Source organism: Daktulosphaira vitifoliae, unplaced genomic scaffold, assembly GCF_025091365.1.
Source record: "Daktulosphaira vitifoliae isolate Bord-2020 unplaced genomic scaffold, ASM2509136v1 Scaffold_2, whole genome shotgun sequence".
Classification (NCBI taxonomy): domain Eukaryota; kingdom Metazoa; phylum Arthropoda; class Insecta; order Hemiptera; family Phylloxeridae; genus Daktulosphaira; species Daktulosphaira vitifoliae.
This window is the reverse complement of record NW_026099573.1, coordinates 35,866,265-35,933,647: the sequence shown is the minus strand read 5'-3', so window position 1 is coordinate 35,933,647 and position 67,383 is coordinate 35,866,265. Positions and strand designations below refer to the sequence as shown.

The 67,383-nt window shown below is 30.0% G+C and overlaps 3 protein-coding genes, 1 long non-coding RNA gene and 1 pseudogene across 4 annotated transcripts; 2 read left to right on the top strand and 3 right to left on the bottom strand.

Annotated features, from left to right (window-relative positions):
* Positions 1-6,703: 6,703 nt before the first annotated feature.
* LOC126898207 (zinc finger BED domain-containing protein 5-like) lies at positions 6,704-8,878 on the top strand. The gene is made up of 3 exons (XM_050672148.1): positions 6,704-7,076; positions 7,233-8,796; positions 8,868-8,878. The coding sequence occupies exons 1-3, from the start codon at positions 6,987-6,989 to the stop codon at positions 8,876-8,878; spliced, it is 1,665 nt and encodes a 554-aa protein (XP_050528105.1). The 5' UTR covers positions 6,704-6,986.
* A 7,496-nt stretch (positions 8,879-16,374) lies between these two features.
* LOC126898206 (uncharacterized) lies at positions 16,375-17,080 on the bottom strand. Its single transcript, XM_050672147.1, has one exon. The coding sequence runs from the start codon at positions 17,059-17,061 to the stop codon at positions 16,375-16,377; it is 687 nt and encodes a 228-aa protein (XP_050528104.1). The 5' UTR covers positions 17,062-17,080.
* A 7,356-nt stretch (positions 17,081-24,436) lies between these two features.
* On the bottom strand, positions 24,437-26,994 carry LOC126899848 (uncharacterized). Its single transcript, XR_007702719.1, has 4 exons — positions 26,508-26,994; positions 26,268-26,416; positions 25,498-26,199; positions 24,437-24,745 (listed from the first exon to the last, which is right to left on the bottom strand). It is a non-coding gene; the product is annotated as an uncharacterized LOC126899848 (long non-coding RNA).
* Positions 26,995-27,124: 130 nt separating this feature from the next.
* Positions 27,125-30,943, top strand: LOC126898205 (uncharacterized; annotated as a pseudogene).
* Positions 30,944-38,742: 7,799 nt separating this feature from the next.
* On the bottom strand, positions 38,743-53,526 carry LOC126898204 (homeobox protein OTX1 A-like; the record flags this gene model as incomplete). Its single annotated transcript, XM_050672146.1, has 7 exons — positions 38,743-39,828; positions 40,660-40,949; positions 41,018-41,471; positions 48,550-48,704; positions 49,938-50,146; positions 53,147-53,188; positions 53,459-53,526. Coding segments are annotated over 7 exons (1,299 nt in total), but the record flags the coding sequence as incomplete, so codon positions are not given.
* Between the last annotated feature and the right edge of the window lie 13,857 nt (positions 53,527-67,383).

Here is a 67,383-nt window from a genome sequence, read left to right as displayed (position 1 = left end):
TTTTTTTTTTTTCTCTTTTGTCCCTTTATTTGCAGAGTGGTTTTTGCCTTCGGGTTTTGTCCACTATTAACTTAATTGTAATAATTTAATAAAGTCCCCTTAATTTTCTTAATCAACAAAAATCTTTTTATTGCGTGAATATCTTCAATATTCACGTGTATCTTATTTTTTTTTCCTTTAAATCATTTTTCTCTAGTTTTAAGGTAACGGTCTTCGACATACTAAAGTATGTCCACCACTGGTGACATCAAACAAACATATTGGTTATATTTACAAGGTAACAGCGTATTATAGTCTACAACAACACTTTATATTTTTAGTATATGTTTATATATATATAATTTTTTTTATTCACTTTATCTCATCAAAATGCATATTATTGGTTTTCTTATTATTTTTTTTCAATTTTTTTTATATTAAATCCACTTATGGTCCGGGTGTTGTTCTTTTCTGATCAAGACCCTCGCCTAAGTGGTTGGCGACCCGATTTCCTTTTGCAAGGGAGCCATGAGGGTGGCGACTCCACAATCCGTTGCGTGGCCCAAGTCGTCACCTCTCACTATTATAATTGACGATTCAATTTATTAACTAATTGTCTTGAGTGGCGTTTATAAAAATGTAACAAGTGCTGTAAAACATGTAGAAACTTGAATATTTTTTCTCAGACCACTTGATATACTTTGGTCATTATGCTGGTGATATATGATGTACTTGTGCGAATAATGACCGCGCACCACCATCACTGGTGCAGCGGATAATACAGTAACAAATCTGACTGTATTTATAAAGACGTCAATAAAGATTTTATTTACTCTTTGACTAAGTATTATTAACAGCTCACTAACACATTGCTTAAAAATATTCTGATAAACGTATACAAGTTCTAGTAATTGTTTTTTATTTAAATTTAAAATTGAATAACAATGGCTGATGTACATTTTACTGGTGCTGCACAAGGTAAGTGTTTTTGATTGTATATTTCGATATTTTCGACACAAATTGTTTTACACACATTTTTTTCATAGCCACCTCTTCCACGACTGTTCCACATTATCATTCGGTTAAATGTAGGACTAACAACAGTAGGGTAAAATCGAAAAGGTAGCGTAACAATTGTCGGACGCGAAAAATTTCATCGAGATTGATTCCGCATTGAAGCGAGGAGCCGTTTGGTTTTATCGGAAAAACGTGGAAAATTTCGCGAGCTATCGACGTTTTCTGCGCGCCGTTAAAGCCGAGCTGGTTGCCAAACTCGGTGAATTCACAGCTGTTCGGCCTATTAAATATAATCTCAAATTGGAGGCCTCCTACCATATACCGCAATCGGAAGCACTGCCCGAGGACCGTGCCTTCAAGACATGGGCTAAGGTGTTGTTCTCTGAAACGGACATTGTGGGAGAGGTCAATGATGATTTTGAGATTATGCTCGCTGAGGAAGACGTGTACTCGGTAGGGGTAGCGGATTCACGCTAGCGCATATCGACAGACTCATGCTCAGCGTATACAAGTATACGCCCCTCGCCGGCTCATCATATATTCCGGTTCCACCTGAAATTTTCCATAGAAAGGCAATCATCAACCCACAGAATAAAAAAGACAAGTGCTGTTTAAAGTGGGTCATTTTGGCGAGACATGTTAAGGCTCATGATAAAATCCATCGACGCACGATAAAATATAACGATATCGTCGATCAGGGTATGCGCGCATTTCCACGAGGTCAGCGTGCCATATATCATCAAGACCCTTGATATTAATTCGAACACGAGTGTATGTCCTACGGGCCTGCCGGTGGAGTTCGTTAGCAATGTTCTTATTCATAACGCCTCTGGTATCTGTTCAATGTAACCGGCTTCCTGCAGCTCTTCTAATATAGAAACGATTTCCGGTGAAACTCCAGTGTTGCCAGCCGACCGGGCTGATATCAATAAACGTAAACGTTCCACAAGCTCGTTGAGGTCGTCCCAGTACACGTAATCTTTTTTCTTGTTGTTCAATCTCAATTGTAGACCCGCACCGATAATGGATGTGTCACTGATGTTGCTGCTACTGCTTCCAAACAAGGGTAAGGAATTGTTTGGGTTACCACCATCATCGTTTTCAAACAATGGTTTAATGGTGTTTACATACTTTTGACCACCTTTTTTCAATATTCCGTCTTTATTTAAATGCACAACGGTTTTGCTGAGAATAGTTTTGTACGCATGCAAATCCGATTCGGAGTAAACACCAGGGTTTTTCGAAAACAATAAATCCACAAGACCCATAGTCAGCGGGAATTTTTGATCTAAAACATTAATTGTTCCTCTGCCGAGAAAGATATTGTCGGCTTCACCTAGTGTCATTGTTCCATCCAATGATACCTTTGGTCCATACATTTTATCTCTGTTGGGGTTCATTGACCATTGATACATGTACTGATGGAAAAACCCGTCATCGTGTTCCACAGTGTATATATCATCGTTTAAACTCTTGATAGTTTGCTGTAATTGTTCTTGTTGTTGTTGTTGTTTTTGCTGTTGTTGCTGTTGCTGTGACGCAATTTTATCTAATGGTTCAATGATTGGCGCCAACTGACGTTTTACGCGAGTCAACGAATCCGCTTCTCCACGACGCAATTCTGTGTACTTTTTTCGAACATTTTCCCGGGCTTCAGTAATCAGTTTCAGCAATGTTTCCTTATCGGCACTCATATTGTAACAAATGTGTCAAACTTGTATCTGTATCGACCGTCGTGCCGCGCAAAGTCCAAACAAATCACTGCGAATCCGTATCGATACTTGTTCCAACACTCTTTGCAAAACTCTTTGAATTCTCCAAATTTCATATCGCAACACACGTATTCATCGTACGCGTGCCGTAGATTAACTTCATCCTGCCGGAACAACACCACCACATTTGTGTTGTCACGTAACATTTGTTTTTGTATGCGCGACAGTGTTTGGGAGAGAAAAAAAACATCAACTTGCCTGTGTCGTCCTCGCGCGAAATAATCACACATTACATTTTGTTTTTCCATGACAACATCGTCGAATATAAAAACCGAATTGGGCAGGATGTTGTCCACCGACGGTACATCGTCGCCGTTTTCATAGGTAAACAACTGCACTCCTTGGACGCCGCGTAAAACATCCACGAGTAGTTGATACTTGCACTGATGCAACGATTTCGAGTAAACGTAAACATTTTCAAATCGAAGTCCGTTGATATCGGTCAATAGAGTAAACATCAAGTTTGTTTTTCCACAATTTGACGGTCCGCAAATCAATGCACGTATTGTATTTGGCAATAGTTTACCGTGTTTACTAGGTGCAATCTCACTACTTTTTTCAAAATTCACGATAGGTAGCGTGAGAGTCTGTTTTTTGAAACGCATCGCACGTCATCGAACAATAACTGTCAATATGAAAANGGTAAACATCAAATTTGTTTTACCACAATTTGACGGTCCGCAAATCAATGCACGTATTGTGTTTGGCAATAGTTTACCGTGTTTACTAGGTGCAAACTCACTACTTTTTTCAAAATTCACGATAGGTAGCGTGAGAGTCTGTTTTTTGAAACGCATCGCACGTCATCGAACAATAACTGTCAATATGNGAAAAGCATCGCACGTCATCGAACAATAACCGTCAATATGAAAATAATGGTTAAACAGAGACAACGTGGAAAACGAGGTGCAGGGATATTGAATACTGTAATCAACAAATTACCATTCGAAGCCCACATTCCAGGTGTGTGTAATTATTCAAAATAATTCCTCGCAAATAGTTTTATCATTATTTTAAATNATTCAAAATAATTTTTCGCAAATAGTTTTATCATTATTTTAAATGTTTATCATTTATGTTATCAATTTACGGGTCCTGGAACACGGTTAGAAAAGAGATTAAAGCGAGGTGATGTTGAGGTGAACCCGCTTGATGCTGCTTGCCGCAATCACGATATAATTTATAGTAAATACAAGAATCTCGAAGACTGTCATAAAGCGGACAAGGTGTTGGAACATCAGGCTTGGGAACGAGTGTTAGCCAAAGACGCTAAATTGCCCGAACGAGTCGCAGCTTGGGGTGTGACCAACGCGATGAAATTGAAACGTAAACTCGGTATGGGTTTCAAACGAGTCGTTCATGCGGCCAAACTCGATAAAAATGCCCAACAAATGGATTTAATGAGTGTGGCAAAACAATCGTTGAAGGCGGCACGACGTGTGGTGAGAAAGAAAAAAATNAAAAAGCATCGTACGTCATCGAACAATAACCGTCAATATGAAAATAATGGTTAAACAGAGACAACGTGGAAAACGAGGTGCAGGGATATTGAATACTGTAATCAACAAATTACCATTCGAAGCCCACATTCCAGGTGTGTGTAATTATTCAAAATAATTCCTCGCAAATAGTTTTATCATTATTTTAAATGTTTATCATTTATGTTATCAATTTGCGGGTCCTGGAACACGGTTAGAAAAGAGATTAAAGCGAGGTGATGTTGAGGTGAACCCGCTTGATGCTGCTTGCCACAATCACGATATAATTTATAGTAAATACAAGAATCTCGAGGACCGTCATAAAGCGGATAAGGTGTTGGAACATCGGGCTTGGGAATGAGTGTTGGCCAAAGACGCTAAATTGCCTGAACGAGTCGCAGCTTGGAGTGTGACCAACGCAATGAAATTGAAACGTAAACTCGGTATGGGTTTTAAACGAATCGTGCGTGCGGCCAAACTTGATAAAAATGCTCAACAAATGGATTTATTGAGTGTGGCAAAACGATCGTTGATGGCAGCACGGCGTGTGGTGAGAAAGAAAAAAATTCCACTGCCCCGTACCATAAACGTTCCGAAAACTAAAGGCGGTGTACTACCGCTTATACCTATATTTGCCGGACTGTCGGCGTTGGGAGCTTTAGCCGGCGGTGCTGCAAATGNAGAGCTTTAGCCGGTGGTGCTGCAAATGTGGTCAAGATGGCTACCGAACTTAGCCGTAAAGGCAATACAGCGATAAGCATAGGTAAAGGATTTTACTTGCAACCATACAAATCGGGGTCTGGTTNCTGCAACCATACAAATCGGGTTCTGGTTTCAAATTGACGGCGAGTACGAAAACTAAGAAAAAGACGTCTCGAAAAAATCATAAGAAAAAAACAAAAAACTAATTTCACAGCTACCCGATCGTGCCTTGTACGATGTTGAAATTGCAAATTTCGGTAGTCGAGCGTTCGATCGTAAAGTGTTTCGTGGCGTGTTCTGTCGTGACAAGTTACCTCAGTCGGGACCGAAAACAATCGAAATGGGTGTAGTGAACTTGGACCTTTCCACTAACCCTGGCACTCATTGGGTAGCATATAGTAAACGTGGTAAACGCATTACGTATTTTGACAGTTTTGGTAATTTACGACCACCGTTGGAGCTGCAACGATACTTTAAAGGATGCGCAATCGTGCACAATTATAGTAGATATCAAAACTTCAACGAGGTAAATTGTGGTCACTTGTGTTTGGAATTTTTAATTGAACAACAACAACAACATGGCAACAACGGTGACGTTAATCGGCGTGGGATCTGAATTGCAATGCACATTCAATCCACCCATCGATGTCGGTGACAAATGTAAAATTGGACTATTGAGCTTGCATACGTGGAACACGATACCGAATATTGATGAGGATTGTAACAAATTCATTTTCGGCACTGTTGACAAACCAATTATGGTGATAACACTACCGACGGGATCGTACGAATTTGACGATTTACAGAAACGAATTACTGACAAGTACAATGGAGAAGAATACAAGTATAGTATGCAAAAACAATTAGATTTTGATGATCCATTGTTGCAAACGGTTGGTTTGCTCAAGGAAAACAGCAGTGAAATCGGTGACAAAGAGTTGGGTGATCGAAACGTTATTTCTTTCACAGCCGATCGCAACACTATGCGAAGTATAATCAAATGCGATCACGCCATAGATTTTACACACCNATGCGATCACGCCATAGATTTTATACACCCGCAATCAATCAGTGGAATGCTGGGATTCCGACCTCGTGTATTGGCACCGAAAATGGAACACACGTCGGATTTCCCGTTATCTATTACAAAGGTGACATGCATACGAGTTGACTGCAATATAATTGTTGGCTCGTACCACNTTAATATAATTGTTGGCTCGTACCACGTCAATCGCATACATTGCATGAATTCTTTCCAAACGTACCACCGGGTTACCGTATTATCGAATGTCCCAGACAAGTCGTTTACTATCCATTAAACACAAACGTATTGAATACGATTCGAATCACATTGCTCGATCAAGACGGTCAACGTGTCAACTTAAGAGGTGAAAAATTAACAGTACGTCTACACATCAAACAAGATGGATGAAAGTACGATGACGTTATGGGACCGTATAAAACAAATTGATTCCTCATATATTGGATTATTTTTGTGCATACAAGTCACAGTTGTGCAACTATTACTGCTCCTTCAAACATCCGACAATAGCTGTTAGCTGATAAACAGTGATAATAACAACAACAACAACAACAGTTCAGCTACAATTTATCGTTTGGAAGCACTGGTTCGAGAACTTTATTCAGTCGATGACCGTGTCTTTATATTGGAAAAACGTGTTGACACTCTTTAAATGCCTCTTAGTTTCAACAAGAGTGTAGTGCAGCGGTTCCCAATTGGTGGTCCGCGGTTATGTTGTTTTGTTGTGATATTTTTATTTTATTTTAGGAAATTATTAACTTTGTAGTAATATGAAATTCCGAGTATTTATAGACTATTGAAACTTGATTATCGCGAAAAAAATAGATAATCAATTTCATAGAAATAAATATCATTATTATCTCCACTATTACACTGTTATTACTATAATTCAGAACGTGAAACCATACTGATTATTTTCTTCTCAGTCATAACTGGTCAGCGATTAGTACCGTGTGTCCTTTTTTATACATTTCATTTCAAAATAAACCAACCATAATGTATCAATGGTTAAAATCTGGTTCACTTAAAAGGCCTACATGTGAAATAGAAGCAGATAATTCTGTGAATGATGTGAATGAAGTTCAGGTAAATAACTCATTCATTTATTTATCAAAAGAACTTTTCTACTTATTAATATGTCGTTAAATGCGTGCATATTATGTATTGCACAAATTATATTTTATAATTTTACAGTTTATCTGTATTTTTATTAATAATATTTCAATAATAAATTTATTTTAGTGTACTGATCAACATAGTACATCTAGCTCTGACTCAAATCGCCGTAATGTAAACTCGAAGAGTACCGTAGGAACTAAAGTGAGAAAGTATAACACTGAATATTTACAATTAGGATTTACATTTGCTGGGACTGAAGATGAACCAAAACCACAGTGTGTTATTTGCTTGGAGATCTTGTCCAATGAAAGTATAAAACCTTCCAAATTACGACGCCATTTTGAGACAAAACATGGCGAATTTACTAGTAAGTCTTTGGATTTTTTTGTAGCCAAGTTAGGAGAATTTAAAAAATCACAAAAAGTGATGAAATCTTCGACAAGTTTAAGTGGTAATAAAAAAGCCACTTTAGCTTCATACGAAGTCGCTCAACTTGTTGCAAAATCTGGTAAGGCTCATACCATAGCCGAAGAACTGATTCTTCCTGCTGCAATTGTCCTCTGCAAAACAATGTTAGGTGAATCTGCAGCAAAGTTGATTAGTTCTGTCCCCCTATCTAATAATTCAATTCAAAGAAGAATTACTGATATGTCTGCAAATATTGAAGAAACACTATTTACAAGGCTGTCTACAAGTGACAAGTTTGCATTGCAACTAGATGAAAGTACTGACATAGCAAGTAAGTCATCTATGTTGGTTTTTGTCCGTTTTATATGGGAAAAACAGTTATTTGAAGATTTTTTGTTTTCATGTGAGCTCCTACATACTTCGGCAAAAGATATATTTGAAGCTATTGATAAGTTTTTTACAGAGCATGGCATTAGGTGGGAAAAATGCGTTGGAATAACCACTGATGGTGCAGCAGCAATGTCAGGTTACAAAACTGGATTGTTGGGTCGTGTGAAAGAAGTTGCACCTCAAGTAAAGTGGACTCACTGTTGTATTCATAGGGAAGCGTTGGTTGCTAAACGTCTATCAGAACACATGAAAACAACTTTAGAAGAAGTAGTGAAAATTATAAACTTTATTAAATCACGACCTCTACAATCCAGGCTTTTTGAAGTCCTTTGCAAAGACATGGGAAGTGACCACGTACAGCTTATTTTGCACACTGAAATTCGATGGCTCTCACGTGGAAAAATACTTCAGCGTTTTTTTGAGCTAAGAGACGAAGTTCGAGTATTTCTTCTCGAAACCAGGTTTGTAGGCTTGTTAACTGATTTTTCTTGGCTGTCTCGAATAGCTTACTTCGCTGATGTGTTTGAATATTTGAATACACTAAATTTGAGTTTACAAGGAATTTATATTGACGTTTTTCACGTTGAGGATAAAATCGAAGCAACTATAAAAAAGTTTGAAATTTGGGCAATACGTGTTGAAAAGAACTCTTTCAGTAACTTTCCGACATTACAATCTTTTTTGGAATCTTCGTGTGAATGTTTATCACAGGAGGTAAAGAGTGAAATATCTGAACACTTGTTGAGCAAGGCCAAAATATTAAGAAAATATTTTCATCAACCTGACCCAAATAATACGTGGATAAGAAATCCATTTTCCTGTGATATTGAAAAAATAGAAAATCTCTCTGAACAGGAACAAGATGAATTAATTGATTTAGTAACTAATGGTACGATGAAAAATATTTTCAACGATAAAAAACTAATTGATTTTTGGTTAATTGTTCAAAATAATCAAAAGCAACTGGCTGAGAAAGATTTAAGACATTTGATCCCCTTTTGCACAACATATAGATGTGAAAAAGCTTTTTCTACCTACTGTTACATGAAAAATAAATATNAGTATAACCTTTATTTCATGTAAAATACGCGGACGTATATGAAACAATTGTCGATGTATTCATCAAAAATATACAGTCGTCATCTCGTTTTGACTGAAACAGTAATGTATCTTTTCGGGTAATAGTTTGCACCCACTGTGTCAGATCACCTTAATGTTTTCATCTTGCAAAAGTAGTATTCCGTTTAAATTTTCCGTTATCGATAAAATATATCCGCACATTGAATACATTCTATGTAGTAAATCGATAGTGATAATAAGTTCTTGATGACAGTTTACCAACTTTACTTTTGGCCAAAATGAATCGTCAGGATCCAGACCAATGTATACACGAGACATTTGTGAAATGCTATATATTGATGAATCGATCAAGTCGTTGATTTTATTGAATTTACACCTTGGTGTAGCCATTGTGATTAAAGTCTCAAGGTCCAATAGGCGTTACTATCGCTGCGATTCGCATTCACCGTTTTTTCAATTGTTTCAATTGAATCCAAAAGTTCGTAATATATTCGCTTCACAACTGAGCATGCACATTCAGGATTGTCCGAATTTTTTCCCACATTCAATAATTCACAACCCTTGTAGTGTAAAAAGTCTCCACCGGTACCGTTGACTTTATCTCCTAGACGTTCCGCAAAATATTGTANGTCTCCACAGGTACCGTTAACTTTATCTCCTAGACGTTCCGCAAAATATTGCAAATCTCGATAATTTTTAAATAATTTACTGAATGGTTTAAAAACTCTATCTGTCGGTTAGTTTTCAACAAGACAAATCAATTTATTTGATATATTACTTAAATAATCCATCTTACACACACAATAGATTAACAAATACTGAGAACCGATTAGTAGTCAACAGACAATGTTGCTGCTGCACGACACCAAACTTTCCAAACATCTGTTAGACATTGGAATCTCGATGACGAATGAGGTGTATTTTATGGATTACACGATTACGGCTTATACGCCGTCGACGACGGCGAAGGCGGCGGCGGTTGCGATGGCGCGTCGACGGTGTTGACACAATATAACGCGCGACCGTTTGACGTACAAGTCGGGGGGGAGGGTGTAGGCAGGGGCAGAGTCTTTAATATTATTGTATGTGACGTGTTGACCTTAAGGGCGATTATATTACGTAACACCTGTGATTCTCCTGATTGAGGGGCACGCGTTGCTGCATACGTCACACCGACAACGACGTAATGCCGAGTCAGCTGACCACCTACCCTCAACCAACCCACATTATTATCGCAATTTTAACAATAACACACTTGATTTACAACTTTAACAATTACGATTGACCTTAATTAGCCATTTAATTACCCATTAACACTCTTAATTTATTACTTTTTGATGACGTATGACACTAATTACCATGGCGGCATCCTTTGATCCCCAGAACCCGCTATTTAGATACTACTATTATATCTTATAGAATATGATCTATTGTAACATTAAAGTTTAAAGTATAAAGTTTAAAGTTTAAAATTAAAGTTTAAAGTTTTAAACAAGTTTAAAAGTATAAAAAGAAGTATTAAATATCGTTTATAATGTGGACTTTGACTCATTGAAATAATTTATTCGGCAAATTTATCACTAACAGTTGGCAAAATTCAATCCACACTATCCTACAAATTATCTCTATGATCGCCCATGTTAAAATCAAAATAATATGATAAAACTACGTTAAACTGTTTTGCTTAAACAGCTTTGTTATAAAGATATTGTGTATTGTAAGTATAATTTAAAAAAACTAGGGTTACAAAAACAATAAGTATTCATAAGGATATAAAAAATATTTTAATTTTTTTTTGTGGCTGTTTCCATTTTTTGTCAGCTATCACCAAACCGATTTCTTTTAACGATACGTCAAAAGATCACAATTTGTATCTAGTCAAAGACATTATCCTCAAAAATTGAAAACATTTTCCTCGTTCCCCGTAAATGGGAAAATCTCTAAAAAATTTACAAATTTAAAAATCTGTAATTTTCGATATTTTTTCGTGAAATTAAAATGAATGAGCCCCACGTGCCTGAAAATCGCGACGTTTAATCGCCCCGTGTGAATGATAACATGCGATTTGTATTGTTTAATTTTAGCGATCGGGCCCGTCCGAACGCATGTTTTTTGTCATGGTTCAATTTAAATACGGATATTTTATATAAAGCGATTAATCGCTGCGTTTTTAAAAACGCTACGCGTGCGTTTAAAAGTCTAGCGTTTAAGCCTCTTAAACTGAACTAGTAGAAACGCCGTCGATAAAATTCTTAGAACCATCGGTCAACGTGCTCCCCTAGTGAGAGCTACTAAGATAAAACTTGTAATACATTAACCTGCATCATACACTTTTATAAAGCATAACGACACCCTACNCAACCCGCATCATACACTTTTATAAAGAATAACGACACCCTACTTATTATGTTGTCTAGACAAAATAATGGCAAAACTATCATTTTGCTCACAGTATGATTCTTAAAAATGATTCACATGATTCTAATTTTAGAATTATAATATTGTTCGGAGATGAGTACTACTATTCAACCAATCAGTAATCATCTATTTTTAACACGCTTATATTAGTTTCACCTGTATGTTTGTAAAATGTAACTTTCCACGGGCACGTGTTATTATTTCCGCGTATTCCGTTGTAAGACTAGACTGTCGTAACGCATTCACCCCACCCCACGTCACGCTAAACACACGACGGCACCNTCACCCCACGTCACGCTCAACACACGACGGCACCATTATTCCTCTATAAATTTATATTTGGTTATCGTACCCGTACACGCGTGCTTGTTATCAATATTATATATATATAAACAAATTTTTATTTTGACTGACCAATGTCGCCCGCGTGTATTGCCCCTTACGTATATATATTTATATATTCCTACCGCCACTGCCGCCGTTTATACCTTAGGTATAACGTTCCCTCCGCCCTCAAAACAAGACTATACCTAGTGCATGATACGTTTACGTACATACGCTTTACATGTATTATATTCAAATTACTATTAAAAATATATATTAACACGCTTTATTCTCATAAAGATATATAGAGTGTATTCATTCCGATTACAAAGGATGATTCCCGTATCGTCATTTTTGGTCCCTACCTTCATGTTCCGGGAGTGGGTAATTTACGCGCCTGTTGCTTTTCTTGGATATGGTAGCCGTTTCTTAGACTCCCTCCCCGGAATCGAACCCTGATTTCTCGTTACCCGTTACAACCATGATATTGATAGTAACTACTATCATAACATGAAACTAAAAAGTAAAAAATAAATAGTTTAAAAAAACTAAAAAAAACACGGTTTTAAAGCACATCGAACTAAAAAGTTAAAAATAATTTTTAATTCTATGTGCTTTAAAAGCGTGTTTTTTTAAATTATAACAGTCTAAAATTTGACAACAATAAGACAACTTATGATTTAAAATAAAACTAACAATCAATTTACTCATTCAATATTACATATGGATTTACCATACCTAACGATTGTTGTAGGGATTTATTTTCTGTTATTTTTGTATACATATTTTCCACAATTTTGTGATACCTATTCCTGTACTTTCAGTACAGTTACATTCCATGAAATTGGATAAATTATAATAATTGTATTAATATTATAGAATATTTAAAAAAAAATCGGTATGTTATAATTCCTGGGACTATTTAAAAAATTTTATTTTGATAAAAATATTGGTTATTGTAATTTGATGTTGGACAGCATAGTTTTTAAAATGGNCTAAAAAATTTTAGTTTGTTAAAAATATTGGTTATTGTAATTTGATGTTGGACAGCATAGTTGTTAAAATGGGTCCCAATTTTTACGTTAAACTCATAAACTTATACATAATATATGAGAAAAATAAGATTATTAACACTGTAATCTGATAATGATTTTTTTAACTCAAGCCAATTAAACATCCATAATGGGTTTTTTGAAAATATTTTTTTTTGGATTTTGTTAGTTCAATATGTTTTTCTATATACGTGTTATAAAATAATTTTTAGTTCCACCCCTTATACACTTTAGAGGTATTAGAAATATTAGAGCTTTGAAATTTTTAAAAAATTAATATCTTTTTTTATGTTGAGCATTCAATAACAATAATAACATGGATATTACAAAATAATTTTACAAATAGATGAGTAATCGCAACGGTAATATTTTTGTACATATANATTTTAAAATATTTTTGTACATATACGAGTAAACGAATATTTGGTATTCGCCAGATAGACGAGTAATGGGAACCTATTTTAGGACATGATAATATTGTCGTCTTTTAAAAATAAGTACGTTCTTTTGTTTTATGAAAGCTCCTATACTTTAAATAGCTATAACTTGTTAAAAGTTGAATAACAAAAACTATTTTTTTTTCAATTAAATAAATCTAATGTTATAAAAAAACATTGAGTTGGAATTTGAAAATCGAAAGTTCATTTAAGTTTATATGATATTAAGGGGATGATGGTAGAATATTAATTTTTCGTGTAAAGCACCTCAACAAAGATCCATTATAATAATATATTGATTGGCTTTAATATTTTCGAAGATATTTCATGAGGTGTTAAGGTATCACGCTATATATTAAATTTATTTAAAAACAAAAAAATTGTACATTGCATTAATTTCAAGTATTAAAATATAAAGTTATTCTTACGTTTGACTTTTACGATTGAAACACGAAAAATTATTAAAACAGATTATTATTATTTTTTAATTGAATATAAAATATTCTAAGAGGACTTCTAAGGTCCTAGATGAGGATTTAAAACGAAAAAAGAACAATGGTTATAAGTAATATCGTTTCGTAAATCATTCTCAATACTGTAAATTTTAGTATTTATTTTTAGTATACTGTTCTATAACACTGTTCAATTTGTGTGTATTCTATACTATAATGATAACTGATATAGTTTATCCTCTTGTTTTGAATTTTTAATCATGTGTATGACATTTGTTTCTCCAAAAGTTGTGATAAACTTTTCACTACAATTTTATGAGGATCTTAAAAATTTTATCTTTTAGCTTAATTTGTAATCTAAAACCTAAACAATCGTTGTAATAACTCAATCTATCTTTAGTAAATATTTCTTAAAAATAACGTCAAAAAAATTTCACCCCAGATAGCATTGTTGGCAAAATTTTCTTTTTATAAAAATTTGTTTTTAATATTTGAATTGAAATTACGTATAAAACGTTANTGTATAAAACGTTAGGTTTTAAACAATTAAAAAAAATAATATGTAACAATGCAATAACGTTTAAAATGGGTGTTTAAAACAATTTTTTTTATACAACAACCCTAACTCTCTTATAGGCAGTACCATAAATACTGGATATACAGAGTATGCAATGAACATGATCTCCCTACATATATTTAGATGGGAGTCCAATATTTTTAAAATGATGGGATACTATCCGCACATAGTTTCGGCACTGACTACTGTAATATTTCTGAACAATACGTTAAAATTGGTAAATACATTAATACTGCAATGAAAGAACGAGTCCAAAAAATTACAGTAGTCAAAAACAGTTAATTTGGATAACTTCAGTTTTTTTAGTATGCATGTATGTATTATTTTGACCCTCTACATAATTTTTTGACTTTTATTCAACTTATAAGCAAAAAATATATTTTTTCAACTCTTAAATATATCATAGCCCATCGAACTTCCGTTGAATCGTTGCCTTGTACTCATATTCATATAGTTCATATCTAATATTGGTAGTAATTAATATTTAATATTGAAATACTATTATTTTAAAATAAATTACTACATATTTTGAATAAAGAAGTCAATGAATTAATATATAGAATAACAGTTTATTTAACGTATTATAAATATGTAAAAATAATTTTTTATAATCCTTTTAGTATGTAAGAACATTTTTAGTTAGTGTATATCAGAATCGTATTTGTATCCCTTCCTAGAATATAATAACTTACATAATTTATATGAAATATGAAAGGAGTAAGGAAAAATTTTTTATGCACATCTTCCGATTATAAAATTCTACGCTACTTGTATATTTTAAAAATACATATGAAATCATGAAAATCTGTCTTATAGTATATCAAACTTCCTTTCCGTACAATAAATGTAAAAAAAAAAATGTAAACACTTTNAAAAAGAAAACACTCACTTTTCAATAAAACTTTAGAAAATATAATTTGATTGACACAATTAATAATACAATACACGTTATTTATTAATATTAATACAAATAAATAGAATAATAAAATATAATGACATAGAATGATATAGAATGATTTACAATGATATAGAATGAGTGTAACTAGCGCATACTAAACCACGACTAACTGTAGGGTACCTACAGTGGGAGTCCTTTGCCCATGGTTGCCCTAAAACCCTTGGTCAGCACATTCCTGTGTTCGACGACAGTCGGACGACCATGTATTATATACTCTACACAATTATAAAATAATATTCAGGGGTTCTTAACACCCCCCAACCTAAATGAGCAATGGGGATCTAATGATTCCCATTGACTCAAGGGAAATCAGATAAATAAAAGTTATACAATTGCAAAGGGATTTAGAATGTTTTTCATATTGGCGAATTATATAATTTAAAATAGAGAGATTCAGAGTTGTGTATTATTAATTTCAGTGGTATATACTTGAATTACTTTTTTCTTACACTTAAAGAATACAGCGACAATTATAATTGATATGATACAAATTGACAAACAAGTATATATGATTACAATATGATAATGACTTAGTAAAAAATGATTGCTATTTGGATTTGTATACCAATTTGTAGTATGTTTAACTAATTTACAAAGATCGTTGAATAAATCGGTATTTGTTATTTGTTGCGGAGTTACCTTAATAATGGATTCTGTGTACGTGTTAATTAAGTTAAACATAGGATTCAGAGGGATTATATCATTAGAATGGTTGTAGAGTACAGTTGAAATGGGCGTTAGAATTAATGAAGTGGTATGAACAGTACAAGTGGGAGATATTGTTAAACGACCAATATTTTTTATATAAACAGAAAAGGTGCGTTGAGGAGATTTACAATTCAGAGTTACTAGTTCGTCTCGCGTACAATAAATCCAGGAATTGGTATTCGATAACCGATTCCATATACTGNAAATTGATATTCGATAACCGATTCCATATACTGCTATTAAATGATACATAAATGATTTGGATGATTGAGGTAAATCTTGTGGATTTTCCAACAATAAAATCTTACATAGCTTAGAAGAAGATTTACGATAAACTGGATGATTACCTTTACATAATGTATATGAGTTAAGTGGTATACATGTTTCTATTTGCGATTGACTAAAAGTTAAATAAAACTCACTATCATCGCTAATTGCTATATAATCATTGTCTGGTTTTACTAGAACAACATTATTGTTTTCAAAATANATTTTACTAGATCAACATTATTGTTTTCAAAATAGAATGGTAAAGGTATCGTGTGATAGAGATTATATTCATCGATTTTAACTATTGGACATTGCAATATAAAAATGAGAAAGTTATCTCTATAAATTATGGATGTAGAAGAGATTGAAAGGAGTTCAGGAATATTTTGTATATTAATTTCTAACGGAAGTTGATTGCCAGCGGGAAGTTCTAGCTGTATTTCCCGTAGCTGAGATAGTAACTTGTTAGGAGGCAAAACTGTGGTGTGAATTTTGCCATGGATAGCAGAGTTGATAATAGAAACAATATTTTGCGTTTCGTACGCGTACTGATTTAGAAGGATTTGGAATAACGTTGATTGCTCTAACAAAGCTGTTTTCGTGATTAGACTGTTGATAGTTTGAGAATTCTTTATGACTTGGTTATTAAGATATTGAATATTTTTTTCGATTTCGACTTGAGCTTCATTAATGTGCTTGGTCATGTTATTGATATCAGAGATTGTCGTTTGGAATAACCGCATTTTTTTTTCTAATATACTGGTGGCGGTCAATTTGGACTTTGCAAAATCTATTATTTTGCCAAAGATGAATTCAGTGTTTAACATGTGACTTGAATCAAAAATTGTTTTTGCTACCGTCGTTACTGAGCTGATCATGTTACGGCGGACCCGGTAGTTTTCTTTNAGCTACAGTCTTTACTGAGCTGATCATGTTACGGCGGACCCGGTAGTTTTCTTTATGGATGTCTTGTCCGAGTGAGATATTTATAGCGTTTCGGTTTGATTCGATTTCGAAGAGATATGGAAGTGTAGCCCTATCAAAGTGATGACAAGCTTCTACAAATTCTAACACANCGCTATATGACACACATTAGATTTCTTTTCATAATACATTCCAATGTGAGGAGTTAGTATGTCTATTTGTGCTAGATTGTCCGGTGGGTGAATTAGAATTTCTGCATTGGTGTATGTACTAGAAATACAAAAAAATTTTTTTTCTTTATATTATGGATTTAGGAGAAATGTTTTTTCAATAAATTTGTATGAACTAAATGTCTTTTACCCCTCCGCTAAATCGCTACATTGACCTGGTTAGGGTGGATTTCGAGAACCTCAAATGGACCTATCCAATTGGGTGTGAGTTTATTGTGAACTGCTTTATTTTGTAAATAAACCATGTCACCTTCCTTAATTTCTAAAGAATGTGCGTTTTTGTCGTATTGACTTTTAGCTTTGTTTTTATTAGCGATTAATCGATTGCGTGCGACTTCGCTTGTTTCTTGAAGTCTCCGTTTGAGTTCGAATTGGTAATCAGAGAAATTGTACTGGGGTTCTGGAGGTTTCGACAACGAATTAGGAATGTGTATCTGTCTACCATAGACTAGTTCATAGGGTTGATAACCTGTAGACGAGTGAATACTGGAATTGTAGGCAAACATTGCGAATGGAATGTATTCGTCCCAGTCTGATTGATCTTTCGCAACAAAACTTCTGAGGTATTCGCCTAAGGTTCGATGGCTCCTTTCTAGACTGCCATTACTCTGAGGATGATACGGAGTAGTTGATGACTTTTTTATTTTCAACAACCTACATACTTCTGCAAAAACTTGACTTAGAAATTCTGTACCGCAATCTGTGACTATTTGCTGAGGTATACCATGTAAGCAAACAAATTGAGTCACAAAATGGTAGGCTACAGTGTTGGCCTCATGATTTCTTGTTGGTATGGCCCATGAAAATTTTGTCAGATCATCTTGTAGTGTGATGATAAAGACATTGTTACGACTTGATTTAGTAAGAGGACCAACGATATCTAGAAAAATTTTTTCAAACGCTCTTGATGATGTAGAAGTTATTACCATTGGTTCCTTGACTGATTTATTTGACACCTTGGTCAATTGACACGTAGGACAAGTCTTGATATACTCTTCTACTTGTTTTCTCATGCCTGTCCAACGGTATTCGATTCTGAGTTTATTAAGAGTCCGTTCTACTCCTTGATGACCTGAGAGAGGAGTATCGTGGAAATCTTTAATGAGTCTGAGTTTTTCCTCAAGTGTTAGGTGATCTTTACTAAACACTTTGATAGCAATATTGGATTCTCTAAAAATGAATCTTAACATAGATTTAACTTGATTCCAATTGAGTTGATCTAACCCGCATCCTATTTTTGGCATAGCGATTTTGGTTAGATTATTTTCTTGACAAAAGGTTTTTAGATTCGTTAGAGTCTTAAACAAGATTTCGTAACTAAGTTTCTCAAAATAGTTAGCTTTTGTAATAAGATATAGAATGTATTTCTCATTGTGGACTAAATGCGCAATTTCTGTCACATTTTTCCTTTGGTTTAGAAGTTCTTCTATTTGTCCAAATTTTCTTCTGAATTGGAGAGCGACTCCTTTTTTCATATAGAAATCTTGGGATACGCTATTGGCTAAATGCCAATCGTTGTTTTCTTTGAAGAGATCTCCGACAATTTCTTGAACATTCGATGTAGTAGATATCGATTCCTCTCTGGCCTGTAAGAAGTTGGTATAGGTTTGCTCGAGCTGTTGTTTTTCTGTCATGCTAGAGGTGGATGTCGACGAAGACGGTGTATTGGAGTGTTCAGAGTAATTTTCAGAGTCTAATAGTGAGTTAGCAGGATCCTGTGATGTAGAATGATTTTGTGATATAGAAATTTGTTCCTTTGACTGAGCCCGGGTTGTAACGTGTATACGGCTAAGCGCATCAGCGTTAGTATTATGGCAACCTGGCTTGTACTGAATTTCATATTCATATTCTTCTAATTTAAGTCTCCATCTCGTTAGCCTCGAGCCTGGGTCCTTTATATTGAATAACCATACAAGAGCTCGGTGGTCTGTTACCACATTGAACTTTTGTCCAAAAAGATAGGGGCGGAACTGCTTAATACCCCATATGATAGAACACAACTCTTTTTCGGTTGTATTATAATTTTGTTCGGCTCGATTCAGAGTTCTAGATGCGTACGCGATTGGTAAATCCTTGCCGATAGGACCTTGAGATAGAACACAACCTATTGCAACATTGCTTGCGTCACAAGTTAGGTTAAATGGTTGGCTAAAATCTGGATATTGAAGTAGAGGTTCTTGAGTTAGAACAGTTTTTAATTTTTCAAATGATTCTTGACATTGATCTGACCAGTGGAATGAGACTTCTTTCTTTAAAAGATTCGTGAGTGGCTTTGCGATTGTGCCATAGTTTGGTACAAAACGCCTGTAATAGCCTGAAAGACCAAGAAACGATTTTACCTCTTTGGCGTTTCTAGGAATTGGGAACTCTAGAACACATTTGATTTTGAGTGGATCAGGTTTAACACCTTTGTCTGTTATAACATGACCCAAGTAGTGTACTTCTTTTCGCATAAATGAACACTTAGAAGGTTGTAGTTTTAGGTTGAAACTCCGAAGTCGATTAAATACATCCTTTAATTTGTTCTCGTGATCTTGTATAGAAGATGCATAGACTATTATGTCATCCAAATAAACGAATGCTTTTAGACCGGTTAGCCCACTTAATACAGAGTTCATAAGACGTTGAAATGTAGCAGGTGCACCTTTGAGACCGAAAGGAACTCGAAGGAACTCAAAGTGACCCTGATCTGTACTAAATGCAGTTTTTTCACGGTGATCTGGGTGCATTTCTACTTGATGATAGCCTTGCGCGAGATCCAGAGTTGAATAGTACGAGGATTTTCCTAATTGATCTAGAATGTCAGCTATATTAGGAATAGGATATGCATCGCCTGCAGAAACTTGATTTAATTTTCTGAAATCAACGCAGACACGATATTTCACAACACCATTACTGTCCGGTTTCTTTGGTACAACTAATAGTGGTGCATTCCATGGACTTTTGCTGGGAGCAACAATATTTTGTTCTTCTAGTTCTTTAATTTGTTTATTAATCTCCTGTTTGTGATGGAAAGGCAAACGGTATGGACGTTCATTGATGGGCTGTACGATTGAGGGCGTATTTATTTCGTGATAAATCGCGTCCGTGCACGTCAGTCTGTCTCCATCTAAATGAAAAATGTCGGAGTACTCACGGCATATAGTGTCGACCGAAGCTTTTTCCTCAGGATTTAAGTGGTCAGTTTGAATAGAATTCTTAAGTAGCCTTAGTCGTTGGCTGCTCGCGGGAGGACTGTTATCAGAAATAGTATTAGAATTTGAATTTGCAATACAACATGACTTTGGTTCGGTCCATATGTCGAACGAAAGTTGAGACAAAGCGAGATCTGGTGGAAGTAGAATTGAACGTTCAGATGTGTTGATAACAGGTATTAAAATTTCGTGGTTCTTTACTGTTGTCAGTACATTACCACACAATAAGTTTTCATATAAGTTTTGAGAATGAATGACTAACGCTGTGGCCTCAGCGATATCACATGCAGAAATAGAAATAAGAGATTCAGAGCGTGGAGATATTTCACATATTTTATTCATGTGCATAATTATCTCACTGTTTCGAAAATCGACTGAAAATTGATTTACTTGTAAAAAGGGTCTTCCCAAAATACCTTCACATTTTATAGGGAAATTCGGATGGACAATATGGAATTCAGAATTTATTACATGATTTTCTATTTGAATACTTAGTATGACTTTACCAAGTGTCGAAATAGTATGATCGGTTATACCAGTGAGACTGAAACATTCGTTCTCCTTTACTGGTACTTCAGGATTTAGAAAATTTAATTTGATAAGGTTTAGATCACTACCTGTGTCTAAAAGAAGATGTAGAAGATTCGGAGTAGTTTGCTTACATAGAATTTGCACATGACCATTATCTAACTTGGCGGTGCATTTGTAGATTCGTTTAATTGTATTATGGCGGCTTGAAGTTTTCCGGCCGAACTTGCGCCTTGGTCCGGACGGTTCCTGTTTTCCTGTTTACGTCGATTTGTGTTTGCGTATCTTCTTTTGATACATTCTTCTAAAATGTGACCCTCGTTTTTACAATATCTGCAGATTTTTTCTGCGGAAGCAGAGTTTTGAACAATGGGTCTGTGTATTTTAGCGTTATTTGTGTTATTAGTGGATGTAGAATTGTTATTACGACAGAATTTAGCAAAATGTCCCTTTTGACCACATAAATGACAGCTTGTACTGGAAGTAGAATTTTGTGATGTAGAATATTGTGAATTAGAACTTTTTAGTGGTCTATCTTTCAAATATTGTTTTGCTCCTATATTTGAAAGTCTTATCCTTTCTTCTTCTTTGGCTGCTTGAATAGCTTTTTCAAGAGTTGAAGGATTCCGTGCTTTTATAAAGTCTTTCAAGTTTCCGAGTCCTTCCATAAACACTTGGATTACTTGGTTATTAATCGTTTGTTCTATCGCTTTGGCTACCTCTGGATGTTTGTCTGACGTCTCCTGTTCGATTATTTGATTTTGTAGCTTTTCAATTTTCATTGAATATGATAGTATGTCCTCATTTGGCAATTGCTTTGTAGCATATAGCTCCAAATAAAGGTGTGGGGTTGTTCTCTGAGGCTCTAAATTCGATTTCAAAGTATCTCTAAGATCATCCTATGATTCAAAGCTTTTGTATTTTGTGACCTGCCTTGCTTTACCAGACAGTCGAGTTTGAATTGCTCGTAGTAGCCGTGGAATGGCCACCGGTACTACACATTCTACTGCAAATTCACATTTTTCCAAAAAGATTTCCAATTGCTCCACATCTCTTCCATCAAAAGAATTAGGAAGCAACCTTATAGCGTCTTGCAACCCTATTTGAGTGTTTGAAGGAATTGGATGATGTAGATTGGCGTTGAAAGAGTTAGAATTATTTTGAAAGTATTGTTCCATATATTGATCAATGAGCACTATTACTTCACTCATTGGTATTTTCACCTCTTCTGCTTTCTTCATTCTATTGCTATTTGACTCGTTTGTTTTACTATCACAGGGCATATTGTCTTCTTCTGCCATTACAGACAAATAGTCCTGATGGAGTAGCAAATTAGTAGGTGGGTAAACACTAGCTTTTATTTTTTCAGGTCCCCACTTGGTTTCTGAATCGTGCAAGGCGTTCGTTAGGTTTACCTTCGTGAGAGTTTGACTTGTACCTGCTGTTTTGACTTCTGGGGTGTAATTTGTCGCTAACGTATACCAACACGTAGTTGGTGTAGTGGATGTAGAAACGATAGTCGAAGTGGAAGGTGGTGCTGTTGCACAATTTAATGTTGACGTAGAAGTTGACGCTGATGTAGAAGTGGACGCTGACGTAGAAGTGGACGTTGAAGTAGAAGTTGATGTGGACGTTGAAATGGACGCAGATGTAGAAATAGACGTGGACGTAGAAGTAGACGCAGACATAGAAATAGACATGAACGTGTTAGAATTGGTAGTCGATGTAGGAGTAATAGGATTATAGGAGTTGCATTTAATAGAAGTCTGAATAGAATTTGTTTGAGTGTTTGAACTTAATAATTCGTCTAATAAAGAATTGGAATGGTTTAGAAGGCTGTCCGTACTACCTATAGCACGAATAGATTTATTCAAAATATCTTTACTATTATCTAAATCTCTCGGTACACTAGTACTACGTCGAGATACTTTTAACTTTGAACGAAGAGAACGAGTAGCTGGAATAGGAATTAGGATGGATTTAGAATGAGTCAATGGCTTATAATCGCTATCACTTGAACAACTATTACTTGATTCACTCATTTATCATGCATGAGTTGGAGTCTCAAAAAATTTTTTTTTTTTCCCATAAAGCACTTTAAATGAGTTCTGCACTATCTAGCAATGAGCGAGTAAGCGAGTGGTACAATTCTTACCATTTACTAGAGATAGTAAAAATTAAATTAAAAAATTTTTTTTTTTAAATGGTATAAATTAGAATATTCTATAAAAATTCGTATCTTTTTTTTTTCTCTACAAAAAAAATTTTGATTCCACTAAATATTATAGTATTTAAAAAAATATTGAAATTGAAAAAATAGAAATTGAAATATTTAATCGAGATAGAAAAATAATATATTTTAATTATTTTTGAACTAATTCAAATTTAAATTGTCTCTCTTTTTAATTAAATTATTTTAATAATAAACAATCTTTTGATTTAGAATTAAATTTACTAAAAATAAATTTATTTGGTACTACTATTTAAATTAAAATAAATCAATCGCAAAGCATGTATAGGATTTAAAAAACTTACATTATGATGACAAATATCATTTTGAAATATTTCATTTTTAACAATTGATTCTTGATTGAAATGGAATTGAATTATTTGGACCAGTGTAGTTGAATTGAACTTGATATGGAATGGCTTGACTCAAATTGAATTGAACGGCTTGTAAGGAATTTGAAAAATTTATCTTGAACGACGTTGATGATTAGAATAGTTTCACTTCTTGATTTTGTAGAAATTTGATTGTATTTGAATGTATTGATTGTATTATTTTTTATTAAAACATTGATTGCGACGATGTAGAAATTCAAAATTGTTTAATTATTTTGACGGTCACTTTATAATTGTTGTTATGTTTTCCACGATATCTGGTGGTCGTGTTATATCACGGCGGCGGCACAGTCAAGTTATCGTCCGCTAGACCGCGACGGTGTACATAACGGAGTATTGATAAACACGGCGGCGGCGTCGAACCGGTTGAAACAGTGTTGCCACACGAAATAGAATTATGTAGTGAGGTTATTCCCTATCTACCAAGGACGCTTCCACGCGGTTTAATGAATGTATGTTTTCTTACCAAAAAATTTTTTTTCCTTTTTAGTTTTTTAAAGGCCCTCGAAGACGTTTCTGCTCTATTACCGCTGCCGACAAATATGTTGTGCGGGCCCACGTGGTAAAAGGAATTAAACTTAATGAGAAAAAGAAAACACTCACTTTTCAATAAAACTTTAGAATATATAATTTGATTGACACAATTAATAATACAATACACGTTATTTATTAATATTAATACAAATGAATAGAATAATAAAATATAATGACATAGAATGATATAGAATGATATAGAATGATTTANATTAATAATACAATACACGTTATTTATTAATATTAATACAAATGAATAGAATAATAAAATATAATGATATAGAATGATATAGAATGATTTAGAATGATATAGAATGATTTAGAATGATATAGAATGAGTGTAACTAGCGCATACTAAACCACGACTGACTGTAGGGTACCTACAGTGGGAGTCCTTTGCCCATGGTTGCCCTAAAACCCTTGGTCAGCACATTCCTGTGTTCGACGACAGTCGGACGACCATGTATTATATACTCCACACAATTATAAAATAATATTCAGGGGTTCTTAACACTTGAGGAGACTAGACCCTATGAAAATATAAGATTTTTTTATATTTCAAGCATAAAAATCCATTATTTATGTAAAATACTATTATAATAATAAATTTATTTAAAATACTAGTTAAAGTATTTGTTACTATAGTTATAGTACCTACTTACAAAATTAATAATAGGTACCAGAAATAGTAAAGGTAATTAAGTATCAATATTGTGATAACTTTTTTTATTCAAAAAAAGTTAAATTCAAGTTGAAAATATCAAAATTAACAGTTTTGAAAGTTTTCCGAAAAGTCTGACACTTTTATATATATCTTAAATTATAACTAATATAATATACTTTATCATGGAAAAAAAATTTTTGGACTTTATTTTGTCTTCATGGTAAAAATACCAAATTCTATTTTTGTGTGAAAATTCTCGATTTTATATTATACATTTTTAACTTTATAATGCTATAACTTTAAAAATGTATGGATCAATACAATTTATATAGTAGTATTTATATACATCTTTCATTCGACATACTTTTTTTAAATTGGACCATTTCCCTATATACGAGGAGAGGTCATATCTAAAAAATGCATATCGAAAATAGAACTTTTTCATCATTTAAAAAAACAAAGTTGACGCCCTTACAAGGCATAAGGAATGAACTTAAAAAGTATTACATAGTTAATAATTCAAGAATAATGTGAAACTAAAGATAATCAAAAAAAAAAAAAATGTTTAAATATATTTATTTTGTAAGTAATTGAGTGGGCTATGATAAAAAAATCAACCTGTACATTCCGCTCATAACTGATGCACCATCATAACATTGTGCTACATATTTGTTTATATCTAAATTATTTTCTGAAATTACTTTAATTATTTGATTAAATAAGCTTTCAGAATCAGATTTAACCATATGTTAACAGCCAATGGATTTTTGATGTATATTAAAATTGTCATCCAGAAACCTTATAACAAAACTCATTTGTTCTTCCTTAGATTTATCTTTTGTCTCATCAATGATAATTGTATAAATTCAAAATTTATTAATGTTCCTTAATATTTGTTGTCTTGTGCATTTTGCAATAGTTACAATTAAATAATTTTGATATTCAGGACTAGTATAATATCATACATAGACTGTAGTTTATAATTTAGTCTATCATCGCCAAACATTTGTATAAGTTCAATAAAATTGCTCTTTGTGACCTCTAAAAAGTAATCCTTATTTTGCCAAAAACAGAGTTGCTTTGAGTAAGAAATGTACATGTGAATGGTTTTCATTTATTCTAAGTTGTCTTGCAGAATATAATTGTTGTGTTATATAAAGTCAATTTTTTTCTGAACTAATTTATAGTCTATCCAACGTTGCATAGAAATAACATGTCTATTAATTCTTTGATGGCGATCCAATGGTGCTTTGATTTCTTTCCATTTTTTGTAATTATTTCCATTATTTACAAAACTGTATTTTTAACAATTGTATGGTTCTAAAATGTAATTCAAAAATATAAAATTATGCATACCAGATAAATTATTTATTAATTATTTAACCTACCAAAGTTATACATTCTGATTCTAAATTATTAACCAATGCACTTTCTTTCTTTATAGGGAATACAAGGAATAATAATAGGGAACTTTCTTTTCAGGCAATGGCAAAAATGATCCTTTAACATTTTGTTTAGTTGGCATTACGTCATCATCCTTTTGTTTATACAAATCAAACAATGAAATTAATTATTAATAACAATAAAAGCTGTATAATAATTTTATTTATTTCAATTTTTAAACTTACGTTTGATAAAGCAGTTGATTAAATAAAAAAATTTATTTTACTCTGTTTAGAATCATTTCCTATATATTTGAGTTGTGTTGTTTTTTTGTCTCGCAATTTTTGCTCTCCACCTTTCCTTTTATTTAAACTATTACTCGTTGAAATTTTGTATTTTTGTTCTTATATCTTAAACTTAAGTAGTCAAACTTCAAAACACTTATATTTGTTATTTGATAATTTTTGTTATAAATAAAGTTATTTATAACCATGATAGTACAACAACATCGAAAAGGCAAAAAACGTTTACAACTTCATTATTTAATCTATCGACGGTTAGCAAAATTTTAAAACGTGTCACGGCTCTTTCAACCTCCCTATCGCCTCTATCTACTATTATCATCTGACTTACAATCTGACTAGTTATCACCATATTACCAACATATTCTGACATTAACATTATATTTATATATATATATATATGTTTAATACTGTTATATTTATAGATTTGAAGTATACAAATTTAGTATTGTTATATTTATAGATTTGAGACTATTGTATAAATAATATAATATAATAATAGTAATAATAATATAATTTTAATTAAAATTAATTTTAATTTAACCAGTTCAGATGACATTATGTCATCTGAAACATCTAAAGATGTAAGTAATAAATTGCTTAACAATTTATGAATTTTAACTTAAATTATAAGCTCCATTTCTCCAATCTGTTGATATGTGTAACTAGTTTTATACATATAATGGTTTGAATATATTATTGAAATTGTATTCTGTAATTTTCAATTGAACTTTTAATCTAATTGAATTTCAATATTATTGCATCATTTAATTTTAATAAATTTGTCTTAAATTTAAGGTTATTAAATGTATTGAATGTAACTCAACATTTAAATACTGCCACACTCTAAAAAGGCATGTAAAGGAGAAATATAAAGTTTATGATAAAGCTAATAATAATAATATAGTTAACACAAAACCAGTGAAATGTGATCTATGTCATCAAAATTTCACCCAAAGAAAAATATGTTAAGGCACTTAAGAACTCAACATAAAGAAAAAAATGTACTTATTTCAATGTAATAGGTAAATTCCTAGGCAATTTATAATTAAATTATAAAACATGTTTAGATAATTGCAACAGGTTTAAAAGAAACTGAAGTTCCTTAATTAGATTATTGAAGTATTTATATAATAAAAGGTAAAACCATGTCTAAAGAATGATTTTTAATTAATATAATTATAATGTACAGTATTTATTACTTTGTGTTATTTAATTTTTAAGTTATAATATTTTTCTTATTATAATTTAAGAGAATATGTTTTTTATTTAGTTTAAAAACATTTATAGCTCAATAATAACTTTTAAGAAATCATACTTATTCAATTAAATTTTATTATTTTACATGATATATATAATTGTTTTATAATAAAAGTAATAATAAAAATTAAAATAAAAATAATAATAATAATAATTATAGATATTTACTAAAATCCTAGTTAATCTCAAAATAAAATAAAACAAAATTACTGAAAATTCAAATTTTAAAATCGCTAATTTTTTAAATTTTTTTTCTTAAAACTTCCATAACTTTTTGAAAAATCAACAAATCTACATCATTTTTCTTTATACTAAAACCTTAGATATTTACCTTTCGCTTGATATCATTTTTTTGAAGATCTATCACTTCACCTGCTCATTGGGAGGGATTTAAAATGGCAACTTTTTTACAAAAACTAACTTTTTCAACATAATTTTTAAAAATGTTGAGGAAATACTGCGTCTTTTAAACATATATCAAATTAAAGCTTATTTTATGTACTATAAAATGGAAAAAAAAAAAAATTGTCCCGACACTTTATCTTCTACATTTAAACTGCTGTCGTAGTTAAAAAAACACTATTTTTTGTTAAAATTTTCAACTTAAAAATGCTATAACTTTTTGAAAAATGTATATATCAGCACAAATTTTTTTTTTCTAAATATATTATAAGTACATCTTTCATTTGATATACTTTTTATTAAAATTGGACAATTCCCCTTATATAGGGGGCGTTCAAAACTTGAAATAATGTAAAAAACATAGATCTTTTTCAACTGAACTTTTGAAAATGTTCCGGAAATACTGCGTCCTTTAAACATACATTAAATCAAAGGTTATGTTATATACTATCAAATGAAAATTTATGTAATATACTTTAATATAAAAAAAAAAATTTTTTGAACTTTATGTTGTCTTCATGGTGAAAATAGCTATCGTATTTAAAAATATGCTATTATTATGTTAAAATTCTTGGTTTTGTATTTTATTTTATTATAAGGGGATTACACTGATTTTCATAAATATTATATCAATCTAAATGACATAGTATAAAAAATTAAACATATTTAAATTTTTTTGTTTCTTTGAAGTCAAGAAAAATAACTATAAAATTTGAACTAGCTAAATTTCCATTTCTATTAAGTGACAAATGAGACGTACGGTTTTTGAGACGGTAACACTTGGGTCTTTCACTACTGTGGTACTGAACTTTTTTTTAAATTCTTTTTGAGTTAAAGAAAAAATGTTTAACTCATTTAGATTCAATAACTTAAATAAATATCAAGGATTCCATTACTGTAGTCTTCTCTCGTGAGAAGAAATTCATATTAATATTATTTTACTATGTGGTTTTTTTTTTGTAGCTATCATTTATATTCTCAGCTCTCATTTGACCTACTTTTTTAACAATTTTTTTTTTTTTAAATTAAACACTATCTACAGATTTGCATCGAAGCGTTTTTTATGATAGTGATTTTAATCACTGTCAGATATCATCTATACTGGACCCAACTATGCCACCACCCCACTTTGCTGGGTTTTTTTAATTAATTTTTTACATCTAATAAATTTGATTTTACTAATCAGTGATTATTTAAAAAAACTTGAAATGAATGAAATGTAGATTTGTGTATTCAATGTTTATTTTTAGAAACAGTATCGTTGTCATCACAATACTAGGCCAAATAAAGGTGTCACCCCAAGTGCAAAACATTTTAATTGTAAAGCAACTTTTTCTATAAAAATTATAAAAGATGAAACACAAATAGAAGATAATATGCTGTGGGTTATTAAAATATATTTTAATATTTATAATTAATTAATTTGTTAATTATACTTTATTAGTGTGACCCAAACTGAAGACAATGAAGATTTGCTATTAAATAATACTAAAGCTCTAGTTGAATTTAAATACATCCATAATCATAAAATTATGCAGGCAGATGTTTTAAAATATAGAAAACCATCAGAAAGAGTGAGATCTATATTTTTAAAATTTTTTGAGGAAGGAGAAACACCATCAAAAGCTCTTTTTTTGTTTAAAACACAGTTACGCTTAGATAAAGGAAATGAGTATTATGTAAGTGCTGGTGATCGTGGTGAACTACCTAATCCAGAATGGGTGTATAATTTATACTACAAAAGTTTTAATACACACTTTGGAGCATCTCATGGTGAGCCTATGATGAACTCTCTTAAAGAAGCTGTAGAACAGTTTAATATAGAATGTAGTTCAACTTGTGCTCTAATGGAAACTCTTGAAGATAAAAATTTTGTCATTGCTATTACAACTCCACTTATGAAAAGAATTAGTTCAAGTTTAGATGAAAGTGGAGAAATGTTATTTATAGATGTCTCTGGAAATGTTGACAGATATGGGTGTAAAGTGTTTTTAATTTATACAAATAGTTGTGCAGGTGGTCTTCCTGTTTGTACTCTAATTTTGACAAGTGAATCAACAGCAGTCATTACTCTGGGCTTAGAATTTTGAAAAAAGTTAATTCCTCAAAATAGCTTAGGTGGAAGAGGTTTAAATGGACCTATTATATTTATGTCTGATGATTCTGCTGCTGAGAGAGCAGCATTAAGTGAAGCTTTTCCTCAAGCAACTTTACTGCTGTGTATATTTCATGTACTTCAGGCAGCTTGGAGGTATTTATGGGACTCTCATCATGGAGTTGTGTTGCAAGATCGCCAAATTCTTTACAATAAAATAAAAAAACTGTTATATTCAGTAACTTGTGAAGAACTAGAAAAAATGTACAATGAAGTCATAAATGATTCTTTGACAAAAAAATATAAAATGGTTGAAACTTATGTAATTGGATTATATCAACGACAGAAAGAATAGGCACTTTGTCACAGGAAAACTATAATAACACGTGGTCAAAACACCAATAATATTTGTGAAGCTGGAGTTAAAATTGTTAAAGATACTATATTAGACCGAACTAAAGCTTATTCACCAGTTCAATTATTTTTTTTTATTGTGAATGATCTTGATGCTTTCTATGAGATGAAACTAATAGATGTAGCAGCAAATCGCCCAGCTCAATATGTAAAAAAGAAATACACATCATCAGAATTAAAAAAAACAAACTTGAATATAAACAATTAGGATCTATTTATGAGGTAAAAAATTGCACTAAAAATACATCTTACAATGTAGACTTAGATGTAGGAATATGTACATGTCCAGAAGGTGAGTCAGGTAAACCTTGTAAACACCAAATATTTGTAGCTCTCAGTTTGAAAATTGATCTTTCTCTTTGTTTACCTTCTACTGAAGATGTAAGAAAAAAGTTACATATAATTGCCACAGGAAATTCTAATATTGAAAATGGCTAGTACAGTTCAATCAACATTTCTAATAATAGTACTTCTGAAATACACTCAACAATTAAAGAAAATAAACTATCTGTAGAATCTAAAGTTGATACTAATCAACATGAAAAGAACAAAGATTTTATTGATACAAGCACAAGTACAGCTATTGATATGATGATGGGAAGCAATGAAGATTTAAGTAGACAATTAGTTGATGATAAAATGCAGATATTTGACAATATTGTACAGAAAATGAAAAATGCAATAGAATCAGATAAAGAATACTTTTTGCCTGGTATTGAAGCTATGAGCAAATCATTTGACAAACATATTAGGACTCACTCTGCTCTGTTATCTGCAATAATGTCATTTGGAAGATATTCAGGTATTGATCCAAAATCCAAACACTTAAAATTAATGGGAAATAAACGCATAGGTACTCAGCCTAAGTTTTTCTTCTGTTACACCGAGATCCAGAAGAAAAACTCAAATTGGTGGAAGAAAAAATTTGGCAGCTGGTAGAGTTCCAAAATGGAAACGTAATGAACATGGATATAGTCAACAGCCACGTTCTAATGTCTTACCTAGAAGCAGAAAAAGTTTCAACCCAGATAAACCAACATTTAAACCCTCAAAAGCACCACATTGTTTAAGTTATTGTGTTCAACAAAATAAAGCGCTAGGTACTACTCACACTGCCAAATAAATTTCATCATACATAAGTACTATTTATTATGTCACACACATCAAATTCCTATAAAAGTTGTTATAAAAATTACTTAATCTTTATTTAGTATTATTAAAATAATAATTACAAGTGTTCAATGTTATTACTTTCCAACTATAAAACTAGCTTTTTAATAATAAAATGATTATTGATATCAGAATGTGTTAATAATTCAGTGATAACTAGCATAGATTGAATACACATAGATAGGCCACGGCATTCAGACAATTGGCAACCGATTTTTTGTTAATTTATACCTGTAGAGATAGCGCTATATATCCTCTCGGAAATATTAAATATTTAATAATAACTGTCCAGTTTGCTGATATTCAAATAATAGACACGATTATTGATGTACGGCTAACATCGTTAGCGCAAATTAAGATAAGAACCAGTTAATACTAAAAGGCGATTGCTTATTTGATTTAAATGAAACTTTTCGTTTTAAATACAAATTCGATAAAATATGTGTTTTTTATTTTATTAATATTGATTTAAATTTAAATATTATTTATTTTTTTTAATTTTCTCTTAGTGTTGAAAATCTTAACTTATTACATAACAATTTCTCGCTACCGATTTGTCCACTGTCAAGATTTTTATATTATTTGGTGTTTAATTTCTTAACTTACCAGTAATCAAGTCTAATAAAGATATTTATTAATAATTACACATATTATAAGGTTTTCATGTATAAAATTAGTAATTTATTTTTTCAAATATACAATGAAATATTAAAAAAAAACAAATTTTAATAATATATAAATTAAAATATAAAATATAGTTTAAAATATAAAAATTTTAAAAACAAATATTTTAGAAAAAAATATTCAAACAAATAAAGCAATTTTAACCGAAGTTCAGATCACTAAAAATGATAAAATAAGAAGTTAAGATATGTTTTTACCGCAATTAAAAAAAATACACTTATTTTCATGTTGTGTACTCATTGTTATAATTATAATTATACAGATAATAATACAAATAAATATATTAAATGGTAAAACCAAGCAAAAGAGGTCCTTAGACTTCAGTGCTCTAGTGAAAATATGAATAGTGATTATGAAATAGGAAAGATTTTTTATTTAGTTGGATATTTTTACATTGATAGGTTTTAAAAACAACACAAAAATACAAAATAGGCATGATAATTCGTGTTACAATAAGATGTAAACATAGCTAATACATCCTGTTTTTAATGCAATTCCAAATATAATCCTGGCGCCGAGATATCGTATTATTAAATCGTACTCTTTTACGTGGTCTATAGTACAATTGTTTTACGATCTCTCAAAAAATGTTAAATTTTATTTTTCATCGTGTTAAATTTGTAGGGTCACATGAATTCATGAAATTAGGCTTGTCAGAATCTATCATTAAAGTAAAAAGGACCCATACTAATTATACAACTGGAATTATATCTCTAGCTATATATATGATCTTATAGTAATTAAGAAAATGTTTTTATTGGAAGTTGTATAACATAAATCAAAGATAATTATGCAATCATACCGATTTTAAACACATCAGAAAAAGATGTTTCGATTTTTATTAATAATATAAAATTTGATTTTTTACAAGATTTCGTGCTCATAAATAATATGTAAATACTATCAATTGTAATAATGTTAATACTTATAATAATAATAGATTAACTCTTTTAAATCAAAACCTTAAATTAAATCATTTAAACGGCAAAGAAAAGTCGTCTATTAATAATCTATACAATCAATTTAATGATATATTAATTTTATCCGATGATAAATTATCTTATACTAATCAAATTGTACATAAAATAATTACTCCTAATGCTCATCCAATTAATATANTACTAATCAAATTGTACATAAAATAATTACTCCTAATGCTCATCCAATTCATATAAAACAATTGATACCCTATGTGTCATAACGAGGAAGTTGATAAACAATTAAAAAATCTTTTAAAACAAGGTACCATTGAAAAGTCAAATAGTCCATGGAACTCGTCTAGAATTCTAAATTTTATAAAGGAATATATATATTATGTTTTGTCTGTTAATAAATATTTTTTTGATTTGTTTTATACTCTTTTTTTATTTTCATAAAAATTATAAATTAATTGTTCAAAAAAAGAGTTATATAAAAGATTAAATAATCTGAATTATTTTTACCATGTCAGAAATATTTATTAACGATATTTTTTAAAAAGGCACTAGTATAGAATTTACTCAATACCTACAAAAAAGAATGAACCAATAAGTTAATACTTATTTGAGTCATTATGCTATCTTAACTATATGCTATGTTAAGTGGAAAAAATGATACATAATAAATGTATTCGTAAAAAATTATAAAGTTATGTTTATGAATAAAATGAAATTACACCTTTCAGAAAAGCTAGATACAAAAATAGTGCTTATTATTTAAAAAAAAAATGTATAAACATGCAAAATCATGTTTGAGTATCGTATTACTGGCTTGTTAAATTAATTAGATTAGAAACATAATTTTAAGTAAAAATTAAATTAAAAGCAAAGTATCAGATATCTTATTTTAACAAATTTTATATTTTTCATAATTTCAGAATGTTTAGAATTTATAATACATGATTTCAAAATAGGTTATTTTATGTATTTATGTTATTTAAAATATGTTACATGTTTATATGTATGAAAACACTATAAATTATTTATTCTATGTATTATTGTTTTGTATTAACTTATATCAGTTTGCTGTGTATCCTATTGTGACTCAAATGTGTTATGTATTAAAATTTTTGAAATAATATTTTAGATATTATTTCTCTTTAAGGGCGATGGTGTCGTGAACCCATAATTATTTTGTAAATTTTAGTTTTAAGTAATTTATATGCAACATTATAATTACTATAAAGTATTATAGTGTTAATATTTTAATGATTATTTAATGAAAAATGTAAATATAAAAGGAGCCTTGACCATCTTCTCAGTGGTCAGTGTTCTATCAGTGAATGTTATATTATAATTAGTTATTACTTTGACTCTTCCTGACAACACTTATCCGCGTTGTCAAATGGACTTCGAACACCCAGTTTACCAATTATTATTTGGCATCCCTGAAAAATTTGTTTTCAATTGATTACCGCAGACGTAGGTAAATTTAATGGGATACTATTCTAAAATAAATGAAATATTTGAAGCGGACTTAATAAAAAGAAAGCCATTTATGCATATTTTTCAACTCATCCTAATTACAAAGTAATTTATCTGCCACTGCTTTCTGTTTAAAATAATTTATAAAAATATTTAGAGACTAAAAGTTTAGTCTTGTACTGTAATACCACATTTTATATCAAAGTTCTGTTAAGGATTCTTAGTATAGTATTAAAATAAAAAATTAAATAATATTTCAATGAAAAATAATTACAAAGAGTTAAAATCATAAATAACCTTACATTATGTCATAAAATGCAATTAACGTGCATAACAATAACAGTTTAATTATGTGCATCATACATTCATTTAATNCATTCATTTAATTATTATTAAAGATTTAAAATACCACGTATATTTTAACCAATAGAAGCACTCAAAATTTACGCTATCTATCAGCATAATCGCCTGCGTCCAGCACATCGTTTCCCTGCGTCCATTCATGATAAAAATTGGACTGCCAAAATTGTGTACGGCGTGGTCTATCTATGTGTATTTAATCTATGGTACTAGTCATATGATAATAGAAGATAGAAGCGGTAGGGAGGCTGAAAGAGCCGTGACACGTTTTTAAATTTCGCCGACGGTTACGCTTTTTTTTGTTATTATAAAAACAATGTGATAGCAGTATTATGCTAGAATTAAAAGTCGTGACAAATATATCATCAATATATAATTCATATTGCAAATTAGCATTACTAATTTTATATTCTACTAATGTTTCTGAGTTTCTTAAAAATGTAACCATCTACTGTTATGAGTCCTAGACAAGTGGCCCACTATGAGCTGAGCCGCCATTTCAGCGGCCTCACGTACCGAAAATTTGACCGGCCCTTATAAATCAATGATGGGGCAAATGCCCCCCCCCCAAATGACGCTACTGTATACAGTGCTCGAATTGGGCGGAGGGGGGGGGTGGTGGTGCGCAGGGGGACGTAGCTCCTCTACGTTTTTTAAAATTTTTTTGCGCACCCAAACTACTTTTTTTTATGAGGACGGTGGAAAATACCACCTCTTTTTTTTTTTTTTAAATACTAAATAAAGTAATGAGTAAAAAAAAAAAAAAAAGTCTTCAAAATTCTAGGGACGCAGTTTTCAAATTGTTAAGTTGAGCTCCCCTACTTATTTTTGGCCAATTCGAGCACTGACTGTATATATATTTTTTAATTTTTATTTTTTAATCATATATTATTTTTTATAAATCATAAAACTTATAATCAGTATGTAAATAATAAAATGGGAGATCATGTAGCTTTTGGAATAATCTATTAATTTTTTAAAATGAAACACTGTCTACCGATTTGCATCCAAATGTTTTTTATGATAGTGATTTTAATCACTATCAGATATCATATATACTGGATCCAACTATGCCCCCACCCCACTTTGCTGGGTTTTTTTTTCAATCATAATATCAAATTCAAAATAGGGGTTCCCATCGAAGAAAACTCAAGTTAATGTTTTTTAAATTAGGGATGAAAAATATCATATTTTTACTACATATTATAGTAGAGTTTTTTGAATTAAACAATATTTTAAATTAAAAATTTTTCCATAGTTAGCGAAAAAAATTAGTGTTTTATCTTTAATTAATCATTTTGTATATGTTACGGGTAAAGTACAAAATATGGTTAGTGTTCACATTATCCGGGTAATGTGTACACTACCTGTACCTATTGGATNGGTGATCAGTTTATCATAAACCACTTGATTACTCGTAATATAAATAAAATTGTGAAAAAGTGAAGTTTGATTTCTTTTAGTTACTTGTAATTCTCGATTTATTTTGAGATATTTATACTTAAAAAAATTAAATAAAAAATCTTGAAGGTAGTTTTTTGAATATTTGTGTGTTATATTTTTAACTAGGTATAATTTGGAATCTTTTGATGTATTATACAAAAATATTGGTCCAATAAGAACTAATATTAAATCGTAATTCATTAGTGACTGTAAGCGTTTTCATTAAAGACGTTGTGACTTCAAAAGCTCACCGCAAAACCGCGATAGCTTACGTGAATAATTTCTACGGTGTCCTTGTAGAGCTTTCAAATAAAAAGAAATTTATCGAAATCTGAGCGTGCCAAGTACCTTCACTACAAAACACCGTAACTGTATTAGATCAGGAAGGAAATTTTTATACATCTCGATATTATCGATAGACAGAATTGATGATTGCAAAATCAAATAATGTTTTACTGTGGCATATAAATAAATATTTCTATTTTTCGGAGAATTGAAAATGTCACTATAATGGGTCATTAAGATAACGCCACGGTCACTGACGACAACTCGCTGCTTGTGGTACGATTTTTGTCCACTCGCGCTTTTTAGTCGACTAAAAAGCGCAGTTTACATTTATTCTTCATTTTTAAGTTTGACTTATAATTGATCATATCCTGTTAGATTTCATCCTAGAGTTTTGAAATTTCGAGAAGGCGAAGAATGTAACATTTTAAAATGTTTGTAATGGGCTTTTTAAGATATCACTATTCATAAATAAACTGTTTAAGTTTAAAAAAAAAAAAACTTGTATCTTTACAAAAATGTTACGGCTAGAATATAAATCTTAAGAAAAAAAAATCCCATTACAAACATTTCAAAATATTGTTATTTAAATATCCAAAAAATTTCAAATTTCTACGAACGCTTTAGACCGTGTAATAAATATTATACTTTTGATAGTTTTTAAGCCTAAAATTATCGCGGTGTGGTGTCCTCTTAAGCAAAAATTTTTATTCAGTATATTGTCGGTTTACTTAGAATATATTGCCGAAATGCACATCCACAAATGATTAGGCCTTTTCATTAACACATGCATATTCAGATAACGAATATGAATTATACAGTTAACAAAGTTTCCGAAGCCACCGAATATGTGTAATTTGATTTGTTCATTTTCTTTCAGCACGTCAACAAAAATCATCAAATCGTATGTACCGTTGTAAAAAATGAAATGGCATTACGGATATTACGCAAGCAAATAGATCTGCCCCTGTTGGCATAAACCCTTCCAATATGAGAACATTTATAAAATGTATACATTATATCAATTAGTTATTTTATTTCCATAAACATTGATTTTTTCTCTTTTTATTTATATGTTAATTACGGATGAATGTTTATAAAATCAATTATTACTAGTATCTTTATAACTAATAGGTACTTATAATAATATTTCATCTTATCATCTGTATTACTTGAAAGTAATTTATAAATATATATTAATTCAATTAAAAATAATAATAATGTAATTATAATAATATTAAACAGATATTAAAATAAGTAAAATTTAGTCTTAGTCAACCGTCATATTTAAGATTCCAAATAAAGATTTCATTTCAAAGTCATTGATATATGATGTATATGTAGATGAAAAGCTCCAATCATTTTCATGGTTGATGTTCCACGCTTTTTTTTGCGTGAAAATAATAAAACAGTAATGTTAACTAATTTTTAAATTAAAAAATAGCTATTGTTTAGCCTTTTTCTAACAAAAATTTTGGATGAATCGATTAGGACAATTAATTACTGAGTTAGAAGTATTTTAATACATAATATGGATTTGTAACGCAAGTGGGTACATATCTACTTTTTTAAAATTCTAAATTTTGCTGTTTTTCCTTCAGACGAGAAATTAATGTTAAGGTATATTACAAAAGAAGTTAAAAAAAAATTATTCAACATAATGTCATTATCTTAAGATTTTTTATATTGATTTCTCTTTTTCTGTATATATTTATATATATAATATGTATAAAATGTACAATACAGTATGTTATAATAAAACTATTCGGAAAACGATGTTTTGGAACACAGTACGTTTTTAAACAAAAAGATCTACTCAATAGTAAATAAATCAAATTAAAAACTTACAAATTAACTAGAAATTAATGTACACTTATCAACTAATCATTTCAATATAAATTAGTATTATTATAATATTATCATAGTTACAGTTCATATAAATAATACTAGAATTCTTTTTTGCAGTAAAATGCATTCAATTTTCAAGTAAGAAACGTAAATTAATGTTTTACAACCAAAAAATTAGATACAAATACATTACAACTTTATTCACATTTAAATCACGGGGTAAGAGTATGCAAATTATTATACACATTCTCAGAACAGAATACACACAATTCGTAATAACAATCATATTATTTTACTAAATTTTTTTATATTCATACAACTTTTACCAATGTTCGACGTAAATATTCATAAGACGTTAATAATCTTGCTTTTTCAAAAATATAATCCGTTTAAAGTATTATGTACAATAAATGCATACAAATAAATTTAGATAACGGAATATTTACAATAATCCAATTCAAAATCGCTGATAGCAATAAAAATAAAATTAACTTCAAAAGTTTTGAATTATTTTTTCACTTGTTTTTTAAGTATTTCTGTTACTTTTTAAAAATATTTTTAGGAGTAATAGTAACATTAATCAAAAGGTGAAAACAAAGGTATGTACTAAAGCAATATTAGTTTTACATTGAATTTATCTTACATAGAGATCACTAAGATTTTTCGCAAAATGTAAACAATAATAGTCGAAATAACAATTTGTTAGTCTTAAATTATTGTAACTGCTATTATTTCAAATAATCCTTCAACATACGTCGGCCATCAAAAATCATTTAGTATCAGATTTTATTTAAGGAGTTGTCTATATTCAGTGGCATTTTTATTTTCTTTCCCATCCACCTGAATTGTAAAACCATGATGGATCTTCTCTCTTTACCCAACCTGGTTCTGAACCATTTTCCTGCAAGTTATAATTAAATCTTAGTATTATTCAATGACATGAATAGAAAAAAATTCAACGAAATTAAATCCCACTTATAAATTTAGTTATTTTCAGATAACCGTTTTATTTTATTTTAAGTGAAAAAAGTAGTGCATTAGGAATAACAATTTTCTTAAACAAATACTCTTTAGTTGAATGCTTTGTTATATAACTATAATAAACATTATTGGTATTACTGGTTTTTATAGGTAAAACTATATAAATAATTATAAATTAAAATAACAATCATAAAAATTACAAATAAAAACGAATTGCATTAGCTAATTTTTGTTATATTATTTAGATAGCTTAAATAAAAATTATAATCTTTGTACGAATAATTCATACGGATTAACTATAAATATATGACATCAATGTTTAAGTTTAATCAGATATGATAATGCTTAGATATGTATTTGAGTGGAATGACTAGAGTAGATAGGATAAGGAACAAATATGTAAGATGAAATATAGGTGCAGAGTCAATCGTGGATAAGATGAGAGAAAATAGACTTGGTTCACTCATGTTATAGAGAGGAATCCGGAAGCTGTAAGAACAGTTATAGGAATTAATGTGAAGGAAGAGGAGATAGAGGAATATTATTGAATGTGATATGAGGACAGCTGATGTGAGCGTAGTTGATGTAGAAGATTGTGCTAAGTGGAAGTTTAGGATAAGGGTGGCCGACCTCAAATAGGTGGAATAAAGGCGAGGAAAAAGAAGAAGACTATTAATGTTTTGACACTAATCTTGAATGTTTAAAAATAAGAGCACATGCATTGGATTTTTTATTTCAGAATTATACTTACAGAAGTTTGGTGAGACATAGCTGGTGTTAAATAGTCCATATTTGAATAATATCCGCCGTAGTTTTGATGATGCGTGTGATGGTGCGCTGAAGGATGATGGTGTTGATGATGATGATGGTGGTGGGGCGCCGGCGCACCAGAAGAATAACAATTACTGCCCGTACTGTTAATACTTCCACCACTACCATTAGTCGAGTAACCACTAACTGAACCCGCTGGTGACCTATGGTGCAGGTCCAAACACGGTTCAGTAATAGCAGGACTCCAAATCGATCCCGGTGTATTTCCTCCTAAAATTAATAACAATGAAATTCTGGACAAAGTACACAAATCAATTGATCATTCTATCGATACTCACCGGAACTTGAATAAACAGAAGATATGGGCGGGGTACCACTCAATATAGGTTTGATGTAAGTGCAACCGGGCGATTCTCGGTGAAGTGGCGTCGTGGTCAGCGATGTACCCGTTACCGGCGAGTTATCAGCTGAACTAGTAATGATGGAGATATCACCGCCAACACTACCACCAGCACCACCGCCGCCGGCTCCATTAACTACGCCGTTGTTAGACAACACGTTAGATGGTGACATCTTGTTGACTGTAGACGACACCACCCCACCATTACCGGCTGGTGGACCGTTATTGATAGACTTTGATGATTTTAGACCAGACGATCCGTTTCCACCGCCTGACTGCTGGTGGTGACTACCGGAATTTCTCGATGAAGTCTTTTCCGTTCCATTTTGGTGTTGTTGTTGATTTTGCTTCACCTGCTGGCGGCATTTGGCTCTCCGGTTTTTAAACCAAACCTTATAAATGGAAACAATTTATTTAAAAGAATTTCGTACATAAATAATTAATATAAATTAATATAAACTGTCTTGTATATCTTATAACGTTGATATGATAATCCACATAAGAGTAATAAGTTATAACTATAAACTTTTACAATAATTATAACATAACATAATATAATATATTATATTATATTATTATATATAACTCGTAATAACATTTATCCCGATTCAATTATTTAATTATGTGATGTTTTAAAACTATTGGTAACAAGAAATTATAAAATCAAATAATTAGTTATTTTCCTTAAAATAAAAAAAAATTAAAGTTTTTAAATAATTGTAATTGCAAATTTTCTTTTTTTGTTTATTTTCGTTATCAATAAAAATATTTTATATAAAAAAAATCGATACAGTAGTTAAAAAAAACAATAGATGAGATTCATATACTTTTTCTCAAAAGGTAGAGACGAAGTCATCAAAATAGATTTTTAGAGTTTGTGGAGTTTATTTTAATAATATAAAATTTACTGATTTATGTCAAATAATATATACAAATAAGATATTTGTATCAAAGTTAAAGAATATTAAATTATAAAATTATTTTTTAAGATTATGAAATTATTGCTCGTAGTTTTATTAAAAGATATATAATGTAAAACATAAATTTTTCTTATTTTTTAGTTTAGTATAATTGAATTTCTAAAATTTTAGTTCCCTAGAATATAATGAAAGATACCATTATACATGGATACACCGAATTGTATGCTAACGAAAAATGAGGGCATTTATCAAAGGAAAATTTCTTTTACAATTTTTAACGATAAAATGCAAAAGGATAAGTTAATAATCTACTAATAGGCTAATAAAAACCAAACGCACTATTTTATTAAAATAATAAGGTATGTGATGGTTGGGTAATGCATCAAGATCAAATTTTCAGTTCATAAAAAATGTAATAGTTTGCAAAACAAAATAAAAACATTGTCTTAGCACGACTTATAACACGATAGACTTAAGTAATAATTTTAAATTAAGAAAAGTAGTCCAAAAGCGTCTTCATATACAACTTAAAAGACAAATAGATGGAGATTAAATTTCAATGGGTAGGTCATAATGGGGCGTTTCCAAATATGAAACAAAGAAATCAAATCGATTATAAATGAAAGATCTCATTCGCAATAAAAATTGATTTTATATTCGGGAAACACTTAAAATTCACGAAGTTACACACTTGGTTAATAATTTCGATTATTCGTTAATATTAAATGAAAAGAAACACGCAAGCACATCAAGCATAGTGACGTAACGCTGAAATCACTAAATTCGTTCATATACCTTTAGACTGTACATATATTCTTATAGTGGATAGTAATACCCCACAATCGAGTGCAGGGTGGGTAGCGTATAAGGATTAATAACGAGCACCGTATCAATTTCGCGCTTTCCGAAGCCATACACAACCCGGTCATGTCAATAACCTCCCTAAAGCTCTCGTGTATCGATTAATCTAATTCCCGGTTATCTTCCAACACACGTTTGTGTAAAAATTTATTCGCTTCGGTCGTACCTTGTGGGCAGCTGGTTAGAGTATTATGGTAGTTTGGTGACAGTAAAAATATTTTATTAAAAAGAGAATTTTTACGATTTTCTAACTTGTTGTGCCCGTTTACTTGCCCAGGCTATTGTTTCCTGCGGTAGACGTGTGACAGCATAAAATTGGCAAAAAGTTGCGTTTCCGAAATTGTGAGGCAGAAAGGGAAAATTCGTTGATATTATTCCGGCAGTGATCCCCTATTCATCAATACAGAGACTTTTAAAAGCGGCCGCCTTCTGTGTAGGTGGCGAACAGCATAGCACTCTTCTACACGTATACTCTACAAGAGACACGATACGTGATCTCGCACATGATAAACATTTTACTGGGCTACCATTATATGTTTTTTTTTTATAATATAATATAATATTAACATTATTATTATCGCCGTTGCCGTCGTCATCATCATTATGATTACATCCACCGTTGCCGCCGCCGTCGTCGTATTATTATGTATATACGGTTAGGTGTTTGGCCAGTAGAGTACCTATTGTTTGGGGTCACGAACATGAACCCAGCGGCCTGTATCATTGAGTCAAAAATCGTCCTAGGGGAGTAATATAATCAGCTGTAAAAACGACATATTTTTTAACGTATCCTGTTTTGTACATGAGATTTTTACTAGAAGCCGTTAAATCGGTTCAGAAATAAGAAATAATCTTCAGGAATGTAGAGTATACCGTATTCATTTTTATGCATAATAATATTATAAAATATTTATGAAAGAATTGTATAACAGTCATATGGTCATCCTCCTCCCTTATGAACCTTAACCAAGACATTGTCGCTCTGTAGGTAATATGAAATATCATGGCGTGGTTCATTGAAAATGATTCCAAATGAGTATTACCTAATATTATACATTCTTAATGTATAATATTAATATACTGATATATATTTTTTTATTAACAATTTGATTTAGAATAAAATAGAAATCTTTGATTTGGGTTCAATTAATATAATAAGTATAGTATTTAATAGTGATATTAAAACTTTTCAATATGAATTTGTAATTGGAAAATTATATATAATATTCTCTAAAGTATCCATTAACGTATCACGCAGTCAGTCTACCTATAGTGTAATTTTTTGGAAATACTAAAAACAGTTGCGTAAAATTTAGTGTATTTAAAATAATTAACTCTAAATTAACAAAGCGATATTGGAAACTCAACAATTTATATTTACAATGTTTCATAATTTAAAAATTTAACATTTCCATATCGTGAAAAATTCAAACATTTATCGTTGAATTATTTTCGATTTATAGTTTTTCATAGATAATATCACAGTATTTACAATATAATTTTATTCGAGTTATATTAATATTTAATATTATGTTGTCACAGTTTTACAAAACATTAAATTAAGACATTTTTTTGTTTTCAAATTTAATTAGTGGACTTATATTTTTTTGAAATATTATTAAAATTATTCTTTAAAAATTATCATTCAATAATAATTTATATACTAAATTAGATTTTTGAAATTGTATTATTAATTATTTTATTAAGAGTTAAGACACATTTATATAGTTATGGATTTAGAACGACATTTTTTCAAAACAAAACAAAAATGTTAAATGAGAAGATATTTCTTTGAGTAAAAATCATTTTAAATTGTTTTAAAATCACCTAAACCATTAGATAGCTAATAAAAACTTTATTTCAAGTAAAACTTATTGGGTATTTTTAAATTAAATTAAATTTTTGGAAAAGGAACCGTTTTCAATAATATTATATAGTATTATTTCAGTTAATATATTTTTTCAACAGCAATTTGAGATATTCAAAATATTTTGTAATTTACATAGAATAAAATATAAGATATCGCACTTGGTTTGATAGTTTTCTGGTGAATTGTAATTAATACATATTATTAAAATTCAAATATTAAATAAAATTTTGCTAATAATTATAACTTGCTATACCGAACGAAATTTAAATGTCACCTAGAATCCTATAGCGTTTTAGGGGAGAAGACAAAAGGAATATAATGTTATGATAATCTCTCAGAAGTAAATATTATTCTTTTTGTAGAAATTTAATTAAATAAAATTTATATAAGCTTTAGTGTTTTGTTATGTTAAGAAAAAATTACGCAAATTGTATAAGATAACAGACCGTTCTATAAAAATATTGACAATATTTTGAAAAATGTATAACACCATTAATCATTTAACTAATTAGTTAAACCTAATAAATAATACGAAAAAAACTGAAAACGCTTTATGTAGTAAGTATAGGATAAGATACCATACTTACAGTTACAGATTTTTAGAAGTCGGTAAAGTTTTATTTTTAAACTTTACCATAAAATAGCGTTACAAACAATGTTGAGATTCTTGACAGAATCAACGTTCAACAGAAATAAAACATAAATTATTGACAGATAGATTGAAAAATCCTCAATTAGAGTTGTGAAATAAATACTAAATAGGTATTAAAAATATACATCAAAATCAGTAAAGTAAGTATAATTAAGTTAATATTTTTTAGTACTCTAAATTTTTAAAAAAAAGTTTTGAAAAGTCTTCATCTCCAAAATCTTCAAACGCTCTTGATGTAAAATAGATTTTTGAAATTATACTTGGTTGATTAAAAACTAAATAATTTTATGAAAAATAAGAATTAATAAACATAAACTGATTTACTCGCGTCCATTAATATATTTAATAATTGTAGTTGATCATGGATTACTACTGACAGTAGTATTAATATTAGAATCGGAAAATAATGACTATTGAAATGTATGTGATTTTAAAAATCAACTGTCAAATATTTAAATAAAATAAAAATGTTGGGAAAACCGAACAGGCCGATACTTTATTTTATTCAAACGCTATATAATAACAAATCAATTAAAATTTTACTTTAACACACAGAAATAGCGCAGTCTCCTACTTTTGATTGTTTAAAAATAATATTGTGGCGAAAATAATGTATAAACCCAATCCAACTTACAGGTACAACGTTGTTTTAAATTTTGAAGCAGATAATGAAAAACAAAATAAAATAGATAATCAAATTAGAAATTATATAAAGTGCAGAAATCGAGTAAAATTAGTACGAAATTTTACTTAGTAACATTCATACTTGGACCATATCTAAAAATGGTTAAAATATTTGTGAAACGATCATTAAAAAATCAATAACTCTGAGTATTAACATTTATACGTACAAAGGTTTATCAACTAATTAATTTGAGTATAAGTAACAAAGTATAGGAATATTAAATATTTCTACATTAGTAGTAATATTTTTATCACTAATTTTTGCAATAAACACTTAATGATTTTATTTAATACCTAATACTCTTTGATTGTTGCAAAGGGTAAGATGCCGGACACCGACTTTCTCGTAAAATACCTATATTTGTAAATAAGTAATACAAAAAAAAATGTACATTCATCGATTGTAACTATTAAAATTGTATATTATTGTGTTACACAGATATATGAATATTGTAACTTAAAATACCAATAACTTAGGCCGGTAAACACTAAAGTTAGCACCATAGTAAAGTTTTGATATTATTAAAGAGGAAGAGCTGTATACGTAGCTAACAGAAATGTGCGTGCTGTTTCCCAGTTGCTAGTGATTTCGCAATACAAACACACACAGACGCATAGACATACCACTAACACATACCGAAGGCGGAACGCTATAAACACAAGGGGAGTTTTACACTCCCGAAAATATACAGTAAAATATTAACAGGGTAGTTTGTTATGTAAGGCATAAATGCGTGCGTTAAGTTTGCGTTAGTTTGCGTTCTGTATGTGTGTATGTTTGCTGGTTGGTTGCGACGGTGACGGTGACGGGAAGATCCGGAGGATGAGTCAGGGGATTGGTTCGCGGATAAAGTCATTTATCACGGGGTTGCAACCCAAAAGTTATTCGCACCGCCCATTATTGTTTTTTTTTCTCCCCTGTTATTGTCGTCCTCTTTCGTCTCCCCCAGTTACATATTGGATAAGTACACGCAGCTACCATACTCCTACCGGGGTGCCTAGACAGGGTGCGCCCGATGATCTTTTGTGCGTTTTCTCCAACGTTAACACGTTCAAACGTTTTTAAACGTCACGGAAATTATGAATTATCGACCGGATTAATGCACACGAAAAATCATTTAACGCCATTGCATTATTCTATTATGTTGTGCGGTATCGCCCCCGGCATGTGTTCGCCAATAAAATATTAGACAACAAAAACTACCACTAACGAAAGAGTACAAAAACGGACACGTTCGCCGATTAACATTTAAATCCTTCAATAAATTACATAAGTTAATCCAATCTAACGTTTTTTGATATTCGAAAAAAAAGAAATGCGTTCCAACTTATGGCTTAAGTTGTAATTTTATATCAGGTCATAAAAAATAATAAACACAATAGATAATTAGTTATAATATACTTTGGCTACCGAAAATTATAATAAAACGAACAAATAACTGCGTAAAATTTCAAATTTTAAATCGCTTTTCATTAAAAAGGTTTATTTTATAAATTCTTAGAAGTAGTTGACCGAACAGGAGGCAACACAAAAACGTACAAGTTATTCAGACTATAAAGAATATATTGAGAGTGTAGTTGAATCATAGCAAGTTTTTCAAAATCTATTGTTATATTCGCAAGCATATATTTACCTCCATAAACAATAATTCTGTGTGTTTGCCTTAGTGCCAAGATGAATCTATTGCTATTTCAGCCTTCTACAAGTATACAACACTCGACGAGTGTTTGATAATGTTATTACGGTCTGACAAATATGTATAATCGAATTTAAACGGTGTATTGCGGTATGAAAACACTTAGCTCACAACAGCATTGCAATATCGAAAACTCATTGTGTTAAGTTATTGAATAATATGTAGTTTTGATCGATACTCGGTGGGTATTGTACAATATTACAATAGATACGTACCGCCCCGTGTTTCTTCGGGAAAAAATAATAAATAAAAACTGTATTATGTTACAAATCAACGTTTCGCTTAATATTATCCATGGACACAATTATAGTAAAACTGCTGAAAAATTGCCTACAATAAAAAATAACTATTGTACTACACATATACGAATAAACAATCTCAATGGGAGCCCTAAAGGGATAACCGAATAAAACCACTACTGTGCATTTGAAGCAATAAATGTAGAACGGTACAAGCGGCCGGGAAAATAATTGTATTAGGTTGTAAGTAAAAATGTTTACAACCTCTTGTGCGTCATGATAATCTCAAGTTTAATTCAAGCAGATGGCCGGTTATAATGGTATACAAATCATAGATAAAAAAATTGTAAGCTCTATGCTACACATATAAAATTATACAACGTGTGAATTGGTTATCTAAAATAACACCACAGCACGGATAATAGTTGAACTCGGGTTATATATGAATTAAACATGATGAAATGACACTAATCAAAATTAAGGAGATTTTCAACTCTGATGCATTAATATTTTGCTGACTGGTAAACAGATATTATTCAGGACTTACTTGTACTCTGGATTCCGGCAAGTTAATTTTCAGTGCTACTTCTTCTCTCATAAATATGTCTGGATATCTGGTTTTGGCGAATAACGTTTCTAAAACGTCCAGTTGTGTCCTTGTAAACGTCGTACGTTCTCTCCTTTGTTTCCTAGGATTACCCACTATAAATATTAAAAGAAATGTGAATATTAAAAAAAATAAAATGAAAATGTAGAAGAAAATAAACATGTGAATTAAATTCGCTTAAATTAGTTCATAATAACACTAGGACCAACAATATTTGCTTTCATTAAAATCGTTAGCTTAAAATAAAAATGTTTATAAAATATTTCATGGTCATAGTCATTGTGATTATTAAAATAATACAAAATTTAGTCATAAAGTTTTTTTTTATCTAAATGCATTCTATAAGATTTACGTAGAAATTTCGAATCAACTAATATAATAGATTTTTACTATTTCATAATCATTATCATATTAACGCATCCCTTGGCTTATGTCTGTACAATCATGTGTTAATTTTTAACATAATATCAAGTGAGGCCGCGTGCAGATCTCCCCCTTCGTACTCGGTCAGTCATTGGAGTATTCATATTATCTCTTCATCCAGAATGAATTGATAAACCCAACGGAAATCCGCCAACAGCGGTGTGATCTCGTCCTGTCCCTTCTCTGATTCAATAATGTAATTTATTTGCTATCGAGTTAAAAGGGTACAACGGTGAATAATTTGTGTGTTTATTGGATTTGATGTGGTTAAGATGTCAAAAAGCTTCTATCGATGTGCTCTTCATCCCCTTTAATATACAGCCCATTTAAAGTAATTCGGTTACGCCACTCTAAAGAAATCTAATCCAGCACGATTGATTTCATATTGAAAATCTATTGACAAATTACACCGAAATTATTTATAATCGAATCAGTGCGAAAGTCGACTAAACAGCAAAACAAGAGCCAACAAATGTAATTTCCTGAAGAAATATAAAACGGAATAAAAAATAAAAAAATTACAAAACAAAATATAGATGTGTATTAAACGTCGAATTATGATACGGGATACAGAAAATTGGCGAATAAGAATTACGATTTCCATTTCCAAATATGACCTTAAATTTTACATAAACCTTGCAAAATGCAGTGCGTTAATTGGAAAAAAGGCAAATACGTCAATAATTTTTATAGTTTAATTTTTTGCAAAAGTAAAATGTGTTCTTTGACAACAATTTTTATTTCAATCAATTTATTTGCATAAAGATGCTTTTAATGAATAAAAATGCTTAAAAATGAAGTCGATTCAAAAAAAAAAAAATTAATAATAATCCTAATTTTTGTGAAAACTTTATCTATTAATATATAAAATGATTGTTTAGCAAAACAAAAAAAAAATGGCTTACGGTGATTGAATAAGGACAGAGTGGTAGAGTGGTGGTAGTTCTGACCTGCAGGATAGCAGCCCATGGATGTTTGTAACGAGTCCATGGCCAAGCCAATGCTGTTGACAGCGTACGGTGCTTTTAAGTGGTACGGGCCCATGGAACCTGGTGTTGCAGTGCTAGCAAACGCAGTAGCAGGGAAACCTAACTCCCCGCTCTCCTGGTTGCATCTGTAAACATAAATATGTAATAGTGACAAACAACAGTATACAAAATCAAATGAGTTATTTATTTTTTTTCTATTAATAATATTACTATTAATTTCAAAACAAAACAAATCACTTTAGTTTAAAAAACCTACAAAAAAATGGTAACTCGTAAAAGATCGATTTACAGTAGAATATACGTATAGAAAAAAATTTTTTTTTTAAATTTGTCAAATTGATATTTGACAAAAACTACTTTAAATTATTAGCGTAATTTTCGCTTTATGGGAGTTTGAAAATGTTTCTTCCATATAATTGTTCTTTTTAGCAGTCTGACTTTTTTCTCCATGATCGAAAAAAATTAGTAAGGCTCATTATTAAATTTAAAATTAGGCGTATAAGTTTTTTCTCAGTAATATAATGAACATTATTGTAAAAATAATTTTCACTTAACTGCATCATATACTAAATGTTTTTTTTTGTTATTAGATAATTGAAAATAATCAACAATATGATAATACAGTAAAATATCTACATCGGTCAAAAAAAGGTATTGGCCACAATGATCAAAACATAAAAAAATTTTATAGTTTTTTATGAAGTAATCATAAATGAGTTATGTGCAATAGAATTATACTAAAATATAAAGGGTATCTATAAAAATGTAAAACAAGTTTTGGCAAATAAATAAATATAACATATAATTTAAAATCTTCTAAATTTTTTTTTTTATAGTAGAAGTGTATATTTATTTTATTCGCTATAATTGTTATAGTTTTAAAAATGAATTAAAGTTTTATAAAAATATTGGGACATGAATATAGTGGTATAATTATTAATATTTTAATACTTTGGGTCATATGCAATAAGTCACACAAAAAGTAATTAAGTACTCATATGAGAATCGTTAAAACATTGTATGTACTACTAGAACAATTATATTGATTCAACTAATCTATTTTACCTTAAAATCTAAATATTTAGTATAATATAAACACGTTCATAGCACATCTTAACATTTCACCGGTTCTAACGATAAATTTTAATATAATTGAGTTATACTTTGTTTACACTACTCTAATATTTCATCGGTATCAGATTGAAGTGAAAATATATTTATACAAAGATTTTGCTATTAAGTTTTTTTACCGATAAATAATTACGATTTACGTACCCAGTAAACATTAGATCAAAATTAAATAAATAAAACAATATCTCGAAAATATTTCCATGTTGTAAATACTTTCTAAACGATGTTTAGGTGTGATGTGTTATTTCTTTACTAACCTATAGATGTCGGAAGCATACAATATTAAACAGTACACCAGTGACAACACAGTGAAAGCGGAAGACTTACACGCGTTGATTTTATAATATTGAAAAAATCGCACCAAGAGTTCCGAACAAAACGTAATAATTAAATTTCCAATACTAGAAAAAAATAAACGGTGGAAATGATAAACGTGCACCAACACGGTCGACGGAATACGAGATGTTTACAACGAGCTGGTTGTCGCCCGTATGTCTAGGTCGTCGGACACATTGTTAAGGATATGTGGTATATACCACATTCATTCAGGTAAGGGTAGCCGCGGTCGTTGAATACAGTTTTACAAATGTAAATGATTATTATGTTATATTGTATGCGTGGGGTAGGTTCGACCACATGATGAAATTGTTATACGTTTTTTTATTATTATTATTATTGTTATTAACTATTTTTGGAAGGGGCGTATTTTCCTTTGATCATTTACCAAACCATCGTAAACACGAGGCGGTTTTTATACAGAATAACCTACACCACAACGTGCATAGCGCGTCTTATTTCCCGGTCCTTAACGTTTCAGGCTAATATACTTATGCATGTTTGTCGGTTAATCTCAATAGTTTTCACTAGAAAATAAACCCATTTAACGTTAAACAATTACCATTAACAGAAAATCGAGTCGACGAGTGTGAAATAATTTTTCTTGTAAAAAAATTATTGTTGTTTTCCAATTATTTTTAATATTATAACGGCATTTCTATTAGGCATTCGGTATTAGTAGATCTTCTAGTACCTTTTGCAAGATCCTGTTGGCGGCAATTTTAGGTTATCTAGGGCCTGCCTAAAATGTCAATAACAAAAGAAACCGTAAACACACACAATGTGAAATACCTTTATTAAAAACGAATATAATGTAACAGTGGTGAAAATGTCAGCTGGGGTAAAACCTACGGCAGGATTCCTTCAATGCATGAACTGTGTATTTTATTATTGTACGTATATATATATATATATATTTTTTTTTAATACTATTTTTTTACAGCTCATCTCAGACTGCGTGGCGATGTCTCCTTTCAAACGAAATTTGGAATTCACCACCATTGCTGTCATATTTATTAAATGTAAAGGATCCGGTTTTTTTATTATTATTATTATTATTATTTGGATACACATTGTTAAAAAAAATAATATTAATAATAAAATGAATTTATAATATCCGGTTGTCATTTTTATATTAGTTATTAAAAAAAAGCTAAAGAAACTGTCCAAGACATTTTACGCAATCATATGAGCGCACACACTCGGTTTGATAATTATGTAAAGTAATTTACACAATACAATAATAATATCATCATGTTAAGCGTGTATATTTCGTTATTACATACAAAAACAAACTAATTTTACATATTAACGAAGCTCACGCTTTCATACAGCTATTTATTATATAAAATGTTACTTTATTGTTTTCATTACAGTTAACACCAATAAAAATTATAACCAATACAACATGACAACTACAATGACCTACGTTTTTTTTTAAGAGCACAAGAATAGTGCAAGTGGTTAACGCATCAAACATTAGTAGTTTGTTGGAACGTGAGTAATTATGTAATCCATTATATTAATTTGTTATGTATTTAAGTGCATAACAATTTACTCTACAATAGTTAAAAAAAACGGTGAACATGGTAATGTGATATGAAAATACATTTTCAATTAGTAAATCTGAGATTTATTTAATGATTCGCAACACTTACCCAGAGGACAGAGTATTTGGCCACATAAGATGTCGATGACACCTGAAACAAGCAATAAAATTTCCGTTAAAAATGATTACTGACAAGAGTGTTAATTAATTTTTATTATCATGAACGTACAAAAAAGTTATTTAATTGAAAAAATATATATTTTTAAAACTTGCACTTATCTAGACATTCGAGTATACTTTCATGTAACAAATGTAATCAAAAATGAATCAATTAATTTTGAAATTCAATTTATGGTCTTGGTCCACTTGACAGAAGACGCTATAGTAAATATTACACTTTTATGACCACCGATGTAATTGCCTATTAAAGAGCGCACGAGCAATTTTCGCATCATTTTTTTGCCATGACTTTACAAGAATTCGTTTGGATTATATGGTTAAACGGGTAAGAGATCTGATAATATAATCATATAGATATTTTTCTTGTCGGTTTATGCGAGCGCATAGTAGCCAAAAACGATAAATTATTATTTTTATGATCTAAACCAACTATACAGTAGTCGATAGTCAATATCCATTTTTGCGTAATATGTAAAATAATAACGGCGCCGACACCGGACTCAAGTCGTTTGTCTGTGTGTGTGTGCAAATGCGACATGTGCACCTCGTAATTATCTTCAAATGCCACCGAGCAGTCGAGTGCCTCACGAGTGTTTTATTATTTACTCTGCTGAAAATATATTATCAAGAACATGACGTCAATACCAACTAACCAGAGAGGCCGTAATAAAACGGACCAGTGAGTTAAAGAGAATACAATATTGATGCAAAAAAGTCTAGACGTGTCGAGTGGACCAACTGTTTTGCAATATAAAAAACCGCGAGCACTTCAAACTGGGATTTATTTTCTTTAGAATCAAAAAACACCGACTAGAATGATTCCATATACGAACGACAAAAGTAACAACAGTTAATGAAAAAATGAATTTTTTTCCTATTTTAAAATTAGTAGTAAAATATTAATATACATATTATACGAATGTTGTCCACATTTCGTAATGAATGCCAATAGCCTGTACGTAAGAATATTTAATAAGCTCTTATGATGTTTTTGTGCGTAGGTAAAAAGATAAAAAAAAACGCCGCCCGAGCAATACATAATAATATTATTAAAATTGGCATGGGCCCAAAAGCAAGACAATTTTATTTTATACATTATTAATGTTATTATTATTGGGTGCCCATGAAACAGGTTGGTCCGTAGAGTTCATCGATCATTCCAGTGTCATTATTTTAATGTCCAATCATCCAACAGACCAAGTTGGTTTTTTTATTATATTATGTAAAATTGTAAAATACTACAATGATTAATCCACGGAAGGCAACGTCCATTAATAGCATTCTCTACAAGACCGATACATTCAAAATGTGTTTCATAAAAAATATACGAATTTCATTATTATTGAATAGAACGTCACCACTACCGAGTGTCACTGTACAATTCAATTAAAATAATATAAAAAAAAAAATCCTAAAAATATGCTCACTACAGCTGAGTAATCGTCAGCCAGAGGCGTCCAATAAGAGCCAAAGAACTACTAAAAAAAACCTTATCATATTGGAACAGTGAACATGTTGTTATTCACCGTTATAAGGTGATGGACGAGTTAGGTCGTTGTCGTGTCGATTTTTTGATAAAATGATAATATTTCATTTCTGTGAAATTATAAAATCACATATTCTCGTATAACACAGTGGTGAACAGCGGTAATAAAAAACATATCAGACGACTATTGTGTGTGTCGTGAGGTATTTTGTGTAAAACTGGCTATTGCCGCTGCCGCCGCCGCCGCTGTCGAGTAGTGAGTGACCTTCCCCGAACACATTTCTGAAGGAAAGATAAATAATAACACTAGTACAAGATGATTTCATTCCTTTTTTTACATTCTCTCTCTTTTTCCTATCCGTTTATTATTTATATATTCCAATAGTGCCCAACGACTGCATGTTAATGTCTAATCGTCCGTTGAATGTGGAGCCGATCTCAAAAATTCCGTACTGTCTTGGGATTTAGGCCCTGTCACGTTTTTCGCGTGTATACCACCTCCGACAAAACACTAACTGGCAGGTGTGTTCGAATTACACCGTAGCTGCCGACCCGTTTATTTGTTATTACCATTATTGTCAACTACTCCTCCGTAGCATATACCCAGCCGCCTCCTATTATTGATACAACCACAATAATCATTTTCCCTTATTAGATGGTTTTTCAACCGTAAGGGTGAAAAATAAAAAGTATCATTAAGTAGTTCCGCACATTTAATATGTTCGTCTACAGCTAGTTAAGAATTAAACACATTTATTAAGTCGAAAATAAATTTTAAAATCTCATTAATTGGTTACACAGGATTTGTTCAGACAGCCAACTACGTCTAGTCGGTAACGCAACGTGCGCGTTGGTATTAAAGTTAGATTCCATTACTTTAAGCTAAGTACGTTTTTTCACTTTTTCTATCACAAGCAATAGCTTTTAGAGAGGTCGATAAACATAAATAATAACAATAATTTGGAACGGCGACGCTATAATTTGGAAGGCACGAACAAACTATAAACATAAGAACTACCGAATAACAATATTTTTAAATGAACCAATTTAGATTCAATATAAGCAAGCTGATTAGCATGTAAGCTAAGATTAAATCACATTCAATATGAAATAAAAATTAATAGTGGAATCCTCATGGGCCTAAACTGTAATGCTACTTAGAAAAATTAATGATAGACTTGAAATAATTTCTGAAAATTTAACTTTTTTAGTTCATTTATTATAGTAGTTCTAACCTATTGTTTTTTCTATTTAAAATTATGTTACATTTTTACTATTATAAATATGTGTGTTTTAATATTTTTATTTGTGATCTATTTCGAGGTATGCAATTAAATATTACACAATCGAAGTATCTATATTTATATTTTTGAAACTGTACAAATTTAATGACTTTGTACTTAACTTTTGATTCGATAAAATTAAAAAAAATTAATTTTTTTTGATAACTAACTTTTGATTAGATAATGTTTATTTGTATCTGAACTTAAAAACAATTTTTTTGTATATATGTTTACAAACTATATCATTTATAGCTTTTATGAAATTTTTGGAGGGACTGAACTCTCCCAAATTATGCCTATGAATTTGGATGTTAGTTAGTTTTCCTATCACACGGACATAATTAAGTTTATATAAATAAAAAAAGTATTAAGGTGATAACAGAAATTTAAATAATTTCTTATATCGTTATTATTAAACAATTTAAATATAAAATTATTTTGAAATATTTTTCTCTTGTATTTTATTTTCATATAATAGCAATGAATTTTCCAGGCAAATAATTAATTATTGTTAAAATTAATATTGATTTCTTGCCTATTTCACACATGTTTAGCGAAGAACAAGATCATCTGACCAAATTAATCAAGATGAATAAAAATACAATTTCATAATATCATTAAATAAGAAAAATTGATACTACCTTCTCCAATCGAAATTTTCATAATTTCCGTTGAAATTAAAGCTATTTGTAGTATTTAAGCTATTGGCTGGTTTAAAATTTTTTTGTATTATTAGCGACGGCAAATAAATAAAATGTCTTTAAAATAAATTCATTACAAATTTTATTTCACTATAGGAATAGCGCCTTTAGTGCTTAATGAATATGGCTCTAACTATGACATATTTTTTAACTATGTAAAGTTTAAAAAAATATATGAAATATCATATATAAGAATGAAAGAAATTTAATTTAGAACTTCTATTGTATTTTAGCAATGCATATGCTGACCAGCAGTTCTAACATAATTTTAGATACTACTGTAACTAATAAAAATTTAATACACAGCTTCATTTCATGTTTGTTGGAGATTAATAGAGTCATTTATATGACATTATCTAAGTGATTGGTAAAATGTTTATTAATATTTTTAATAAAATTCATTTATCTTAAAAAATAATTTTTCTATCTATAAATTGTATAATTGCATTTTCAACTATAAGTTTTACATTTAATAGTAATTTTACTCATATAAGTTATATGTAGAGATAATTAAAAAAAACGTGCGATGTTTAAAATAGAGAAAAATTATTATAGCTCATTGAATGATAATCACGATGTCAACATATAAAAAAAATCGTCTGGACCAGGTATATTTAAATGAAAGCAAAGCCTCCGAAAAAATTAACCGACCGCTTGTAATGATTTATTGAATGCAATAAAAAAATATTTAAACCTCTAGAACCCATTCTCTGACACTTATAAAAACATATAATGTTATTAGTTATGTTATCATAATAGTGTTATTGGTCCCCCCCATTCCAGTTAATAAATGTACCTTCATATTATATCTTGATGTAAATAAAAACTATAATATTATAAAAGGTCAATGCAACAACACAGTTGTTTAGAGCTTCCTAAAAGTAGATGAAAAGCAATTAAAAGAATTTTTTTTACTTCAAATATAAGAAGGTATCTGCAAAAAGTTTTTACATTGATCCTTAGTACTATATAACTGAATCAATCTAGGTATGAAAGATATATATAGTTAAAATTAAATCTACATACTCATAAATACACTAAAAATTACAATACTTGAATTAGTCATTTTATTAATACAATAGACTAGTCTATTGTACTAATAAAATATTTGGTTGGGAATCAAAGCTATTGATTAAGTAACGGTAAAAAATTAAACCTTAATTAAATGTATATCATTTTTTTATGATAAATTATATTTATACATTCTTTTTAATTTAAAAAAGGTGTATTTATAGTGAGTCCGAATTAAATGTTTTAAACGACTAATTTTTATTTGGATTAACAGCGTTGTGTTTTTATTTTTTTTATCTATGTTTAATTTCTGTTTTGTTTTGGGATTTTCAAAAAGTATATGTTTCAAAATCAGTTTTGTTTACTGTCCTCATGACAAAAATTTTATATTGTCTTTGATTTTAAATAATTGACCTGCGTTTCCCAAAAACTTAAAATACTTATTTTATAATATTAGCAAACAAACACTAAAACACAGATAACAAAACGAAAAATCACTCCAATATGGTTAAAAAATAGTATTTTAATGATGACTTTAGATAGTATACGAATTGGTATATTAAAGCAGACATTAATTGACTAAAGTACAAAAAAATTAAAACAACTATGAATAGACAAATACTGTGAAAAAAAACAAGAAACACATAAGAAATAGAAAGAAATTGGTTTGGCAGCCATAGGCCTTAATGGCCTCTAAAGATAATTAGAGAAGATGATTCCACAAAGAATGATGATTTTTTTTAAATCTTAATATCGTTTTTTTTTAAATTACACATAAGTCAAATATTACCAATTACACAAATAATTCATTTACTAGACAGAACGGGCAAAATCTTTATAACTTTCTTATTGAGTATACTAATTGCATCAACAAAATTTTTAGCCGAACTTGACAGAACTAAATTAAATTAAACTAAATTAATCGTTAACTATTTGTAAAATTAACTAAGTTAAGAGATTATATTTAGTTGTGAGATTATTAATTAAATCTATCGCCTTTTATAATTTTAAAATAAAAATAAAGTAAAAATCAATAAACACGTTTACAAAAGTAATAAACAATATATTTGCGTTAGTAAAACTTAGGTCATATTGATCGCTAGTGGCACCAAATAATTGGATAAAAAAACGATAATCCGTTTTCAATCTAAATACCCGAAATTACATTTATTCTATATGTAAAAATATTTTTAGTTCAATGTTAACATACCTTACATACTTGAGTTTGTTGAGTGGGGTAATTAATTTTTAATGAGGAAGGACGGTATTTTATTTTCTAATAACATACTATTGTAGAGAGCTAACTTCGTAGGAAGTAATTTATTATACTTTCGAAATCTGTAATAATAAGAGTAAGCGCAGTAACAATAACACTAATATAGATCGGGGAAAATATTACAAAGTCTCTGTGAAGAATTAACTTGGGTAAATCTTTCATCCTACATGACTCGTTGGGTTTATTTGTACTTTGATTTTTTTTCTTTGCTCCAGGCACGATTTATGCACGACATAGAGTACCTGGTAAATATAAATTTAATGCATCCACGTATTTACAAAGTGAACGTGTTTGTGTGTATACACACTACTGTGTTCCAACGAACCGCATTAATATAATGCATTTTCAAATTAATTAAATTAACTATTTTCCCTTACGGCAATCACCGTCATGCCGCGAGGCATCTCCGTCACTTTACATTCATTCGAAGCACAATGGAGACAACAATATAAAAAAGATATTATTATATTTTCCACAGCTTTGACAGATATTTAACAACAAATTAGTAGATGATTATTTTTCTTTATCAACTGTAACACCCTATGGAAAACATTCGCACTGCCGCAGTTCCTTGACTTCTTACGACACACAATGCTACCAATGCTGAGGTTCTTTTAGCATACTATTCAACAAGATAATACACCCTCGAGTAATGTAATATTTGGATAGACGTCGTCTGTCAGGGAACGGAGTTGACGTTTATTTTTATTTCTTTGATTGTCTAAAGCGCATAATATAAATTGAATTACGCGATGTGTATTGTGTGTATGCTTTTTTAGCTGGACATGGAGGGAGTGACGAAAAAAAAAATATGTCATTTTTCCTTCCTTCTAACTGTCATCGAACGCGTAAAACCTATTCGCCGACGAAAGACATGGGGGATATTCCATTATCATTGTTATCATTGTTGCGCTACGCTAGGTATTCCATTTTATATTATTTTTTTTTTTACCCTCGACGGGTTTTTAAAATTAGCTGTCTCACAGCTGCATCGGCGGATAGGCACTGATATATACCGATATAGTATTATACAATACACATATTATGTGCATGTGTATGCGAGTGGAACAATGGGCTTTTGGGGAAAAACGGCGTGTACTTACATTATTATATGTATGTGTGTGTGTGTGTGCCCTGTTTTATCGATGGGGCTGTGGCGCGCGCTCATTCTTCACATAATAACTGGGTGTGGCTTGTGACGCTGCAGTGTATCGCTACCACCGCCACCAATTGATAACGGTTTGGCACCCCCTTTATACTCGTTTCTATGAACCCCAAGCACATCGCATAATAAAATACTACACCAAGTCGATGTACGCGGATATTATTATGATTGCTATTGTAACAAACAAACCGCCCTACTAGAAGTTTTTAATCATCACCCAATCACGAAAAAATAATCACTGCTGAAAAATATTCTCTACATTCCCTGGAGCATACAACATTTAAGCAAGGATTTACATCGTGGTGTATTATGAGACGGCGTTTGTTAAACTAAAACGCATCTGAATTTTACACTAATTACTGATTCATGCTAAATTAATCTAGACTAGATTAAACACTGTTTTACAACTTTAAGAATAAAGTAAGATCACAATAACATTGTGATCTTACTAACACCATTGTTTATTAAATAATGTGTTAGAAACCAAATATTATATTAATATATAAGTATTTGGTTAGTAGTTGGTCGATTAGAGGCGAAATTTGACATTTTTTTAAGGCTGAAAAAGTTAAAATTTTTTTCAATGACTAACTAATAAACGAAAGAAAAATATTAATTAAAAATTAATATCATTTTATGTAAACATATCAGATTTTCATAAATGTTATTTAATTTTCATAGAACACAAAAATATCTCGACAGGATCCTTCAAGCACATATAATCATTGAACTATTTTTAAAATTTTTCTAAATTGCAATTTCCAGGATGTATAAAATTACCGAATTAAAATTTTGTGTTTTTATTTTTAATTTTGAAACAAGAATTTTTGTTTGCAACTTTTAGTTGTAAAACAAGTTTTCTGTTCGCTTGAAAATGATTTAATTCAGACATAAATGACAACCAAAAAAATCTAGTAACAGAAATTTAAATATCACTTTTTAAATTAACTAAGTCAATTCATCAGCATTTAATTAAAAAGTGTTTTGAACTAAACGTAATGGAAATTAAAAATAACGTCAGTTTAATAACAACAGATTTTCAACATAAGAAAATTATTTATAATATTATTATATTATTATTTTATCAAAAATATTGTTAAGTTAACTAAGGTGTCGGTTAAATACAACAAAATAAAATGAATATATTAATATAATAGGTTCAAAGTAAGTTCAATATAAATAAAGAAACATTTAAAATAAAACCTTCTAAATAATATTTTTAATTACAGCTTTATAACACTAGGTATTATTATATACCTAACAAATAACTTCATTGTTGGAACAAAAAATAAAAACAGTATCATAAAAATTTTTTCTATGATGTGTTATTTGTGTGTGGATACAAATTTTCAGCACTTACAACACTTTGCTCAACAATACGTTAAAATATCACAAATTATATTTAGTTGAAATATCGTGAAAATATGAAAAAATTCTATCGATAGTCGTTAAACTATCTATAAAAATTCACAGTTTTCACTGAACTGATAATTTTATTTATGTGATCAAATAACCTAATTTCAATCTAGTTGAACCAATCATCGCCTAAAATGAACAAAATCCCTTCAATTTTAGAAATTAAGAAAAATATTTCAAAATTATGCTACTATGAAAAACAATATTTTCAAAAATTTTTTTTTTGCATTATAAACTGTAATAAACTTTTTTTAAAAACATTTATCTTAACAAAATTTATATCGGTAATACTTGAAACAATAATCCTTCTTTTTATATGCGTTTAATGAAAATCTTATTGATAACAAAGTAAAGGAAAGGTTTGAATAAGAAGCACAGACATTCAAAATAATTATTTTCAAATCCATTTTTGGAAATGTTCTGAAATGTCTTATAACGTTTAACCTATATTAAATAAATATATAAAATGTATGTGTAACAAACTCTGCATAAAAGTTGATTAGATAAAATTAGATAAAAACCAAACGAGTAATAATATGTTAAACGTTCATTATTACAAATAGGTAAAACTTTTAAAATAAATCTTTCTAATTATTATTTGGTTGCTATTTTATTTTCATTTTTTTTTTTTTCAAAAAAATCGTTTTAGACGATTTTCACTCGTTCATTGCATTTTCGTTGACATTAATCATATAACTGCATGTATATATATTATGTATGTTATGTTAAAAGAAAATTTACAATCTAGCTACAAACACTGTTCAGGGAGAATCGGAAATTAAGCTTAAATAAATTGAAAAGTCAATATCAATATAAAATAGTAATTTTATATTTAGTATAAATAATTTTCAATTTCAAATATTTTATACCCAATAGTCCTAATTAATTAGAAATAAAAAAACCGAGTAAGGTCTAGACATGAGATTTACACTGGACAAATACTAATAAGTATATAAACATTTATATACATAAGAGAAAAAAAATGAATAAAAAAGACCGAAGAAATTTGATATATTTTAGGCGCTTATGAAGCAAATAGTATAAATGAAAGTATTATAAAAATTGGCACTAATAGTTAGAATATAAATTTACAGAATTCTGTAAATTAAGTATAAATTTGAGCTAATTAGCTCAAACAATTCCAAAATGAATACTTCAAAGTAATTTTTTTTAATGAAAATATTTTGTTACATATATAGCACAGCTAGGAATGCGTCGTGTCTTTGGGCGTAGGAGGTCTGGGATTCAATTTTGGTGCGATAAGATATGAAGGTTTTCTGTCTTCTCTACCACAAATAAAAAATGTTGAGAGGGGACGTTAAATATAAATACTATAACAGTAATAATACTATCATACAGTTAATTTACTATTTTACTTAACTAGTTTCAATCATAGAAACTTATTAAATTTCGAATATGTGCTTGAATGATTTAATAGTTATAAAAAAAATAATTTTTATTTTTAATGGTTTTCCTTAACTTTTAAATTAAACTAGATACATTAAAAAAAATAAAATTTCAAAAATATGATACATTCAAACTTCATATAATGTCTTAGTTTATATTGAAGTAAAATAATAGATTATCTGTGAAGATATTAATATATAAGATAAAAAAATAATTAAACAATATATGATAATCGTATGAAAATATAAATGAATAATATCGATTGTTCTCCGATGAAGTTAATTACTTATTTTATACACATCCGGAAGCATAGTAGTAATACTCATCGTTTCATGTGATATCAAATTACGTTGTTCCTTAGCAATTAAAATTTTTGATAAGGGCTCCCCCTTTCTTATTCGCTAAATTCACTTCCGGTAACTCGAGTTATATTAAAATACACATGTAAATTTGAGAATCAATAAATTAAGCACTATATACCAATTTATTGAGATGTAAAACTTTTTAGTTGACAGTATAGTATTGTTAACGAAGGTTGGTAACCCATCGCTCTCTAGGGCAAAGGAATCAATATTTTATGAATTATACATTATTGATATTATATTATAAAGCTATATACAGTGAACTTGAAATCCATTACATAGGTACTCGGTAAACGTACATACCTAATAAACCTAGGTAAACCTGTTACTCGCACTGAAGTATAATGCATTTATGATTGAGTTATGTAGGTGGCCTAAAGATTATTAAAGTAAAAAAAACGTACTTAATGAAAACATAAATAGAGACATTATTAGTTTAGTACATCTAATTCGAAAATAAAAGTCTATATACTAAAAGGAAACGTCAATAAGAATATTTAAAATAGGACACAAATAACATAAAAAAAATTCATTAATAAAATTTACAAGACATTAGAATTAAAGATTTTGAAAAAAAACTTGTTAAAAAATCAAACCCAAACTTTTACTAATATTGGATTAATATAATTTCTAGTGTTCAATGTCAATTCAACACTAAAAATAATATTAACGAATGTTTATAATAACATTAAAGTATATCATATGTTTAAATAAAATGTACATATTTCAGTAGTAATGGGTATGTTTTTTAAAAATCTAGTTCTAATAATACATAAACTGTACAGTTTGTTTTATCATTAATATCATATTAATCATATATATGCATAATTTGTTAAAATACATTTGAAATAAAAACGGCTTCTTAAAAAATAGAAAAAATTTTAGAAAAACTATAATTGTTACTTTTTTGCAGTATTATTACAAGCAATTTTAATTTAACAAACTTTCTAATCAATGAATTTTTATAGGCCTTATTATACATAATAATGTTATATAATTTAAAACTATCATATTACAACTAAATATTTCAAATGTATAGAATACTTAGACTTTTTATATGTGAACTGGATATACTATGGAGCTATTGATTTTAATAAATGTCAGTACAATAACAATAATTGTTGCAAAAATATATTAAAGAATTATAATTATAATTATAATTCATAGAGGAAAAGAGTTGTCGAAATAAAAATGTATAAATATTAATTATGAAATAATTAATATTGTTTAGAGCTAATTAGACTACCACATATAAAATAATAAATATGGCATTATTCGAGAAAAAAATTCATTTCTTTTTAATTGATTGATGTAATCATAAATAGTGTCGAATTTTTTCGATGTGACAAGAGCTATAATTGTATGAAATAGAAGGACCGTTGGATATTCTCAAAACTTGGAAGATATATTTGATCTCAAGAATATCGCATTGGTTTGAATATTAATTTTAGTTAAAAATCTGTTTACAATGAAAATAACACTTTTTTTTTATTTATGTTAATCGTAGTGCCCTGCCAAAGTTTCAGAGACAGGATAGACTGATGGAAAACACTTTTGTGTTTTACTTACCCGTTTTACAACTGGCTGGCCGACTCTTTATGTGTTTCTGTTCTGAGTCAGCGCGTACCAGAGGACGATCTCACTAGTCCGGTACAGATAAAGGCTATTGCTACTAGACGCCAAGACATGGACTTCCCAGAGACGAAAATGCTGTAAATTTCGAAGTCCAGAGGCTTTTATATATCAATTTTGAACAGAAGAAACAGAATTATTATCCAAAAAAGAGTACTAATACACACACAAACACACACACATTAATTCACGGTAAGCGAAGAAATACCAACGGCTTAAACGCGATGTATATATATATAATATATATACAAGAATTTTATAATTAGGTATACGAAGACGGCGTAATACCGGTGGCTGCTTTTAACTACGGCGCTCGTATACACCGACAATTAATTCTTCGGGCCGACCACTGCACACTGCTGGTCATACCGCCACTACCGTTTCCAAAACTCGAAGTTCTTGCGCGCGCGTATGTATGTAAGTGTGCGTGTTTGCAGAAAAGAGAAGTGGCGGGTAAAAGAGGCGGGCCGACACTTCAACGATTGAGAGGGTTTGCCCGGTGATGCAGTGGAGGGGTAACGGTCGCGAGTCCCGTTCACCTGGCTCCAGAGCCAGAAGGGCGCTTGTTTCCTTCATATAGGCGGCGATACCAATCGAGATTCAACTACCTGACCACGCCCAAAATACTTCTACCGCACCACAATCCATAAATAATATTGAAATACTGCAGAAGCGACATGAGCAGCATCCACGATATTCCCAGATGAAGAAAAAGAAACAAAGAGTAACCCTTCTCCCATTTATGCTTTCTGACCCTATTCAATACAAAATTGCTATTTTGCTCACGAGATCAAGCATTATACAAATTGAATTTGATAAATGTTGTGTTCTTTTTTAGAGTGTGTTTAATAGGCGCGAATACAAAAAATTTGCTTTTAGCGTTTTATAACATGTTGTATTTCAAAAGTATATACACTAAATCGATTGAGCAAATTACCAAGGTTACCAGTGTTACAAGAACAGAGTCGGTACAAGAATTCGCGGGGCAGATAAGTTCACGGGAATTTTTATGAAAAAAATGACTTCCATACAATCCATTATAATAAATATGTATTAAAATCATGGAAATTTTAATTTGAGCAAGTAGAGGTTGGTGATAAAGAAAATTGAGACAATAATAATCATAAAAAAAATTTATATTTTTTATTCAATATTATTTTCTTATTTTGTTATACAGTGTATTATATCTTAAAGAATTCAATTATTATAAATCATTTTTTTAAATTCTTTTAACTATTTTTTTTTTCACTACTAAAATAATTATTCATATTCCAGTTTTGGGCATAACGTGGAAAAGTCATTGCTTTATTAGATTTTTTAACTAAAAAATTAGTTATTTCAGATGATTTTTTTTAGTTATCATAATTTATATATTTTTAAACGTAGAAATAAATGTTTTATATAATACAATTTTCTTTTTACCTTTAATAAATTGTCTTATTTATAATATAATATTTTAATGACTTAGGTGTACTAGAAATTAACTATTCAAGTCGACTATATCTGGGAATTACGCTTCTAATTGTACGTATTCATCTGTTGTTGTTAATAAATAATTGTATTATTTTATATTACTAATTTTTCTTAAAAATAACAGATATTGTGTACTCCTAAAATATTAAGAATAAAACACTAAGGATTTTAATTTAAAATAAATTAAAAATTAAATGTTTACACTACATGAAATATTTTGTTGAAAGTTCAGAAAATACAGTATAAAAAAAAGGAATATCTGTCATAGATAAAAATTTTGTTTAATGACTACATTTTTTGATTAATTTTTAAATCTAACGAAAACTGCATAATTAATATTTATTCAATTCATTTTATACATTATAGTAAAAAATTATTTTTTAATATAAAATATGAATAAATAAGTATAAGATACTAAATACAAAAAATATTTTTTACTATTATATTATTAAACTAAAAATAGGGTTCTAATTCAAGAAAATTGTTATAATACTTTGGCTTCTTATGTACGATCAAGTAAGTTTAACACATTATAGTTTGTAAATGTGTGGATTTGCTTCAGTTGTTTCTTCGTAGGCCTTTGACAAAGTAATTCTACAAATTAGTGTAAAATAGTTATGTAAATAATTTAGTTCGCTAAGAATTATAATAATTCAACACTCATGTATATAAATAAATACGCACGGATCAATAGGCCGGCAGCTTCGTTGAATCCATACAAATCGAATTATATCTAATTATGTATTTATATGTGGATGGTAATTCTTATAATAGTAATTGTTGACAACAATTAATATACATCACTAAGATGTTATTGTAAAAAATCGTAGGTTAACAAAGATCTAAAACGTTGTAGAGATAAATAGATGTTAAATCTTAAGGGCAGCTACAATCAGTGTTAGGCTGATTTTCATTTAGAAAAATATAAAATTATTCAAATAATAGTTAAAAAAA

What these genes read in the sequence shown, in the direction of transcription:
- LOC126898207 (XM_050672148.1), top strand. Translation starts at nt 6,987, where the DNA reads ATGTATCAATGGTTAAAATCTGGTTCACTTAAAAGGCCTACATGTGAA. An exon ending in ATGATGTGAATGAAGTTCAG is followed by an intron (nt 7,077 to 7,232) that starts GTAAATAACTCA and finishes AATTTATTTTAG; the next exon opens with TGTACTGATCAACATAGTAC.